Raw genomic sequence first — 72,089 nt, 5'->3', positions numbered from 1 at the left:
GAACGAAAAGAAGAGTTCTCTTTTTCCTCTCACAAGAGTTCCATTCTTGGGGACTCTTATAGATTCTGTAGAAATGAAGATTTATCTGACAGAAGACAGATTAACAAAGCTTCTAAATGCATGCCGTGTCCTTCATTCCATTCAACTCCCGTCAGTAGCTCAATGCATGGAGGTGATCGGCTTAATGGTAGCAGCAATGAACATAGTACCCTTTGCACGTCTACATCTCAGACCGCTGCAATTGTGCATGCTGAGTCAGTGGAATGGGGATTACTCAGACTTGTCCCCTACTCTGAATCTGGATCAAGAGACCAGAAACTCTCTTCTATGGTGGCTTTCTCGGCCACATCTGTCCAGGGGGATGCCATTCAGCAGGCCGGACTGGACAATTGTAACAACAGACGCCAGCCTACTAGGTTGGGGCGCTGTCTGGAATTCTCTGAAGGCTCAGGGACAATGGAATCAGGAGGAAAGTCTCCTGCCAATAAACATTCTGGAATTAAGAGCAGTTCTCCATGCCCTTCTGGCTTGGCCCCAGTTAAAAACTCGGGGGTTCATCAGGTTTCAGTCGGACAACATCACGACTGTAGCTTACATCAACCATCAAGGAGGGACAAGAAGCTCCCTAGCAATGATGGAAGTATCAAAGATAATTCGCTGGGCAGAGTCTCACTCTTGCCACCTGTCAGCAATCCACATCCCGGGAGTGGAGAACTGGGAGGCGGATTTCTTGAGTCGCCAGACTTTTCATCCGGGGGAGTGGGAACTTCATCCGGAGGTCTTTGCCCAAATACTTCGACGTTGGGGCAAACCAGAGATAGATCTCATGGCGTATCGCCAGAACGCCAAACTTCCTCGCTACGGGTCCAGATCCAGGGATCCGGGAGCGGTTCTGATAGATGCCTTGACAGCACCTTGGAACTTCGGGATGGCTTATGTGTTTCCACCCTTCCCGCTGCTTCCTCGATTGATTGCCAAAATCAAACAGGAGAGAGCATCAGTGATTCTAATAGCGCCTGCATGGCCACGCAGGACTTGGTATGCAGATCTAGTGGACATGTCATCCTGTCCGCCTTGGTCTCTACCTCTAAGACAGGACCTTCTGATACAGGGTCCATTCAAACATCAAAATCTAACTTCTCTGAAGCTGACTGCTTGGAAATTGAACGCTTGATTTTATCAAAACGTGGTTTTTCTGAGTCGGTTATTGATACCCTGATACAGGCTAGGAAGCCTGTTACCAGAAGGATTTACCATAAGATATGGCGTAAATACCTATACTGGTGCGAATCCAAAGGTTACTCCTGGAGTAAGGTTAGGATTCCTAGGATATTGTCCTTTCTACAAGAAGGTTTAGAAAAGGGTTTATCGGCTAGCTCATTAAAGGGACAGATCTCAGCTCTGTCCATCTTGTTACACAGGCGTCTGTCAGAAAATCCAGACGTCCAGGCCTTTTGTCAGGCTTTAGCTAGGATCAAGCCTGTGTTTAAAACTGTTGCTCCGCCATGGAGTTTAAACTTAGTTCTTAACGTTTTACAGGGTGTTCCGTTTGAACCCCTTCATTCCATTGATATAAAATTGTTATCTTGGAAAGTTCTGTTTTTAATGGCTATTTCCTCGGCTCGAAGAGTCTCTGAGTTATCAGCCTTACATTGTGATTCTCCTTATCTGATTTTTCACTCAGACAAGGTAGTTCTGCGTACTAAACCTGGGTTCTTACCTAAGGTAGTCACTAACAGGAATATCAATCAAGAGATTGTTGTTCCATCCTTGTGTCCAAATCCTTCTTCAAAGAAGGAACGTCTTCTACACAATCTGGATGTAGTTCGTGCCCTCAAGTTCTACTTGCAGGCAACTAAGGATTTTCGACAAACGTCTTCCCTGTTTGTCGTGTACTCTGGTCAGAGGAGAGGTCATAAGGCTTCGGCTACCTCTCTCTCCTTCTGGCTTCGTAGCATAATTCGTTTAGCCTATGAGACTGCTGGACAGCAGCCTCCTGAAAGAATTACAGCTCATTCTACTAGAGCTGTGGCTTCCACTTGGGCCTTTAAGAATGAGGCCTCTGTTGAACAGATTTGCAAGGCTGCAACTTGGTCTTCGCTTCATACTTTTTCCAAATTTTACAAATTTGACACTTTTGCTTCTTCGGAGGCTATTTTTGGGAGAAAGGTTCTTCAGGCAGTGGTTCCTTCTGTATAATGAGCCTGCCTATCCCTCCCGTCATCCGTGTACTTTTGCTTTGGTATTGGTATCCCAGAAGTAATGATGACCCGTGGACTGATCACACATAACAGAAGAAAACATAATTTATGCTTACCTGATAAATTCCTTTCTTCTGTTGTGTGATCAGTCCACGGCCCGCCCTGTTTTAAGGCAGGTAAATATCTTTTAAATTATACTCCAGTCACCACTTCACCCTTGGTTTCTCCTTTCTCGTTGATTCTTGGTCGAATGACTGGGAGTGACGTAGAGGGGAGGAGCTATATGCAGCTCTGCTGGGTGAATCCTCTTGCATTTCCTGTTGGGGAGGAGTTATATCCCAGAAGTAATGATGACCCGTGGACTGATCACACAACAGAAGAAAGGAATTTATCAGGTAAGCATAAATTATGTTTTTATGTCTTTTTAACTTGGCATTTTTAAACTAGCCTATTTCTTGTATTTCTTGTATTTTTTGCAACTTGTAATTGTTTCAACTTGTATCTGCTACATTGCACAATATAAAAATTGTCACATTTTGTACATTACCCATGTCTCACCTTCCTTTTCTTACCACCACACTCATTAGTTAACATATACAAATTCTGTATTTTCAATATCAGTTTAGCTATCACGTTGTAATACGATTAAAAGCACTTTTTTAATATATATATATATATATATTTTTTTTTCAATCCTTTTTCTCAAAAACATTTTTATCAATTGATATACGGCTCCCCTTCACTTGTTCATTTTCTATTTTGATATTACTGGAGGAAAAGATCACACCCTTCCTCAGGATAGGTCCAATAAGTAAAGGACCAAACAGAATAATTTTCGTTCCTTTAGAAACTTCAAGAGTGGCGCAGCTTCAACTTCCTCTAATGCAAAACAAGAGGGAAATTTCGCCCAGTCCAAACCAGTCTGGAGACCTAACCAGGCTTGGAACAAGGGGAAGCAGGCCAAGAAACCTGCGGCTGCCTCTAAGACAGCATGAAGGAGTTGCCCCCGATCTGGGACCGGATCTAGTAGGGGGCAGACTTTCTCTCTTCGTCCAGGCTTGGGCAAGAGACGTCCAGGATCCCTGGGCATTAGAGATTGTTTCCCAGGGATATCTTCTGGAATTCAAAGGTTCATCTCCAAAGGGGAGATTTCATCTCTCACAACTATCTGTAAACCAGATAAAAAGAGAGGCATTCTTATGTTGCGTTCAAGACCTACTGGTTATGGGAGTGATCCACCCAGTTCCAAGAGAGGAACAGGGGCTGGGTTTCTATTCAAATCTGTTTATAGTTCACAAAAAAGAGGGAACTTTCAGACCTATCTTGGATCACAAGATCCTAAACAAATTTCTCAGGGTCCCATCCTTCAAGATGGAGACAATCCGAACTATCCTCCCTATGATCCAGGAGGGTCAATATACGACTACCGTGGACTTAAAGGATGCTTATCTCCACATTCCGATTCACAGAGATCATCATCAGTTCCTCAGGTTCGCCTTCCTAGACAGGCATTACTAGTTTGTGGCTCTGCCCTTCTGGTTAGCCACGGCACCAAGAATCTTTACGAAGGTTCTAGGGTCCCTTCTGGCGGTTCTAAGGCCGCGGGGCATAGTGGTAGCCCTTACCTAGACGACATTCTGATTCAGGCATCGACTTTTCAAATCGCCAAGTCCCATACGGACATTGTTCTGGCCTTTCTGAGGTCTCACGGGTGGAAAGTGAACATAGAAAAGAGTTCTCTCTCTCCTCTCACAAGAGTTTCCTTCCTAGGAACTCTGATAGATTCAGTAGAAATTAAAAATTTTCTCACAGAGGTCAGGATTTCAAAGCTTCTAACCTCTTGCCGTGCTCTTCATTCCACTTCTGGGCCATCAGTGGCTCAGTGTATGGAAATGATCGGCCTAATGGTAGCGGCAATGGACATAGTTCCGTTTGCCCGCCTACATCTCAGACCACTGCAACTTTGCATGCTCAACCAGTGGAATGGGGACTACACAGATTTGTCTCCTCTGTTAGATCTGGATCAAGAGACCAGGGATTCTCTTCTCTGGTGGTGATCTGTGACGACAGATGCCAGCCTTCTGGGCTGGGGCTTAGTCTGGAACTCCCTGAAGGCTCAGGGTTCGTGGACTCAGGAGGAAGCCCTCCTTCCGATAAACATTCTAGAACTAAGAACGATATTCAATGCTCTTCAGGCTTGGCCTCAACTAGCTGCGGCCAAGTTCATCAAATTTCAGTCGGACAATATAAAGACTGTAGTCTATATCAACCATCAGGGGGGAACAAGGAGTCCCCTGGCCATGATGGAGGTTTCAAAGATAATTCTATGGGCAGAGGTTCACTCTTGCCTTCTCTCAGCTATCCATATCCCAGGAGTAGAGAACTGGGAGGCGGATTTTCTAAGTCGGCAGACTTTTCATCCGAGGGAGTGGGAACTCCATCCGGAGGTATTTGCCCAGCTGATTCAACTATGGGGCAAACCAGAACTGGATCTGATGGCGTCTCATCAGAACGCCAAGCTTTTTTGTTACGGGTCCAGGTCAAGGGATCCCCAGGCAGCACTGATAGATGCTCTATCAGCGCCCTGGTCCTTCAGCCTGGCTTATGCATTTCCACCATTTCCTCTCCTCCCTCGTCTGATTGCCAAGATGAAGCAGGAGAGAGCTTCAGTGATTTTGATAGCACCTGCGTGGCCACGCAGGACTTCGTATGCAGATCTGGTGGACATGTCATCCTTTCCACCATGGACTCTGCCGCTGAGGCAGGACCTTCTACTTCAAGGTCCATTCAAACATCCAAATCTAATTTCTCTGCGGCTGACTGCTTGGAGATTGAACGCTTGATTTCAAAACGTGGTTTCTCCGAGTAGGTCATTGATACCTTAATTCAGGCTCGAAAGCCTGTCACCAGGAAAATCTATCATAAGATATGGTGTAAATATCTTCATTGGTGTGAATTCAAGGGTTACTCATGGAGTAAGGTCAGGATTCCTAGGATATTATCCTTTCTCCAAGAAGGATTGGAGAAGGGATTGTCAGCTAGTTCCTTAAAGGGACAGATTTCTGCTCTGTCTATTCTTCTGCACAAGCGTCTGGCAGATGTTCCAGACGTTCAGGCATTTTGTCAGGCTTTAGTTAGAATCAAGCCTGTGTTTTTAAATCCGTTGCTCCGCCATGGAGTTTAAATTTAGTTCTTAAAGTTCTTCAAGGGGTTCCGTTTGAACCTCTGCATTCCATAGATATCAAGCTTTTATCTTGGAAAGTTCTGTTTTTTGGTAACTATCTCTTCGGCTCGAAGAGTTTCAGAGTTATCTGCCTTACAGTGTGATTCCCCTTATCTGATCTTCCATGCAGATAAGGTAGTTTTGCGTACCAAACCTGGTTTTCTTCCTAAGGTGGTATCTAATAAGAATATCAATCAGGAGATTGTTGTTCCTTCACTGTGTCCTAATCCTTCTTCAAAGAAGGAACGTCTATTACACAATTTTGACGTGGTTCGTGCTTTAAAGTTTTATTTACAAGCTACTAAGGATTTTCATCAAACATCTGCTTTGTTTGTCGTCTACTCTGGACAGAGTAGAGGCCAAAAGGCTTCAGCATCTTCTCTTTCTTTTTGGTTAAGAAGTATAATCCGCTTAGCTTATGAGACTGCTGACCAGCAGCCTCCTGAAAGAATTACAGCTCATTCCACTAGAGCGGTAGCTTCCACATGGGCTTTTAAAAATGAGGCCTCTGTTGAACAGATTTGTAAGGCGGCGACTTGGTCTTCGCTTCATACTTTTTCTAAATTCTACAAATTTGATACTTTTGCTTCCTCGGAAGCTATTTTTGGGAGAAAGGTCTTGCAGGCAGTGGTGCCTTCCGTTTAAGTTCCTGCCTTGTCCCTCCCTTCATCCGTGTCCTAAAGCTTTGGTATTGGTATCCCACAAGTAATGGATGAACCCGTGGACTGGATACACCTTACAAGAGAAAACAAAATTTATGCTTACCTGATAAATTTCTTTCTCTTGTGGTGTATCCAGTCCACGGCCCGCCCTGTCACTTTAAGGCAGGTGTTTTTTATTTTTAAACTACAGTCACCACTGCACCTTATAGTTTCTCCTTTTTTTCTTGCTAGTCTTCGGTCAAATGACTGGGGGTGGCAGTTAGGGGAGGAGCTATATAGACAGCTCTGCTGTGGGTGTCCTCTTGCAACTTCCTGTTGGGAAGGAAAATATCCCACAAGTAATGGATGAACCCGTGGACTGGATACACCACAAGAGAAATAAATTTATCAGGTAAGCATAAATTTTGTTTTTGCAGCAAAAATGAAAGGATTTTAGGCTATGGGGAGAGCAGAGCAAAGAGGATGCTTACTCACCTAACACACAGGCCAAAAGACTGATAATAAAAATATTATTATTTTTTCTTAAAAAGCATCCCTCTACCATTGGTAATTGGTAACCACATGATATAGGTGATCATTGGATTACAAATATAATATCAGGAGCCATATTGGAAAAGGGAATGTGACATTTTATAGCTAAGTGATCACTGCATTTACACTGATTACTAGAGTGATCATTTAGTTAGAATATATAAACCAATATTTTTTTTATAGATATATTAGTTAATTTTTAGAAAATATATTTTGGGGGTCTCTAGGCAGTTTTGATTTTTATTTATGAGCCCCTAAAGACCTCCACATCTTTTTTTTTTTTTTTTTTACATTTTTACAAAATTTTGTTTAACTTTTTTTTTTTTGCAGATGCTACATGCTATATACCGTTGGAAAGGTTAGGCGATTACCTTTCCAACGGTGTGTCTTGGGGTCTGCAGCTGCTTAGATGCCTGAGATACAGGCTTCTAAGCAGCATGCCCCCATCTCCATAAAACTGACAATTGTCTATGGTCAATAAAGTTGCACGGTGACGTCACCGCGCGTAACGTGAAGCCCCTGCGATGCCTGTCACTATGCAGGCCTGATTGCCGGGGTAGGAGCCGGTGGGAGCCCCCAGATCTCCCTTAAAGTGGGAGAGTGCTAGCGACGGCTCTGAGCCGTCGTTAGCACCTGACTGAGACAATTTGCGACGGCTCAGAGCCATTGTTAGCACTCAAGGGGTTAAGCCAGCATTCTACCCTGTTCACAATATTTTAATATAGACCAAGGAGATACAGTTTGTGAATTAGTTTGTTGTGTGGGACGATGTCAAATGCTTTGCTGAAATCTAGCTCTCCCTAAAGTAAAACCATGCTGGTTTTGGTCCTCTAAACCAGCCCATCATAAACTTTTTACAATCGTGACCCCATTTCACGCAAGAACTTTTTACGTGACTCCGGGTATATAAAATAGGTATACAAATCAGTGACGGGGGAAACTGTTGCTTGCTCTATATATGTCAAAGATTTCTTATTTTGCGTTATCTACAGGCCACCACTGGCTGTCATACAAGAACAATATTTGAATGAAACTGAAAGGTGTACGTGTGTACCTATGCCTTGTGCACTATAAATAGTTATAACTATACTGAATGAAACAATCCTAGATTCCTACATTTTAATTCGTTTACACGAATACATCTCTATTTAAAAAAAACAAAACAGTAGAATCCTATTTTTGCTATAAAGTCTGACATATTAAGCCGACAGTCACACCCATTTTTTGGAGAAGTGAAAACATATACGCAAATCTGACTTTATACATGGAATTGCCCTTTAACTCAAACAAGAAATGAAAGAGACCGGCTAGGGGATTTTCTGCAGTGTTTTGCTTGCTTGTTTTTGTAGATAAACATAGGATTATGGCACTAGAGAGAGGGTGGTAAGCATGGATGCCTGCAGTCATTAATCATGGCATCAAATACCTCCCTGCTTAGACACAGAACTACTGTGTTTTAGTGAGTGTAGATTCCAAATTATACAGGCCAGGAAATCTGTTGCTCAGCCTCACACACATGCAAGCAAATGGTTACCGTTATTGAGGTTATTTATTCACATATAACCTGTAGTTTTTTCTTTACAGAAAAGAGGGTTTATTTGGGCAATGATTTTTATGGATAGCGTGGTGGAGTGGATTAAAGCTAGGGGGTGTATCAACCATCAGCATCCCCATTAACCCCCATAAGCACCTTCTCTGTAAACTACATAAGCACCCCCTGTAATCCCCATCAGCACCCCTTCTCTAACCTACACAAACCCCATCAGCATCCCCAGTAACCCCCATAAGCACCCCCTCTGTAAACTACATAACCCCCATCAGCAGCCCCTATAACCCCCATCAGCACCTTCTCTGTAAACTACATAAGCCCCATAAGCAACCCCTGTAACCCCCATCAGCACCCCCTCTCTAACCTACATAAACCCCATCAGCATCCCCAGTAACCTCCATAAGCACCTTCTCTGTAAACTACATAAGCCCCATAAGCACCCCCTGTAACCCCTATAAGCACCCCCTCTATAACCTACATAAACCCCATCACCACCCCCTGTAACCCCCATCAGCACCCCCTCTCTAACCTACATAAACCCCATCAGCACCCTATCATCACCCCCTGTAACCCCTATCAGCACCCCCTCTCTAACCTACATAAACCCCATCAGCACCCCCTCTCTAACCTACATAAACCCCATCAGCACCCCCTCTCTAACCTACATAAACCCCATCAGCACCCCCTGTAACCCTCATCAGCACCCCCTCTCTAACCTACATAAACCCCATCAGCACCCCCTGTAACCCCCATCATCACCTTCTCTCTAACCTACATAAACCCCATCAGCACCCCCTCTCTAACCTACATAAACCCCATCAGCACCCCCTGTAACCCTCATCAGCACCCCCTCTCTAACCTACATAAACCCCATCAGCACCCCCTGTAACCCTCATCAGCACCCCCTCTCTAACCTACATAAACCCCATCAGCACCACCTGTAACCCCCATAAGCACCCCCTCTCTAACCTACATAAACCCCATCAGCACCCCCTCTCTAACATACATAAACCCCATCATCACCCCCTGTAACCCTCATCAGCAACCCCTCTCTAACCTACATAAACCCCATCAGCATCCCCAGTAACCCCCATAAGCACCTTCTCTGTAATCCACATAAGCCCCATCAGCATCCACAGTAACCCCTATAAGCACCCCCTCTCTAACCTACATAAACCCCATCAGCATCCCCAGTAACCTCCATAAGCACCTTCTCTGTAAACTACATAAGCCCCATCAGCACCCCCTGTAACCCCTATAAGCACACCCTGTTAAGTTAAATCCAGTGGAAGCAGAAGGGGGCAAGGGGCGTAATAAGTAGTGGAGAGGAAACGCTGGAGTTACTTCTGTCTTGCTTTTTTGTATGAGATGGGCTTCAGAATCAGTTATATATATGTTTACCAGGCAGCGCATGTTCTTTTTATTCCGGTCCTCATGATTCCAAGCCTCAGTCCAGGAGCAGTTTCCTCACCGGCAATGTCTCGCAGCTGGAAAAAACAAATCCAGTGAAGCGTTAGCCATCTCTACTTTGGGAGTTAATTACCCGTTATCTTTGAAAAGGTGAACTGATGTTTATTTAAGTTGGATCCAGTGGAAGCAGAAGGGGGCAAGGGGCGTAATAAGTACTAGATGGTAGCCGATACCGAGGATCATTTTGTAAGCGCGAAAGCTTGTACCCAAGAGTCGTAATCCAACTCCCGAGTTAGCTCTTTGTTCCAGGCTAAGGTATATGATGGTAGTGTCTTGGGATCCTCGATGGAGACTAGTTTATATAATAAAGATATTAGGTGCCTGGGAGCGACTGTTTGGATGCATAATTTTTCGAAGGACGTTAGCTCTCGTCCCATATCCTTCCTGTGTTTATGGTGTGAAATAAAGTGTAGTAATTGGTTGTATCTGAGCCAAGAGGAGAAGATTTCTCTGTGAGTTTCTGTTAATTGAGCTTGTGTTTTAGTGGTATTATTCTCCTTGAGGAATTGCATGGAGCCAGTTTTTAGGCTGTAAGGTGGTATAATACGGTATCCCATCTTGCAGTACTTGCAGTATGGGAGGGCCGTATTCTCTATGATAGGCGAAATGGGGGAGTGGTAGGATGAGATATGTGTACTGGTCGCTACTGTCTTGTCCCATTTGGCTAATGTTTCTGCAGTAATTGTGTAGCGATGCAGGATTCTTGGCCTCTGAGCCGGAGGGGTCCAAGCTAATGTTCCTATATTGTTTCGCATAAAGATCTGCCTGTCTAAGTGTATCCACGCTTTATTTGTGTTATTTTGGGACCATTCAATTACGTGTTGGAGAAAGATCGCCTTTCTGTATGCTAACAAATGTGGTACCCCCAACCCTCCCCATCCCTTGTCATATACATGGTCTTCCTCGGGACTTTAGGTTTGATATTCGTCCAGATGTATCGTTCAATTACTGTTTGTAGTTGTTTGATATATCCTTCCTGCATAGGGATTGGTAATGCTTGGAGGATGTATAAAATCCTAGGAAGGACATACATTTTAATTACTCCTATCCTCCCTAGCCACGATAAAGGTTTGTTCTTCCAGATTGAAGATCTCTACTGATTTCGTTTTTTAATTGAATATAGTTTTGCTTAAAGAGGTCCTGTGTGGAAAGGGTCAGGAAAACTCCCAAGTATTTGAGTTTATGTTGGGCTATTGATATATTGTGATCTGCCTTCAGCTTTTGTATATGTTGAGTCTGGGTGGTAATATTCAATAATTCCGACTTATTTAAATTAAGGAGGAAGTTGGAAACTTCTCCATACAAATTGGGCTCCTTAAGTAATTCGGGTATAGAAGTCTCTGCCTCTGTTAAAGTGAATAGGATATCATCCGCATATAGTGATTGCTTAAATTCTGACTCCCCAGCTCTTAGCCCTTTGATTTTGGTATTCTTCCTAATTTTCTGAGCTAACACTTCAATGGATATGGCGAATAACAGGGGTGAGAGCGGGCACCCCTGCCTCGTCCCATTCTTAATGAGAAAAGATTCTGATAGTGTACCATTAACTCTTACTTTTGCATTTGGAGCAGAATAGAGGGCCATGGACATATATTTAGGAAAGCTTTTGGTATACCCATCTCGCTCATTGCCCTCTGCAGAAAAGGCCAGCCCACCCCATCAAAGGCCTTCTCCGCATAGGTTGAGAATAAGACCATTGGGGTTTCTGTCACTCTTGCATGGTTAACTAGCTTTGTGACTTTTGTTACATTATCCCTGGCTTCCCTCACTGGTATAAATCCCACCTGATCATTGGAGATCAGGATGGGTAGTAGTTTATTTAGCCTGTTCGCCAATATCTTAGCCAGTATCTTCATGTCTGTGCTAATTAATGAAATCAGCCTAAAATTTCCAGGGCATGTTGCTGGTTTACCTGGTTGTGGCTAATACGGTAATATGCGCTTCCAGAAGGGCTTTTGATAAAGCAGGGTCATCCCTAAGATTGTTAAATAATTGTAACGTGTTTAGCTAAAGCTTCCTCACATTTTTTATAGTACTTAGAAAAAAAACCATCAGGACCAGGGCTTTTATTTGAGGGGGACTCTTTAATAGCTTGATGTAGCTCTTCTTTCGGGATAGGGGCGGCTAGAGAGTCTGCTGCTTCCTTGTCTATAGATGGAAGCCCTAGGTCTGTAAATTATTGGTTAATTTTGTCTTTAAATACTGGGGTTTCCTGTGTTCCTGCCTAATCTAAATTATACAGTGTATTGTAGTAACTCCTAAAGGCTGCTGCAATTTTGGTGCTATCTTTAACTATTTGGCCCTCCGGCGTCGTTAGGGAATGAATATACATATTTAGTTGTTTCCTCTTCAGGTTTCTAGCTAGCACCTTCCCCGGTTTATTCCCTCCTTCATAATATTATTGTTTGAGGAATAATGCTTTTCGTTGGTGAATTTCGGTCAAATGTTGCTTAAGTTCTAATCTAGTGTCAGCGAGTTCTTTGGTGTTTTTAACATCTGAGGGGTTTTTTTTGTGTTCAGTTTCTAAGGAGCCAATTTTTTGTAGTAGTTTAGTGTGTTTCTCCCTGGCCTGTCTGTTAAGTTTAGATTTATGCTTTATTAATAACCCTCTAACAACCGTTTTGTGTGCTTCCCATTCAACCTGGTGGGATGTGGATGATTGCGAGTTAAATGCAAAGTATTCATGTATGTCCTTATGGATTGCTTCTAATTATATTGGGTCGTTCATTAACAAGTCATCCATTCTCCATATCCTAGTCGAGATGGGGATGTCGGGCCATAGCACCTGACATGTTACCGGAGCATGATCTGACAAAGTGATAGGGCCAATTTCGCACTTGCTTGTGATGGAGAGGCCATGAGAGTCCGTAAATATATGATCAATCCTCGTATAACAATTATGGGGATTAGAATAAAAGGTGTAATCCCTATCCCAGGGATGAAGAGTTCTCCAAGTGTCATGAAGTGTAAGACTTTGGAGAGTGTTTTTAATGGATTTCAGTGTAGTGTTAGAAATGCTAGAGGTCCCCCTGGAAGAGTCGAGAGAAGGGTCAAGGGATAGGTTACGCCTATTTGTGTATTGGGAGCCCTTCTAATGTGCAGCCATCTCCTAGCGTGGCCAGGCTCCGCCCCCTATATTTGTTATTTTTAGAGCGGACTAGATATTTCCGCTAACCTTATAGCTGGTTATTTACCATTGCATATAGATATTCAAGATATTTTTATGTTAGAATGAAGTCAAGGGTTACTTTATTGAGAGGCCCCTTGCCAAGGTAGAAAACGCTTAGCATTGGTGAAGAGCTAACAAAGATAAATATCCCACTTTGGTGAAATTGGCAAAACCCTACTTATAGACCTCAACAGTCTTTTCTCTGCTGCAGGAAATACAGCTGCAGAGAACCAGCCTTAGCCAGAAGCATGTGGACATGTTGAGATTTTTGCATTTCAATGCAAAGTTTCTGAATAACAGAATGTTATTAACAGTGATAGTCTAACTCTTTCTAGTTCTACCTCTTTTCAAAAAGTTTGTGGTTTTGTTTTGTTTAATTATAAAACTGTGCTCTGCTGCTTAAAAATTGAAGAAACAGTTGTGTTAATGTAAAGTTTTAGTCTGAAGTTTATATTTGTAACACTCATTATGTGGATTTTATTTAAAACATAGAAAACTATTATTGATTCTCTTTTTATCCGATTAGTCGATTAATCGAAAAAAGAATCGGCTGATTAATCGATTATGAAAATAATCATTGGTTGCAGCCCTAAAAGTAACAAATGCTACCCTTACAATAAATAATAAACAAAATTACCAAAACTAAAAAAAAATATTCCTATTCTAATACCCCTCCAAAAAAACACTCCAAAATAAACATATTCTACAAACTACCATTGCCCTAAAGCTAACGGCTCTTTTGCATAAAATAAAACAATTAACCCTAACATTACACCTCCCACCGAAAAGGGCATTTGGATGGGCATTTCCGTTAAAAGGGCATTCAGTTCTTTTTCTGCCCATAATTAATCTTAAAAAAAAACCCCAAAAAAAACAACCCCCCCCCCCCATAAAAACTAACTCTAACCCCAAAAATTGTACTCACCAATGATGGTGACTGGTGCTCCATCTTCATCCCGGCGGCGTTCCATCTTCATCCATTGCGGGTCCATTTTCATCATGGCCGCGGCCCATCTTCTATCTTCATCTTGGTGGCGGCGGCGGTCTTCATCTTCAGCCCAGCGACACCGAGCTCCCTCTTTATGTGGTCTCCAGCTGCACACTAAAGATTGACTGCAAGGTACCCCTTTTATATAGGGGTACCCTTGCATTCCTATTGGCTGATTTGATTCTTCAAATTCAATTCAGCCAATAGGATGAAAGCTTTTTAGCCGTTTTGGATAGTTTTTATTTAGTTTATGCATATTTTAACTCCTTAATGACAGAGGACGTACCAGGTACGTCATGGAAAAAACTCCCCTTAATGACAATTGACGTACCTGGTACGTCCTCTGTTGTTAGAAGTGCTGGATCATGATCGCTTCCAGCTGCTTACAAGGGATTGTAGTGATGCCTCAATATTGAGGCATCACTCAAATTCCTTATTTTACCCACTGATTCAGAAAGGGCCACTCTGTGGCCCTCTCTGCATCGGCAATTGTAAATCACATATTCGTTGGTGGCTGGGAGCAACTTTTAGTAGCAGGCTATGTTATGATGCCCTTCTTCATCGGATCCTAATGTGTTTATGTTGTCTCGGCGATTGCGGCAAGGGGGGCGGTTGCGGCGAGGGGGGCGGGGGGGCGGGGGGGGGCGGGGTGGCGGCAATATGCCCACAAGTAAAAAAAAAAACAAAAAGACAGAGGCAGATGCAGGTGGATCTCTGGATGGCGGCAAATAGAGGGGGAGGGTTACAGAGATGTATGTGGGGGATCAGGGAGGTTGTGGGGTAAGGGGGGATCCATCACTGCAGACTGTATGGAAAAAAAAATATATTTTTATTTCAGTACTGGCAGACTTTCTGCCAGTACTTAAGATGGCGGTGACAATTGTGAGGTGGGGGAGTTAAGAGAGCTGTTTGAGGGGGGTCAGGGGGGGATCAGGGGGTGGGATGTGTCAGGTGGGAGGCTGATCTCTACACTAAAGCTAATGATTAACCCTACAAGCTACCTAATTAACCCCTTAACTGCTGGGCATATTACAAGTGTGGTGCGCAGCAGCATTTAACGGCCTTATTATTACCAAAAAGCAACGCCAAAGCCATATAAGTCTGCTATTTCTGAACAAAGGGGATCCCAGAGAAGCATTTACAACCATGTGTGCCATAATTGCACAAGCTGTTTGTAAATAATTTCAGTGAGCAACCTAAAATTGTGAAAAATGTAAGTTTTTTTTTTTTTATTTGATCATATTTGGCGGTGAAATGGTGGCATGAAATATACCAAAATGGGCCTAGATCAATAATTTGGGTTGTCTACTACACTAAAGCTAAAATTAAACCTAAAAGCTCCCTAATTAACCCCTTCACTGCTGGGCATAATACACGTGTGGTGTGCAGCGGCATTTAGCGGCCTTCTAATTACCAAAAAGCAACGCCAAAGCCATATATGTCTGCTATTTCTGAACAAAGGGGATCCCAGAGAAGTATTTACAACCATTTATGCCATAATTGCACAAGTTATTTGTAAATAAATTCAGCGAGAAACCTAAAGTTTGTGAAAAAGTCAACAATTTTTTTTTATTTGATCGCATTTGGCAGTGAAATGGTGGCATGAAATATACCAAAATGGGCCTAGATCAATACTTTGGGATGTCTTCTAAATAAAAATATATAAATGTAATGGGATATTCAGGGATTCCTGACAGATATCAGTGTCCCAATGTAACTAGCGCTAATTTTGAAAAAAAGTGGTTTGGAAATAGCAAAGTGCTACTTGTATTTATTGCCCTATAACTTGCAAAAAAAAGCAAAGAACATGTAAACATTGGGTATTTCTAAACTCGGGACAAAATTTAGAAACTATTTAGAATGGGTGTTATTTGGTGGTTGTAGATGTGTAACAGATTTTGGGGGTCAAAGTTAGAAAAAGTGTGTGTTTTTTTTCAATTTTTTCCTCATATTTTATAAAAAAATTTTATAGTAAATTATAAGATATGATGAAAATAATGGTATCTTTAGAAAGTCCATTTAATGGCGAGAAAAACGGTATATAATATGTGTGGGTACAGTAAATGAGTAAGAGGAAAATTACAGCTAAACACAAACACTGCAGAAACGTGAAAATAGCCATTGTCATTAAGGGTAAGAAAATTGAAAAATGGTCCGGTTATTAAGGGGTTAAATGGGGTTAAATTAGGGGGTTTAGTTATTAGTTTATTACTGTGCGTTGTGGGGGATGGTGGTTAATAATTTATTTGCATAGTTTGCGACGTGGGAGGTCGCTGTTTAGTGGTTAATACTTTTATTTCAGTGTTTACGATGGGGGAGGATGGTGAGTTAGGGGTTAATAATTTTATTTAGTGTTTGCAATGTGGGGGGTGGTTTAGGGTTTAATAGTGTAGTTAGTTTATGGGTGTAAGTGTACTTTGTAATGTATTTTTCTTTTCTTTTGTGCAACTTTTTAGTTTTGGAAAACACTTTACCAGATCTTTTAGATTGCGGAATGGATTGATGAGGAAAGGACTATTGCGCTAGCGCAACATCAATTTCTCCTGACTTGTAATATCAGCGGAAGAAAAATGTATTGCAAAATCGCTGTTGCGCTAGCGCAAAGTCCGTTGCACATCACTTGTAATCTTGCCCACTGTGTGCAGTGCATCTAAAATGTCACTCTTCTTTATGTTACTTATTGTGTCAAGATATTTTTTCTTGCTTCTGTTTATTATTTTCTTTTCTGTTTGTTTATATTATATGAAACCAATAAAAATTATTTCAACTAAAATGTCACTCTTCAAAAATCCCCACTGTTCTTGTGTCCTTTAATAACCGGTTTCCCTTTTAATCAGATAAGAATCAGATAATTTCATTTTTGCAGTGTCCTTAAATTACAGAAGTAGTGACTCATTTTCTGTGTCATTATTGCTTATGAATTTAATTGTTCATGTATAGGGTAACGTTATTATTTAAAGTCTTGTTGTATAAGTCATCATTAAGCAATGCCAGATTGCTTTTCCATGATTGCTATTAGTAACTTTGCAGGAATCTTATTCAGTTGTGCAACATTTATCAAGTTTCACAATTTACAGGTAATGGCATGAATCCAACACGGTCAGGTTGTAGTAAAGTTACTAAAAATAAACCAAGTGGCTTAGTTATTATTTACAGGGACATTGTAGCGCAAAACAGACATTATGTAATATGTTATAGCATGTCATTTTAGCGCTACCGACCCTGTAAATCTATGTGTTTAACCCTCTGCATAGTTAAAGTATCATTCAGGAGCCACAGAGAACTGCTAGTCCCAAGTAGACAAAGCCAGTGATTGGCAGGGTTGTGACTGGCTCCCAGAGTGGTGCTTTAACCTTTTCCAAACCAGACTTATTTGTCTACATCAGCACAAATTTCTGATGTACGCAAATAATGAAAAATTGAAATCATGTGATCGTTCATGCGATCGTGTGATTTCAATGATAGGATTGGGTCAGGGGGGAGTGCTTATGGCCAGCGATCCCATTTAGGAAGCTTCTATGGCTTCAGGACAGCCAAACAGCTAGGACGTTCCATACCGTCTTAAGGACCCTAAAGCCCAGCGCAGTTAGGACGGCATCGAACATCCTAACGGCGGGAAGGGGTTAACTACCTATTTGCAGGGGTTAAACACATAGACTTGCAGAGTCAGTAGCGTTAAAATGACATGATTTAGCGAGTCGGAGAATGTAAATTTTGCACTACAAAGTTTCTTTTTATTGTTTGGTTTATTTTTAGCATCACCGTGTTGGATTTGTGCCAGAGAAATGTGTGTCCTGTTGTTGGCACATTTTATAATTAACCATATGGTGAACTATGATAATGGGTCTTGCATGATGTGGAGTTCATCTTTTTGTATATAAAGGTAAAGAAATTTCTATAGATTCTAAAAAAAATGGCTACCTATTATTATTATTATTATTATTATTATTATTATTATTATCATCATCATCACTTATTTGTAAAGCGCCAACGGATTCCACAGCACTACCTATGTCCTATTAGTGGCCTTTCCAAAATATCTTTGGCTACTCACTTAAAGGGACACTCAAGTCAAAATAAACTTTTATGATTCAGATAGAGCAGCAGTTTTAAGACACTTTCCAATTTACTTCCTTTATAAGATTTTGCTCAGTCTTTTTTTATAGTCACACTTTCTGAGGAACAAGATCCAATTGAGCATGTGCACAAGCTCACAGGGTATATGTATACTAGTCTGTCTACTGCTTATTTGATATTTAGAGTAAGTGTTATTGTATTGTCTTTTTATTATGCACGTGTTCATTATGCGATTCTGCTGCATTTAGTGGTCCTTTATACAGCCACAGTATCATTTTTCAGATTCTCCTGGAACAGTCCTGTCTCATGATATAATTTGTCCTTGAAGTCTGTTTCTCATTGTAAAAATCTGACCTCATGTGTGAGCTTATAATGGATGTCTGTGGTGCGGAAATCAGATATAAGATCTTTGTTGTTCTCCTATAATATCCATTTAAGTTATCGTGGAGATAAAAGTATGAGGATAAAATCCTCCATTTCATAAAAGCCAATTGGCACCTCTATGCAAGTATCCCCACTTGGTTTTCCCTAGAAGTATTCTAAATACATTGTTACCAATGCACCAGAGAACTCTGGGTAATATATGCAAATGAGATATACAACGTCTTTTGCTTTTTGCATCCATTACTGCGTTTAAAGCACAGAAACCATGCTGTAATATTTTGTACATAGTGTGTGCAGTTTACATTGGGTGTTTTGGTGTGGAACAGAGAGGGCGGAGCAATGGAAATTGAAGGGGCGTGGTCAATACTCCTGTAACCGGTTTCATTGCTCTACTGCAAAGTGTTCCTGGATTTATCGATTTTTTCAGATGTTTACAACTACACCCACAACCCCCTATTTGGTATCCAGTTAAAGGAGCACTAAACAAAGTAAAATAGCATAACCAATAAATGCATAATAAAAAGACTATGCAAAAGCAGTTAATTTGAATTTCAAATGCGTGGCAACATTTTTGTATTCCCTGTGGTCACTATGGGTTCTTGGTTGATATTATGCTATAACTGTGAAATACCCGCAGCGAACACCATTGTCTGTATTTTTATTTTATTTTGTTAGCAGCTAAACGTTGTACTTGATGATAAATTGTTACGTTTTATATTTTTTTGTTGAGCCGTTAAAGGGACGGTGATTTACACTTTCATGATTCCAATAGCTCATACAAACTTCCCAATTTACTTCTATTATCACAATAACTTTCTCTTGCTATCCTTTGTTGAAATATTTTTTTTCCATGAGCATATACTGATGTAGGCTTAGGAGCATGCATTAATCACTACAGGGCAGCAGTATATGTTGCCCATATAGTGGTGGAATATTGTATTATTTACCTTATATATAAAAGGATCCAGCAGATGCTCTGTAGCTGTGCTAGGGGCAGGGGAAGTGTTCTGTAACAATCATGGTATATTATGCCAGTCTCCTATGTTTAGTTATGCATCTGCCAGCCTCTAATAGAGAAATGTTTGTATTTTCCTTCATGGATATTGGTGCGGAGCAGGTTTCTCATTGATATCTTGGCATTCTCAGATGATATTGGGTACCTATGCATTATCAGTCTTTTGTTATGCCCATGGAGTGGTCTTGTAGTGTCAGTCTTCTGTAGCTAGTGCAGTTTCATTAATGCCAGGGTTGTAGTGTTTCCTATGTGTGGCATAATACTTCCCTTCCCCCGGTCTCAGCCAGCCTGCTGAATCTTATTTGTTTTTTTGTTTTTTTTACAGATAACTGAACAGAATTTACAACCGTGCCACACTCCACAGCCTAGTGGGCTAGTGACAGCCACTCACATCCCATGCCAAGGTGTGCCACAAACGGGTACACTGGACTTCAAAAACTGCACTGTCCTTCAACTGCCAAGATTTTCACATCACACAACTGTATGGAATAGTTACAGCACCAAAATATGTGGAGCAGAGACCGGTGTATTGCACTCATACACAGAGTTGCAGAGTAATACTGGTGTGCTGGCGCTTCTACTGCTTTCAGTCCTCTTCAGACAGCCAATGGGCTCAAGACACCAAGCCTAAATCAGACCAGGGCAGCACTGCTATCAAATTCTGTGTACTGCCCAATAAGTGTGTATGAAATCGATATACACTACATATGCACATTTTTTAGTTTGGAAAACCATGACAGAATGCAGAGAACTATGAATAATCTGTTTCCCTGGTTAAAAGAAAATTGTGCTTATATACAACAATACAAAGTAAGTTACGTAATTAGACAACTTATCTTTTCACAGTTTGTGTATTTAATATATGTAATATATCTTTGTATAAAGTCTACATACTGTATATGCTTGCTCACAAATTAATACGCTTAAATTGTCTTTGCTTTACTTTATTCCTCGAATTAAACAAATTCAGGGTTATGCAAATTCCCTTAGTATGTGAGACGAGCACAAAAAAATGTATTAGATTACAATTAACAGTCTCTCTTAAAGGGACAGTCAACCCAAAATTTACTTTAACTTATTTAGATTAGTTAAATAACGATCTTTACAGTACACTGTAGCCAAATTTTCATCTAAATAAACTTTGGCAGAAAATACACTTACTGATCTCATCTGGCCTTTTTGAAATGGCTGCCTGACCCCTCCTCTGACGTCTCCCAAAAGCTTGCACTAACAGGATCCTTTCCTTTCTTCTCGTCCCTGCGCGCTCCTGCAATTTCAGCTCTCTAGCAGCTGTTCATATCCGGCACTCACTGTCTCTCATCCATGCTGTGCGCTGTGTGTTACAGAGAATGAGAGGCAGTGAGTGCCGGGCAGGCGGCGATGTGATGGTCTGTGCCCCTGTTTTAAGATTGCTTTAATACTCCAATTAGATTATAGAGAAATATTTTTATAAAAGCAGCTTCCGTTTGCCCCAACATTGAGATGCATGTGAATAAGTCCCGCCTTGTATGCCTAACTACTGTTTGTCTTTGTGGAGCCTCTCACCTCTCCTTTATTGCCCTGAAGTGTCCTCTCTCACCCTTTTTGTTATTCATAGACCGTAAACCTTCCTGGGCCGGATACACTCGCTCTGTCATTCCTCCATACTTCTGGATAAGCTAATTCTGCAACACAACAGTTTAACCTACTTTTTGTTTACCGCTTGCTTTAAATATGGTAGTCAGTTTTAGCAGTTTTGGAATAACGAAGTAAGTGTTATGGCTGCTGGCTTGATGAGCTGTGAATACTAATGACATTCTGTGTGCTGTAATGGGATTAACAGCAGATCTACAAATAAAATTATAATTGCACCAAGTCACCAACCTCTGAATTCTGTTGGGCTGCTGTCATCAGATTTTTCCTTCTCGTTGTGATCACGGTTTCTCCCTAACTGAGCCTGAGCGCTATCTCGCTGCCCTGGCTGCTGTCTGTGATCTCAATGAGCGATTTCACAACCTATGTTTCTACTCTGGATTTGGTGCACATTATTCTCACCATGTTCCCGTCACTACAGCTTTTGTCACTAAATCCAGAGTAGAAACATAGGTTGTGAAATCGCTCATTGAGATCACAGACAGCAGCCAGGGCAGCGAGATAGCGCTCAGGCTCAGTTAGGTGTCCTGGCAAAGATTATTGCTAAGCTGCATATCAATCAAGGGAATCATACTGGTGGAAGGGTCATTATTTTCTATAAGTTTTGCTATTGACCTCTCTCACCATCCTGCTAGGGCAAATATATGTCAATAAAAGACATTGCGCTACGAATGTAGGCACACTGCTAGGACATCTACTGCATTTATTTATCTCAGTAAGAATCCTCTTGATCTAGCTTGATTGTTAACATTAAATCACCATTCTGGCATTATTTTAGGATTGTGTTAAAATAAAGGTAAAAAGTTATGAAAGTTTTAACACTATTTTTTTCAATCAAACTGGGACTGTAACTAAAATTACAAATGACATGCAGAGCTTTCTCTTTCTGAAGGCTTTTGGTTCCCAGGATGTAACCAAACACAAGACTATTGTCCCTACTGTATAAGGCAATGATAAAGCTAGATCATGAGGATTCTTACTGAGATAAATAAATGCAGTAGATTCCCTAGCAGTGTGCCGGGAGTGATAAATCACCCTAAGCTTTATTGTAGCACACCCAGTACTTAACAACCCTACATTCGTAGCGCAATGTCTTTTATTGACATATATTTGCCCTAGCAGGATGGTGAGAGAGGTCAATAGCAAAACTTATGGAAAATAATGACCCTTGCACCAGTATGATCCCCTTGATTGATATGCAGCTTTGCAATAATCTTTGCCAGGACACCTAACTAAGCCTGAGCGCTATCTCAATGCCCTGGCTGCTGTCTGTGATCTCAGTGAGCGATTTCACAACCTATGTTTCTACTCTGGATTTAGTGACAAAAGCTGTAGTGACGGGAACATGGTGAGAATAATGTGCACCAAATCCAGAGTAGAAACATAGGTTGTGAAATCGCTCATTGAGATCACAGACAGCAGCCAGGACAGCGAGAAAGTGCTCAGGCTCAGTTAGGGAGAAACCGTGATCACAACGAGAAGGAAAAATCTGATGACAGCAGCCCAACAGAATTCAGAGGTTGGTGACTTGGTGCAATTATAATGTTATTTGTAGATCTGCTGTTAATCCCATTACAGCACACAGAATGTCATTAGTATTCACAGCTCATCAAGCCAGCAGCCATAACACTTACTTCGTTATTCCAAAACTGCTAAAACTGACTACCATATTTAAAGCAAGCGGTAAACAAAAAGTAGGTTAAACTGTTGTGTTGCAGAATTAGCTTATCCAGAAGTATGGAGGAATGACAGAGCGAGTGTATCCGGCCCAGGAAGGTTTACGGTCTATGAATAACAGAAAGGGTGAGAGAGGACACTTCAGGGCAATAAAGGAGAGGTGAGAGGCTCCACAAAGACAAACAGTAGTTAGGCATACAAGGCGGGACTTATTCACATGCATCTCAATGTTGGGGCAAACGGAAGCTGCTTTTATAAAAATATTTCTCTATAATCTCATTGGAGTATTAAAGCAATCTTAAAACAGGGGCACAGACCATCACATCGCCGCCTGCCCGGCACTCACTGCCTCTCATTCTCTGTAACACACAGCGCACAGCATGGATGAGAGACAGTGAGTGCCGGATATGAACAGCTGCTAGAGAGCTGAAATTGCAGGAGCGCGCAGGGACGAGAAGAAAGGAAAGGATCCTGTTAGTGCAAGCTTTTGGGAGACGTCAGAGGAGGGGTCAGGCAGCCATTTCAAAAAGGCCAGATGAGATCAGTAAGTGTATTTTCTGCCAAAGTTTATTTAGATGAAAATTTGGCTACAGTGTACTGTAAAGATAGTTATTTAACTAATCTAAATAAGTTAAAGTCATTTTTGGGTTGACTGTCCCTTTAAACTCTTTGGCCATAACACAAGGTTTACACGTTTCGGATATTAAACAAAAAGAGCTGTCGAGCTTCTCTATATAGTCTAGAATTAACTACAATTTTTTGGATATTCTTATGGGTGATTGAAAATTAAAAATGTGGTCTAACAAGTGGTCATTTTGTGGCTAATAGAGAAGAGGTCACTTGGTAAAATGGTTGCCCCTGGTGTACTCATTCAATTTAGACCAAAGACACAAAGCTCATGGCTGCATTTTAAAGGCAGTTACCGTAAGTCTCAGAGTCCTTAACTGAGATTGGGCCCACACCTCTAGGATGCCCATCTTGTACTGTAATCAGTAGTGGCATCACCACAGAGGGTCCGATGGGACTGGGCTCCACCAGCATTATGCCTGGCCCTTCTTGGTGCCCCTCAGCAAAACAGGGCTGACAGAGTGAGGAAAGTGAACCGATTTGTCTTTACATATATAGTGGAAAGCTCTCCCAAGATGGCCGTCATAGTGCAATCTTGGGAGAAACTGCCACTGTAGGTGTACAGAAAAGCTGTGCCAGTGGATATTGTCTGGCGTTGACTAATCAAGGGAGAAGGATGTTCTCAGCCACAAAGAAGCAGCTACAGTTCTGTAGAATATGGGTATCAGTATAAATCATCAGCATACGTGATTAGCAACAATTTGTGGTGCTTTGGCAACTGCGGTATTGAAATGGGGGCTAAAAAAAATGAGGGCTCCCAATAAGGTTTAATTATGCTCCTGGCAATTATAGATGTTGCGGGAACAATTGTATTCCAAGTGATTAGATTTTGGTATCAGATAAGGTTACATTTAGTTTACCAGGCAAGGAATATTCTGTTAATAAATGCATGTATTGTAGGTAATTACACAAATTAGTTGTATTAGTAGTATATGGGTATGACTACTAGAGAGGTCGTATCAAGGATTAGTGAGCATTTATATAATATTACGTCCTTGCTCTGACCTTGCAAAATACTTTTTTTTTTAAGTATATATCAACAGTTGCTTATTACCCTGAGCTTGTAGTCTATTGAAAAAAAGTTGTCTTGCCCTTTAGAGGAAAAGGTTAATTGTCGATACTAACACGTTCACTCAAAAACTAAATCTCCAAATGAGTTTAACTTGGAAAATGATGCTATAAAGCTTTGGAAATTATATGTAATCAACATTTTACATATTGAGGCCCATTTATCAAGCTCCGAATGGAGCTTGTGGGCCCGTGTTTCTGGCGAGTCTGAAGACTCGCCAGAAACGGCAGTTATGAAGCAGCAGTCTAAGGACCACTGCTCCATAACCCTGTCCGCCTGCTCTGATGAGGCGGACAGACATCGCCGGAATTCAACCCGATCGGGTTGATTGACACCCCCTGCTGGCGGCCAATTGGCCGCGAGTCTGCAGGGGGCGGCGTTGCACCAGCAGCTCACAAGCTGCTGGTGCAATGCTGAATATGGAGAGCGTATTGCTCTCCGAATTCAGCGATGTCTGTCGGACCTGATCCGCACTGTCAGATCAGTCCGACAGACATTTGATAAATAGGCCTCATTGTCTTCATACATAGAATTAATAGACTTGCTTAGTTCAGAGAATGAGGGGTTAATTATAAGAAACAGGTGTTGCAGTTAGTAGTAGACTATATAGAGAAAAGCTTGCAGCTCTTTGTGGAAGTCTGAAACACATAAGACTTTTGTTAGCTGTCTTCACATGCTGTTTAGTAGAGAGTTTTTTAATGAAATTTAATAAATGAATGTGTAATGCTATCATGTGCATTTGTTTGTTTTTTTGTACTTTTCATCATATACAGCTTTGGCAGCCAAGATGGTCTGATGATCCATTTATTAGCGTCCTATTATAATCATTGCCGGGTTGAACTTGTTATCTAGGATTGAGCTGCACCTCCTTCCTCCCCTTCCTGAGCTGGAGCTGCATTTGATGAATTTGGACAAACTGGGCTTTATCTGTTGAAGACCAGCAAGGAACCGTAGCCCTAAGAAGATGGCGCCTCTGACGTGTGTGAGGTGTGATCTCTGATCATTTTGAGACTTTGACAGTTGCCGACAAGATACTGTGGGCTTTATTGAATACTGGTAAGGAACCAGAGCCCTTAGAAGACAGCGCTTCTGAGTTACGTGAGCAGTAAGCTCCAAATTTGTATACAATTGAGGGGTGTTAGACTGCCTAGAAAGAAGATAAAGCCAATAACCTCTCTGGCATTACTGTGTATGCAAGGATATTCTTTTCTTGTTGTTCTTATACGTCAGATCTATATGTTGTATGTATCTATGGTCTCTGCAAATTCCCTTGCTGTGTATGTATTGCCCTCAGTATTTATGGTTGTAGTATCTGCATATGCTTTCCCTACACATGGTCTCTATTCTCTATGTCTAGAGTATGTATATGTAAACTAAATATCTACATTATTGAGAATAATGAATGTTTAAAAGGGGTATGAAATTATTCAGATAGAGCAAACCTTTTGAAAACACTTTCCGAATTGCTTTTATTATCAAATTGACTTTTTTTCTCATGGTATCCTTTGTTAATGAGCATACCATAGTAGGCTCAGGAGCACGCACATGTTTTGAGCACTGTACGGCAACAGCAATTGCAATTATGTTTTTAACAATGTTATATACTCTTGCAGCATTAGATGGCAGCAGTGCTTGCAACAATGTATAACATTGTTACAAACACGGCTCATACACCCTCGTGAACCTTCCTAGGTATGATGTTCAACAAAGATATAAAAAGTACAAAGTAAATTTGATTTGAAAATAAAAACACAAATTAGATTTTATTTTTCAAATTGCTTACTCTGTTTGAATCATGAAAGTGTGTTTGACATTTATGTCCCTTTATCTCCTTGACTGCCAGACAGGGCTACAACAAATTGTGCAACAAAGGTGTTAAAGGGACATAGAGCAATAATTAAAATGACCTATTGAGCTAGAACAGAACTATGTGTTTAACCCCTTGCAAAATACATGGTTGAACTGTGCCCAGGAGTAGCAGCGCACTTGCCGTTCCTGAGCTGAACAAGGTAAGTGAGCCAACCGGGGGCAGCATATGTGCGTAGCTGCCAATCACAGGCATTGTTCAGCTCTAGAGCAGAAGTGTATTGTATATCTCTGGATCTGACCTTACCTGTGTGCTTAACCCCTTTTGCCATTTAAGCACCGTTCTGTGGAGGCTGTAGTGCATAATCTAATTTATGCTTACTTGATAAATTAATTTATTTCATAGTGGTGAGAGTCCATGATCCATTACTTCTGGGAATTACTCTTCCTTACCACTAGGAGGAGCTCTATAAAACTCCTCCAACCTCACATGTACCTCATTCTTATGTATAGCCAAGCAAAACAAGGTAAGAAAAATAAATAAGACATAAAAGAAGCAGGGAAAAAAATGTGCTAAAGAAAATGCTAAATGCAAAAAAACAAAGGTTGTGGTCTTATGGACTCTCATCACCATGAAAGAAATGAATTTATCAGGTAAGCATACATTATGTTTTCTTTCATACAGATGGTGAGAGTCCACGATGCATTACACCTGGGAACTAATACCCAAGCTGTGGACTCCATGAGTAATAACATAAATGAAAGTATTTAAAAAAAACAAACAAACATTTTTTCACTGAGAAATAAAAAAAAAGTTTAAATGCACTTAAAAAAATCAATCAGGCAAGATAAAAAAAAGTTAAAACAACTGCCTAAAGAAGCTGTCTACTAAGCCTGCCTCACAAGAAGCAAAAAAATAAAAATGGTAGAATTTAGTAAAATAATGCAAACAAGACCAAGTAGCTGCTTTGCAACTATGGTCAACTGAAGCCTCATTCTTGAAAGCCCAGGAAGCCGCGACTGACCTAGTGGAATGAGCAGTAATCCGTTGCAGTGTAGGCTGATCTTCCTCAAAGTAAGCCTTGCGAATCAAAAATTTCAACCAAGAGGCCAAAGAAACTGCAGAAACTTTTTGTCCTTTTCTAGTACCAGAAAAGTGAATGAACAAATGAGAAGTCTGTCTAAAATTATTAGTAGCATCAATATAATATTTCAATGCTCTAACAACATCCAAATTATGCAACTATCTTTCTGAAGCATTCTTAGGATCAGGACACAAAGAAAGGAAAACAATTTCTCCAGTAACAGTAGATATATAGAGGCCTATTTAACAAAGGTGTGTCGGACCTGATCCGACAGTACGGATCAGGTCTGACCGACCTCGCTGAATGCGGAGAGCATTATGCTCTCCGTATTCAGCATTGCACCAGCAGTTCTTGTGAGCTGCTGGTGCAACGCCACCCCCTGCAGATTCGCTGCCAATCGGCCGCCAGCAGGGAGGTGTCAATCAACCCGATCGTACTCTATTGGGTTGAATTGTGGCGATCTCTGTCCGCCTGCTCAGAGCAGACAGACAGGGTTATGGACTAGCGGTCTTTAGACCGCTGCTTCATAACTGCTGTTTCTGGCGAGCCTGCAGGCTCTCCAGAAACACGGGCCCTCAAGCTCCATTCAGAGCTTGATAAATGGGCCTCATAGAATCAAAATCGGAACCAAACAGTTTCTTTCCCTAAAAAGAAAGAGACAATAGTCTGGATTTTGGCACCAGATCTTAAGCCATAAGGCTCTCCTAGCAAGGACTGCCAAAACATGCTTTTCATACTGATACCTGCTTGTAAAAAGGCCCTATGAAAAGAATCTATTTTCCTATCCAAAGGGTCTTTAAAAGAAGTACTGTCTTCCAAAGGGATAGTAGTATGCTTAGCCAGAGTGGAAATAGCCCCGTCAACTTTAGGAACAGTTTCCCACAACTCAACAGCAGGTAAAGGATATAACTTATTAAAACCTTGAAGAAGGATTAAATGAATTACCTGGCTTAGACCATTCCCTAGAAATCATGTCAGATACCGCATCAGGGATAGGAAATACCTAAAGAAGCTTTAAAAAACTTACAGGTACAATGCACACTAAGCCGAACTGCAAAACAAAGCAGGAGACGTTTATACTTCACATCTAAAGCTTAGATAATGCTCAGCAAAGTGAAAAAAATACAGTTATAAGGGAAATAAGCGCGCCAAAACACAACATATGCAAGTACGAACATAACGTGCACTATCCCGATGTGCGTAATCCTGCCGAACTGTGAAAAAGTGAAAAAAAAAAAAAAAGACCTGCGCTAACCCGATGTGGATAGACCAATGCATGAAATTTAAACTAAGCGTGGCAACAAAAAAAAAAAATATGCACATAAATCAGCAATATAATGAAAAGGTTTTGTCCCAGGGCCATATTTATTAATAAATTATTTATATATATATATGTGTGTGTGTGGAGAAAGAGAACAGCACTCCTGAGATAGAACAAAAGCTAGAATAACTTCCATGCCTGTTCATTTAAATTGCAACTCCGGGTGCGCGTTCTTTTAGCACACTATGCCCCTTCACAGAGAAAAAATATCCTGTAGCACATCAGTCTGATCCTGCCCAATGACAGTTCAGCACCGAAATACCAGGCAATTCTTCTCTGAACAAGAGAAACAACAACCCCAGACAATCGTTTCGGCCTTCTGTGGGCCTCGTCAGTGAGGTGCAGTTGTATCTCTTTAAGGGCATGTGTGCACGGGGTCCACATCTGGCTTACCCATTACTCTTAGGGAGACCCAAGAGTAATTTACATAAATGTGAAAAAAGAGAACAGCACTCCTGAGATTGAACAAAAGCTAGAATAACTTCCATGCCTGTTCATTTAAATTGCAACTCAGGGTGTGCGTTCTGTATACTGTGTGTGTGTATATATATATAACAATAAATGCCCATAACAAGGCTATAGAGTGTCTAAATGTTAAAAAATATACTTGTTCACCAGCAAACAACCAGTAGACAGCCAAACCATTACTGAAACATATTAGCAGAGGTAATGGAATAGGAGTATATTGTAGATCCATAGGAGGAAAAAGACAAGTCCCAGCGACCAAATATTGAGGGTCTGTGACAGATTTCCTATGAGGCCAAAAAGGAGCCTCAAACTATACCCCATATATGTCCCTCTGACAAGCACTGTACTCTGAGGGGAAACCGGGCCTCAATATAGACTGAGAATCCCTCTCTCTGAAGAATCACATGCACATCTTCATTCTTCGAACCGCCTCTAGTGGAGGCAAAGTAAAGACTAAAGTACATGTGAGGTAGGAGGGGGTTTATAGAGTTATTGGGGTTTGGGAATCTTTGCCGCCTCCTTGTGGTAAGGAAGAGTAATTCCCAGGAGTAATGGATCGTGGACTCTCACCAGCTGTATGAAAGAAAGGACATTAGTCTTTTGTTCTTCACTGAATCTATAAGAGAGCTTTTTACTACGCATTACAGCTGTGTGTTTTTATGGTTGTTCATGTGCTGAATAATACACATTTGTGTTTGTATTCTTGTAGGGTGTGTCACTTACAGAGATGTGAGTGTTCCCACCAGTTATGCAATACACATATACATCGTGTTACACATACAATAGAATTTTGTTGGGGTTAAAGTCACCCAGGTAGCTCTGGTTTTTAAACTCATGAAAAATTGTAAAAACAAATATCTATTTTCTCTGACTTTTCAAGCGGATAGGGTTCTGGGGGTTTGCACACATCTACATTACTGCAAAAAATATGTGACAAAAGTAAAATCTGACAACTAATTAATATAATATTTATGGAGATTGCTTAAAGGAACGCTAAATACATTAGAATTGCATAATTAAGAAGTACATAATAAAAAGACAATGCAATAACACCAAGGGGCCGATTTATTAAAGTGCGGATGGACATGATACGATGTAGCTTATCATGTCTGCCGCACATTCGCTATCTGCATTTATCATTGCACAAGCAGTTCTTGTGAACTGCTTGTGCAATGCCGTCCCCTGCAGATTCGCGGCAAATTGGCCACTAGCAGGGGGTGTAAATCAGCCTGATCATATAGGATCGGGCAGATTGATGTCTGCAGCCTCAGAGTAGGCGGACCAGTTATGAAGCAGCGGTCTTAAGACCGCTGCTTCATAACTGCTGTTTCCTACGAGCCTGAAGGCTCGCGCGGAAACAGGGGCATAAAACTCCATTCAGAGCTTGATCATTCGGCCCCTTACTCTGAGTTTCAAATAAGCAGTAGATCTTTTTATCTGACAAATAAATATTTTTTTCCCCTGTATCATATGACAGTCATCAGTCAATCGCAGACTAGTATACGTATACCCTGTGAACTTGTGCACATGCTCAGTAGAAGCAGATGCCTCAGAAAGTGTGTAAATAAAATTAATGTACAAAATTTGATAATAGAAGTACATTGGAAAGTCTCTTAAAACTGCATGCTCTATCTGAATCATGAAAGTTAAATTTTTACTTTAGTGTCCCTAAAGTATTTTAATTGTTTTTTCATTTAACTAATATCAGCTGTGCAACTGCCATTTATTGGCTCCGCAACTGTAACCACTCAGGACCTGCAGTTCTCTGCAGCTCCCATGTGGTAATTTAACTATGTGCTTAACCCATTTGCAAAGGGTTTAACACTTAACATTGCAGAGTCACTAGTGCTAAAATGACATGAACTTATTAGAACATGTAATGTTTGCGCTTCAATGTTCCTTTAACTCTGACATTTGGGGTTTTCTATTTTACAGAACTGAAAGTGCACGCGACAGAGTTCTTAAGCCTAGTCCTTCTATATATCTGCTCCTCACTGGCCTCAGCAGAGGTGATAACATATCAAAAACAATGCATGTCTTGCTAACAAAATGACAAAGGTGGTCCTTAGTGTCCCTATACCTTTAATAAAAGGTTTATATATGCAGTTTGAAAGAGACCAACATTTTTGAAGAAATAGTTGAAACACTTAAAAAATGTTTTTTTCTCCAACATAGGTGTGTCCGGTCCACGGCGTCATCCTTACTTGTGGGATATTCTCTTCCCCAACAGGAAATGGCAAAGAGCCCAGCAAAGCTGGTCACATGATCCCTCCTAGGCTCCGCCTACCCCAGTCATTCTCTTTGCCGTTGTACAGGCAACATCTCCACGGAGATGGCTTAGAGTTTTTTAGTGTTTAACTGTAGTTTTTCATTATTCAATCAAGAGTTTGTTATTTTCAAATAGTGCTGGTACGTACTATTTACTCAGAAACAGAAAAGAGATGAAGAATTCTGTTTGTATGAGGAAAATGATTTTAGCAACCGTAACTAAAATCCATGGCTGTTCCACACAGGACTGTTGAGAGCATTAACTTCAGTTGGGGGAACAGTTTGCAGTCTTTGCTGCTTGAGGTATGACACATTCTAACAAGACGATGTAATGCTGGAAGCTGTCATTTTCCCTATGGGATCCGGTAAGCCATGTTTATTACGATTGTAAATAAGGGCTTCACAAGGGCTTATTTAGACTGTAGACATTTTTTGGGCTAAATCGATTGATATTAACACTTATTTAGCCTTGAGGAATCATTTATTCTGGGTATTTTGATATAATAATATCGGCAGGCACTGTTTTAGACACCTTATTCTTTAGGGGCTTTCCCAAAGCATAGGCAGAGTCTCATTTTCGCGCCGGTGTTGCGCACTTGTTTTTGAGAGGCATGGCATGCAGTCGCATGTGAGAGGAGCTCTGATACTTATAAAAGACTTCTGAAGGCATCATTTGGTATCGTATTCCCCTTGGGTTTGGTTGGGTCTCAGCAAAGCAGATACCAGGGACTGTAAAGGGGTTAAAGCTTAAAACGGCTCCGGTTCCGTTATTTTAAGGGTTAAAGCTTCCAAATTTGGTGTGCAATATTTTCAAGGCTTTAAGACACTGTGGTGAAAGTTTGGTGAATTTTGAACAATTCCTTCATGTTTTTTCGCAATTGCAGTAATAAAGTGTGTTCAGTTTAAAATTTAAAGTGACAGTAACGGTTTTATTTCAAAACGTTTTTTGTACTTTCTTATCAAGTTTATGCCTGTTTAACATGTCTGAACTACCAGATAGACTGTGTTCTGAATGTGGGGAAGCCAGAATTCCTATTCATTTAAATAAATGTGATTTATGTGATAATGACAATGATGCCCAAGATGATTCCTCAAGTGAGGGGAGTAAGCATGGTACTGCATCATTCCCTCCTTCGTCTACACGAGTCTTGCCCACTCAGGAGGCCCCTAGTACATCTAGCGCGCCAATACTCCTTACTATGCAACAATTAACGGCTGTAATGGATAATTCTGTCAAAAACATTTTAGCCAAAATGAACCCTGTTCAGCGTAAGCGTGGATGCTCTGTTTTAGTTACTGAAGAGCATGACGACGCTGATATTAATATCTCTGAAGGGCCCCTAACCCAATCTGAGGGGGCCAGGGAGGTTTTGTCTGAGGGAGAAATTACTGATTTAGGGAATATTTCTCAGCAGGCTGAATCTGATGTGATTACTTTTAAATTTAAATTGGAACATCTCCGCATTTTGCTTAAGGAGGTATTATCCACTCTGGATGATTGTGAAAATTTGGTCATCCCAGAGAAACTATGTAAAATGGACAAGTTCCTAGAGGTGCCGGGGCTCCCAGAAGCTTTTCCTATACCCAAGCGGGTGGCGGACATTGTTAATAAAGAATGGGAAAGGCCCGGTATTCCTTTCGTCCCTCCCCCCATATTTAAAAAATTGTTTCCTATGGTCGACCCCAGAAAGGACTTATGGCAGTCAGTCCCCAAGGTCGAGGGAGCGGTTTCTACTTTAAACAAACGCACCACTATTCCCATAGAGGATAGTTGTGCTTTCAAAGATCCTATGGATAAAAAATTAGAAGGTTTGCTTAAAAAGATGTTTGTTCAGCAGGGTTACCTTCTACAACCCATTTCATGCATTGTCCCTGTCACTACAGCCGCATATTTCTGGTTTGATGAACTGATTAAGGTGCTCGATAGTGACTCGCCTCCTTATGAGGAGATTATGGACAGAGTCAATGCTCTCAAATTGGCTAATTCTTTCACTCTTGACGCCTCTTTGCAATTGGCTAAGTTAGCGGCTAAGAATTCTGGGTTTGCTATTGTGGCGCGCAGAGCGCTTTGGTTGAAATCTTGGTCGGCTGATGCGTCTTCCAAGAACAAGCTACTAAACATTCCTTTCAAGGGGAAAACGCTGTTTGGTCCTGACTTGAAAGAGATTATCTCTGATATCACTGGGGGTAAGGGCCATGCCCTTCCTCAGGATCGGCCTTTCAAGGCAAAAAATAGACCTAATTTTCGTCCCTTTCGTAAAAACGGACCAGCCCAAGGTGCTACGTCCTCTAAGCAAGAAGGTAATACTTCTCAGGCCAAGCCAGCTTGGAGACCAATGCAAGGCTGGAACAAGGGAAAGCAGGCAAAGAAACCTGCCACTGCTACCAAGACAGCATGAAATATCGGCCCCCGATCCGGGACCGGATCTGGTGGGGGGCAGACTCTCTCTCTTCGCTCAGGCTTGGGCAAGAGATGTTCTGGATCCTTGGGCGCTAGAAATAGTCTCCCAGGGTTATCTTCTGGAATTCAAGGGACTTCCCCCAAGGGGAAGGTTCCACAGGTCTCAGTTGTCTTCAGACCACATAAAAGGACAGGCGTTCTTACTTTGCGTAGAAGACCTGTTAAAAATGGGAGTGATTCATCCTGTTCCATTGAGAGAACAAGGGATGGGGTTCTACTCCAATCTGTTCATAGTTCCCAAAAAAGAGGGAACATTCAGACCAATCCTAGATCTCAAGATCTTAAACAAATTTCTCAAGGTCCCATCTTTCAAGATGGAAACCATTCGGACTATCCTTCCTTCCATCCAGGAAGGTCAATTCATGACCACGGTGGATTTAAAGGATGCGTATCTACATATTCCTATCCACAAGGAACATCATCGGTTCCTAAGGTTTGCATTCCTGGACAAACATTACCAGTTCGTGGCGCTTCCTTTCGGATTAGCCACTGCTCCAAGGATTTTCACAAAGGTACTAGGGTCCCTTCTAGCTGTGCTAAGACCAAGGGGCATTGCAGTAGTACCTTACCTGGACGACATTCTGATTCAAGCGTCGTCCCTCCCTCGAGCAAAGGCTCACACGGACATCGTCCTGGCCTTTCTCAGATCGCACGGCTGGAAAGTGAACGTGGAAAAGAGTTCTCTATCCCCGTCAACAAGGGTTCCCTTCTTGGGAACAATTATAGACTCCTCAGAAATGAGGATTTTTCTAACAGAGGCCAGAAAGACAAAGCTCCTGGACTCTTGTCGAATACTTCATTCCGTTCCTCTTCCTTCCGTAGCTCAGTGCATGGAAGTGATCGGGTTGATGGTAGCGGCAATGGACATAGTTCCTTTTGCGCGCATTCATCTAAGACCGTTACAACTGTGCATGCTCAGTCAGTGGAATGGGGACTATACAGACTTGTCTCCAAAGATACAAGTAAATCAGAGGACCAGAGACTCACTCCGTTGGTGGCTGTCCCTGGACAACCTGTCACGAGGGATGACATTCCACAGACCAGAGTGGGTCATTGTCACGACCGACGCCAGTCTGATGGGCTGGGGCGCGGTCTGGGGATCCCTGAAAGCTCAGGGTCTTTGGTCTCGGGAAGAATCTCTTCTACCGATAAATATTCTGGAACTGAGAGCGATATTCAATGCTCTCAAGGCTTGGCCTCAGCTAGCGAGGACCAAGTTCATACGGTTTCAATCAGACAACATGACGACTGTTGCGTATATCAACCATCAGGGGGGAACAAGGAGTTCCCTAGCGATGGAAGAAGTGACCAAGATCATTCTATGGGCGGAGTCTCACTCCTGCCACCTGTCTGCTATCCACATCCCGGGAGTGGAAAATTGGGAAGCGGATTTTCTGAGTCGTCAGACATTGCATCCGGGGGAGTGGGAACTCCATCCGGAAATCTTTGCCCAAGTCACTCAACTTTGGGGCATTCCAGACATGGATCTGATGGCCTCTCGTCAGAACTTCAAAGTTCCTTGCTACGGGTCCAGATCCAGGGATCCCAAGGCGGCTCTAGTGGATGCACTAGTAGCACCTTGGACCTTCAAACTAGCTTATGTGTTCCCGCCGTTTCCTCTCATCCCCAGGCTGGTAGCCAGGATCAATCAGGAGAGGGCGTCGGTGATCTTGATAGCTCCTGCGTGGCCACGCAGGACTTGGTATGCAGATCTGGTGAATATGTCATCGGCTCCACCTTGGAAGCTACCTTTGAGACGAGACCTTCTTGTTCAGGGTCCGTTCGAACATCCGAATCTGGTTTCACTCCAGCTGACTGCTTGGAGATTGAACGCTTGATTTTATCGAAGCGAGGTTTCTCAGATTCTGTTATCGATACTTTTGTTCAGGCCAGAAAGCCTGTAACTAGAAAGATTTACCATAAAATTTGGAAAAAATATATCTGTTGGTGTGAATCTAAAGGATTCCCTTGGGACAAGGTTAAGATTCCTAGGATTCTATCCTTCCTTCAAGAAGGATTGGAAAAAGGATTATCGGCAAGTTCCCTGAAGGGACAGATTTCTGCCTTGTCGGTGTTACTTCACAAAAAACTGGCAGCTGTGCCAGATGTTCAAGCCTTTGTTCAGGCTCTGGTTAGAATCAAGCCTGTTTACAAACCTTTGACTCCTCCTTGGAGTCTCAATTTAGTTCTTTCAGTTCTTCAGGGGGTTCCGTTTGAACCCTTACATTCCGTTGATATTAAGTTATTATCTTGGAAAGTTTTGTTTTTAGTTGCAATTTCTTCTGCTAGAAGAGTTTCAGAATTATCTGCTCTGCAGTGTTCTCCTCCTTATCTGGTGTTCCATGCAGATAAGGTGGTTTTACGTACTAAACCTGGTTTTCTTCCAAAAGTTGTTTCTAACAAAAACATTAACCAGGAGATTATCGTACCTTCTCTGTGTCCGAAACCAGTTTCAAAGAAGGAACGCTTGTTGCACAATTTGGATGTTGTTCGCGCTCTAAAATTCTATTTAGATGCTACAAAGGATTTTAGACAAACATCTTCCCTGTTTGTTGTTTATTCAGGTAAAAGGAGAGGTCAAAAAGCAACTTCTACCTCTCTCTCTTTTTGGATTAAAAGCATCATCAGATTGGCTTACGAGACTGCCGGACGGCAGCCTCCCGAAAGAATCACGGCTCATTCCACTAGGGCTGTGGCTTCCACATGGGCCTTCAAGAACGAGGCTTCTGTTGATCAGATATGTAGGGCAGCGACTTGGTCTTCACTGCACACTTTTACCAAATTTTACAAGTTTGATACTTTTGCTTCTTCTGAGGCTATTTTTGGGAGAAAGGTTTTGCAAGCCGTGGTGCCTTCCATTTAGGTGACCTGATTTGCTCCCTCCCTTCATCCGTGTCCTAAAGCTTTGGTATTGGTTCCCACAAGTAAGGATGACGCCGTGGACCGGACACACCTATGTTGGAGAAAACAGAATTTATGTTTACCTGATAAATTTCTTTCTCCAACGGTGTGTCCGGTCCACGGCCCGCCCTGGTTTTTTAATCAGGTCTGATAATTTATTTTCTTTAACTACAGTCACCACGGTACCATATGGTTTCTCCTATGCTATTATTCCTCCTTAACGTCGGTCGAATGACTGGGGTAGGCGGAGCCTAGGAGGGATCATGTGACCAGCTTTGCTGGGCTCTTTGCCATTTCCTGTTGGGGAAGAGAATATCCCACAAGTAAGGATGACGCCGTGGACCGGACACACCGTTGGAGAAAGAAATTTATCAGGTAAACATAAATTCTGTTATTTATACAATTACCCCTAATGATAAACAATTGTTCTATGTTGTGCATCATGGATTGATATTATTGCATTCAGACACATTAGGCAGTTACCATATTTATTCAATTCATCAATTAGCCATAATGCTTACTGTAACACTGACAGTCTATTAATACCCCATTGCAATATGTGTGCGTTTTGCTTATAGACATCTGTGTGCTTTAAGCAGACTTTCCGTTGAATAAGGAACCTAGGTGTTTTTTAACTTTCAATTGCAGCTGCTCAGATCAATAGGAATACGTTAGAAAAGGAATAAAAAACTCACCGAGTATGCAGATAAGCAGATGATTATATAAAATGCATTTGACGTTTTTTATGTTCTGCGCACGTGACGCCTGTATTGTACATTATTTGTGATGTGTGTACACAACCAGTACATATATGTATTTATTCTATGTGCCTGCTTTCTGTATGTGCTCTGTGTTTTTATGTATATGTGACATGTACAGTGAATAAATATGTTACTTACTATGCACAGTAATGGAATTATTTGAGCCTTTTGTATTTTTATGAGCTGTATACCTCTTGAATCAATAGTAACTGCAAAACTCACTATGTACTTAATCCTCTCATATTGGTTAAAAAACCCCAGTCAAGAGGACCCCCCCCCCCCCACACACACACACACACACACTTAAAGGGACATTAAATATATAGAAATAATGATGTATTCAAAGCAATGATTAACCTGAGAATAATATGCAGATTTTTTTTTATTATATTTGTTAATGTAATATTGAAAAAAATAAAGATTCAGTGTCTATGAAGCAGTTGGTGCTGCCATGTTGTAAGTTATAGTGACATTCAAGCTAAAATTTAAATACACATCAATGCATTTCACTTTTGAATAGAAACATTTTTGCAATATACTTGCATTTGCAAAACTGCTTTTAGTAAAAGCTCTCTCTGTTTTTAGTGTGAGATTTAACCGTGCATGTGAAGCATATATTAAAGTGAATGTAAATTTAGATGAGCACTTTAATTCATCAAAATTTACATTTCACTCGTGTTTTGAAAATACTTACCTTTTTATCTTGACAGCGACTCCAGCGAATCCCCTTGTCGTCGCAAGCCTCTTCATACGTCAGAAATGACGGATCAGCCATTCTCCAATCATGGCTTCCCCCGGGGGAATCAGTGTCTGATTCAACGCCGTGATTGGAGGAAGCCGGATTCCTTATTTTAGACCCGGGAAGAGGCATTGCGACGGGCGGGGGAAGCAATGCAGCGGCTGTCGAGATTAAAAGGTATTTTCACAACACGAGTGAAATGTAAATTTTGATGAATTAAAGTACCCCTTTTTTTTTATTATTGGATTTTTAAAAAACAGGCACTTTATCATCTAAATTTACATTCACATTTTGTCTTTAATAATTCAGATAGAGCATGCACTTTTAACCCCTTAATGACCGAGGACGTGCAGGGTACGTCCTCAAAAAAAAGGCAGTTAACGCCTGAGGACGTACCCTGCACGTCCTCGGTGTGGAAAGCAGCTGGAAGCGATCCTGCTCGCTTCCAGCTGCTTTCCGGTTATTGCAGTGATGCCTCGATATGGAGGCATCCTGCAATAACCATACATGGCCATCCGATGCAGAGAGAGCCACTCTGTGGCCCTCTCTGCACCGGACATCGATGGCCGGTATCGTTGGTGGGTGGGAGCCGAATTGGGAGGCGGGTGGGCGGCCATCGGTGTTGCGCGTGACGTCACGGGGGGCGGGATCGGGATCGTGATCGTCGGGGGCGCGCACGGGCGCGCGCGCGTGCACGGGGGGGTGGCGGGCGGGCGCGTGCACGGGGCGGGAGCGGGTGGGAACCGCTACACTACAGAAAAGTAGAAAAGGAAAAGTAAAAAAAAAAAAAAATAAACTTTTTTTAAAAAACATCTAAGGGATCTGGAAGGGGTGGGGGGTTGGTCTTGGGGGGGGGGAAAGCTACACTACAGAAAAGGGACATATTTTATTAAAAAAAAAGCATTTTTTTTCACTAAACTGGGTACTGGCAGACAGCTGCCAGTACCCAAGATGGCGCACATTAAGTCAGAGGGGGAGGGTTAGAGAGCTGTTTAGTGGGGGATCAGTGAGGTTGGGGGCTAAGGGGGATCCCTACACAGAAGCATATGTAAATATGCTAACAAAAAATGCACAAAAAAGCCCAAATATACCTTTTATTTTAGTACTGGCAGAGTTTCTGCCAGTACTTAAGATGGCGGGGACATTTGTGGGGTAGGGGAGGGAAGAGAGATGTTTGGGAGGGATCAGGGGGTCTGATGTTTCAGGTGGGAGGCTGATCTTTACACTAAAGCTAAAATTAACCCTGCAAGCTCCCTACAAGCTACCTAATTAACCCCTTCACTGCTAGCCATAATACACGTGTGATGCGCAGCGCCATTTAGCAGCATTCTAATTACCAAAAAGCAACTCCAAAGTCATATATGTCTGCTATTTCTGAACAAAGGGGATCCCAGAGAAGCATTTACAACCATTTGTGCCATAATTGCACAAGCTGTTTGTAAATTATTTCAGTGAGAAACCTAAAATTGTGAAAAATTTTACGTTTTTTTTAATTTGATCGCATTTGGCGGTGAAATGGTGGCATGAAATATACCAAAATGGGCCTAGATCAATACTTGGGGTTGTCTACTACACTACACTAAAGCTAAAATTACCCCAAAAAGCTCCTTACATGCTCCCTAATTAACCCCTTCACTGCTGGGCATAATACACGTGTGGTGCGCAGTGGCATTTAGCGGCCTTCTAATTACCAAAAAGCAATGCCAAAGCCATATATGTCTGCTATTTCTGAACAAAGGGGATCCCAGAGAAGAATTTACAACCATTTATGCCATAATTGCACAAGCTGTTAGTAAATAATTTCAGTGAGAAACTGAAAGTTTGTGAAAAAATTTGTGAAAAAGTGAACAATTTTTTGTATTTGATCGCATTTGGCGGTGAAATGGTGGCATGAAATATACCAAAATGGGCCTAGATCAATAATTTGGGATGTCTTCTAAAAAAAAATATATACATGTCAATGGATATTCAGGGATTCCTGAAAGATATTAGTGTTCTAATGTAACTAGCGCTAATTTTGAAAAATAATGGTTTGGAAATAGCAAAGTGCTACTTGTATTTATGGCCCTATAAGTTACAAAAAAAGCAAAGAAGATGTAAACATTGGGTATTTCTAAACTCAGGACAAAATTTAGAAACAATTTAGCATGGGTGTTTTTTGGTGGTTGTAGATGTGTAACAGATTTTGGGGTTCAAAGTTAGAAAAAGTGTGTTTTTTTCCATTTTTCCTCATATTTTATAATTTTTTTTATAGTAAATGATAAGATATGATGAAAATAATGGTATTTTTAGAAAGTCCATTTAATGGCGAGAAAAACGGTATATAATATGTGTGGGTACAGTAAATGAGTAAGAGGAAAATTTCAGCTAAACACAAACACCGCAGAAATGTAAAAATAGCCTTGGTCCCAAACGGACAGAAAATGGAAAAGTGCTCTGGTCACTAAGGGGTTAAGCAACTTTCTAATTTACTCCTATTATCAATTCGTATTTGTTCTCTTGCTATCTTTATTTAAAAATCAGGAATATAAAGCTTAGCAGCCGGACCATTTTAGGTTCAGAACCCTGGATAGCGGTTGCTTATTGGTGACTACATTCAGCCAACCAATAAGCAAGTGTAACTCAAGCTCTGAACCAAAAATGGTCCGGTTCCTACGCTTCACATTCCTGTTTTTTAAATAAAGATAACAAGAGAACGAAGAAAAATTGATAATAGGAGTAAATTAGAAAGTTGCTTAAAATTGCTGCCCCATCTGAATCTTGAAAGAAAAAAATTGGATTTAGTGTCCCTTTAAGTCATCACCAATACAAGATACAGCTAACTCTCTCAGTAGACACACTGTTTAAAATATTTGGTGTATAAAGTATATTTAGATATTTCACGTGTACATGCACAGTAAAATCTCTCACTTAAAACTGTGATAGTTTTTACAATAAATATTTTTGTTAATCCAAGTTTATTGAATTTTTTTTTAAAGTCAAATACATTCAAGTACATTTCAGTTTTGGCTGGAATTTCCCTTTAAGTTCCCTCTTCTTCTGAGGCCAATGAGGGGCAGTTATAAATGGGTCCAATGGACTGTGCAACCAATGGCTTTGTAGAATATAGCAGTGTTAAGTCTGGAGTCTGCACTTTCATATTGGAATGCTCCAAAAGTTTAGAATTAAATTACAGGAAAAGGGAGCAAAAAAAAATAAAGTATATAACAAAAAAATTTGTTTTGTTTTACTACATATAATTAAACATTATAATCTGAAAGTTTTTACTGGTCCTTTAAAGGGCCACTGTAAGTAAATATTTTCTATGCCTGTTACTAACTAACTACCCCAAATACGCTTTTTATCAATAGCATTTCATTAACATATCTCTACCGTATATCAGAAATCTTGTCTGCAAATTTAATTGTTTTCCAAACCCACTCCGTGGGTATCCTTTGCTCTGTACCAATCCGTTTACAATACCTAGGTTTCAAAATGGCGCTTTAAACACAAAGTTATTGGTTTAAGTATTTTGAACACACAGTGCTGAAAATAGTGGGCAGGATAACGTGACATCATCAGCGAATAAAAGATATAACTTTTAGAACGTTATGAAACTTCGTTTTGGAGAAAATATAGGTCAGTAGGTTTTAATTAATGTTTATTAACTTTAATATGTTAGTTGTTTGGCTTAAAAATTATAACAGAAAGTAATCATTTAAGAGACTCATCAGAAAACAAGACTCCCATAAAAATAAACCTATACAAAATAAAACTACAGTTTTAAAGTACTGTATACTCCTGATTCCAGTAATATCTTAAAATCTTCTGTGTCTTTCGGTCACAGCAACAAGGGTCTCTCACTCTCCTCTTTCTTATTGTAGTTTGGATGTGGCCTGGTTTCCCTTCTTTCTATATAATTTTTAAAGAAATTCTGATTGACTAAATAACTAGTCTTAACTGAGGGAAGAGGGCTATGCAGACATCCCAACCTGCAAAAACTAATTTCAGGGAGGTGGCTTCTCCCGCTACTGCGCCTCCACCCCCTCCCAGTTATATATTGGACACCTTGAAACCCTAAGTAAGATACAGACTTATCATTAAAGTAGCTTCCCACTAAAGTCACATTTAAAAAAAAGTAGCTTCATTGCACAACTACATACAACAAACCTATTTTTCAGTGATTGTACGCTTGTTGTTGAATGCTTAAAGGGACACTGTACCCAAAATTTTTCTTTTGTGATTCAGATAGAGCATGACATTTTAAGCAACTTTCTAATTTACTTCTGTTATCAAATTTTCTTCATTCTCTTGGTATCTTTATTTGAAATGCAAGAAAGTAAGTTTAGATGCCGGCCCATTTTTGGTGATCAACCTGGGTTGTTCTTGCTGATTGGTAGATAAACTCATCCACCAATAAAAAAGTGCTGTCCAGTGTTCTGAATAAAAAAAAAAGCTTAGATGTCGTCTTTTTAAAATAAAGATAGCAAGAGAACGAAGAAAAATTGATAATAGGAATAAATTAGAAAGTGGCTTAAAATTGCATGCTCTATCTGAATCATGAAAGAAAAAAATTGGGTTCAATGTCCCTTTAAATATTTTAGAATATGAAGTTTAATTACGTGCAGTAAATAAGGTAGTATTTGTGTTTTATTTTATTAGAATCAGTGGGGGCTTTTTGGTTACTGATGCCTGCTTTGAGGGTTCTACAACGTCCCAACAACTAAAGGCATTCCTTAAAGAAACACCTTTCCTGATTTGGACCACATTGGATCAGGGTACTTGGAGTTTCAGGGAGACTGCACTCTATTTGCTGGCATCAGGGAGCCACTATTACAATCAGGGAGACTCCCTGAACTTCAGGGAGAGTTAGGATGTCTGGCTATGTGTTAGAATTTAGAACCTCCTCTCTTGTGATTTCTTAATCAAAAAAACAACAGGAAACTTAAAGGGATAGTAAGGTCAAAACTGAAATGTTACTTTTCAGTTTTAAATAAAAGTTTTTTTGCAAAATACTTCCATTAGCAAAAATGCTTCTTGTAAAAGTTATTACTGCATGAGCGGCATATGCACATATGCTTGATGGTTATGACTGGATTCAAACCATACCTGTTCTAAGAGATGAGGGTGGCGTGTTTTGAGCCAATGAAGATTTAATAACAATTACCTCTTTTAGGTTTTTATTTTTGAGGGGGGGCTTCTCTGTATAGAGGCGGGTCCCTTAGGTGCTGGAGAATTGCTCATGGGTGGGTTATTTAGGACCACTGAATTCTAGAAGATTCTAGGAATGGGAGGAATTTTTAAGGTTCATGTTAGACTTAAAGTACTATGAGGGTACTGGGAGGTTAGGGGCTAATGCTGTGGTATCAGTGTGGTTAGGATTTGCGCCGCGGTATGTAGTCTCAAGACATGTCTAGTGTCTATTTTATCAATAGTTAATAATTAACCATTAAGGTTCAATATCATGGCTAGTGCCCAGCTTAATATGTAATTTAACAATAAACAATTTTAGCTTTAAACAATACCACTACTGGAATATGGACTCTAGGTAAAATCAATATTGTAAGGAGTAACTGTTCATTCAGTTTTAATATTCTAATTCCGAAATTCTTTTATATTAGAAATTGTCATGAGCACATACAGTATGCAGTTACCACAGACACAGTAATTAAATATAATAAAACATGAGCAATTTAATAAAATCAGTAATGTAAAACACAGAATCAATACAATTTATAGTATTCAATCAAGCAATTGATAATTAGCAGTTCCTATTGCATACTTGAGTTAGATCTGAACTCACAGGTATATATCAAGCAGCATATACAATTACCGGCCATGTTCTTATTTGTTAATGAGAATGTCTCCAGTCCTTAGACAGGATTGTGTTTTCATTCTCAATAACTATGGGAATCCTTTGATAATTCTATTCTCCCAGATGGACTATATAAATGGATCATCTACAAAACATTTATGCAAAGAAAAATATATTGTACAGTGTCCCCTTAAGTATTCACTTTGCCAATTAATTTGAATCAATATTTATATATTTTTTTGGGGGGAGGGGGTTGAGTGAGGTGTGTGAAATGCGTTACATCAGTATTAAGTTGCTTAACAGCAGACTGCCATTAACTGGGACAGGTTTATACAGCCAGTAAAGGCTCCCACCATTAGTGACTGTTCCTCTTTATAAAGAAAAAAAAAATGGGTGCCTATTCTATAAATCATCTTTATCTGTGATTTCTGTAAAGGTAATTCTAGGACATACTGATTAATAATTACAAAGACACTCAGTGTATGCATCCCTCCCTGTCTCTGCATGCCACTTGACTGATTCCCTTATTAAACGGTCCCTCCCTGCTCTCTCACTTTACTTGTCTGGTGAGAGGTTGGCAGAAAGTTAGGGAGCGACTGGTATTCAAGGATGCCTGTTAGAATTCAGACTTGAGGAGCAGTGAGAGATTGTGCATCTCTGCAGGTGAGCTTATTCTAGGGGGACTTGTTGTCTGCATTATCTTTAGGACTGTGACACATAGTCTTGGTGACAGCCGTAGCTGTGATCTTATAGAACTTGCTCTCTCTTTGTGACACTTTAGTGCTTGTTAGTGACAGTCATGCCTGACTCTTTAATGGGAGCATTATTTGTGACTCTAATGTCTTTATAACAAGTGACAATTCTACCTGCCTCTGTGATTTTATTTCTATGTCTGTGGCTCAAATTGCTGGGACTATTGACAGTTTTTACTCCATAATCTAGTGCTCTCGGTTGATTGTAACGATGTTCTCTTTTCTTCTGTTATGTGTGATCAGTCCACGGGTCATCATTACTTCTGGGATATAACTCCTCCCCAACAGGAAATGCAAGAGGATTCACCCAGCAGAGCTGCATATAGCTCCTCCCCTCTACGTCACTCCCAGTCATTCTCTTGCACCCAACGACTAGATAGGATGTGTGAGAGGACTATGGTGATTATACTTAGTTTTTATAACTTCAATCAAAAGTTTGTTATTTTACAATAGCACCGGAGCGTGTTATTGCCTCTCTGGCAGAGTTTGAAGAAGAATCTACCAGAGTTTTTACTATGATTTTAACCGGAGTAGTTAAGATCATATTGCTGTTTCTCGGCCATCTGAGGGAGGTAAAAGCTTCAGATCAGGGGACAGCGGGCAGATGAATCTGCATTGAGGTATGTAGCAGTTTTTATTTTCTGAATGGAATTGATGAGAAAATCCTGCCATACCGTTATAATGACATGTATGTATACTCTACACTTCAGTATTCTGGGGATGGTACTTCACTGGAATTACTCTGTAAAAAGTACATTAACCTTTTAATAGGTATTTATTATGTTAAACGTTTTTGCTGGAATTTAGAATCGTTTGCATTTTCTGAGGTACTGAGTGAATAAATGTTTGGGCATTATTTTTCCACTTGGCAGTTGTTTGTTTTAATTGTGACAGTTTCGTTTCTCTCTCACTGCTGTGTGTGAGGGGGAGGGGCCGTTTTTGGCGCTCTTTGCTACGCATCAAAAATTTCCAGTCAGTTACTCTTGTATTTCCTGCATGATCCGGTTCATCTCTAACAGAACTCAGGGGTCTTCAAACTTCTTTGGAGGGAGGTAGATTCTCTCAGCAGAGCTGTGAGACTTATATATTGACTGTGATTAAAAACGTTGCTCTGTAATTTTTACGTTTCAAATTTAATTATTGTTACTTTACTAATGGGAACAAACCTTTGCTAAAAGTTGTGTTGTTTTCAAGGATTGATGCTATAACTTTTTTTCAGTTCATTATTTCAACTGTCATTTAATCGTTTAGTGCTTCTTTGAGGCACAGTACGTTTTTGTTAAATAAGATTGTAACCAAGTTGCAAGTTTATTTGCTAGTGTGTTAAACATGTCTGATTCAGAGGAATATACCTGTGTCATTTGTTCCAATGCCAAGGTGGAGCCCAATAGAAATTTATGTACTAACTGTATTGATGCTACTTTAAATAAAAGCCAATCTGTACAAATTGAACAAATTTCACCAAACAGCGAGGGGAGAGTTATGCCGACTAACTCGCCTCACGTGTCAGTACCTGCATCTCCCGCCCGGGAGGTGCGTGATATTGTGGCGCCTAGTACATCTGGGCGGCCATTACAGATAACATTACAAGATATGGCTACTGTTATGACTGAAGTTTTGGCTAAATTACCAGAACTAAGAGGCAAGCGTGATCACTCTGGGGTGAGAACAGAGTGCGCTGATAATACTAGAGCCATGTCTGATACTGCGTCACAGCTTGCAGAGCATGAGGACGGAGAGCTTCATTCTGTGGGTGACGGTTCTGATCCAAACAGATTGGATTCAGATATTTTTAAATTTAAATTGGAGAACCTCCGTGTATTACTAGGGGAGGTTTTAGCGGCTCTTAATGATTGTAACACTGTTGCAATACCAGAGAAATTGTGTAGGTTGGATAAATACTTTGCGGTACCGGCGAGTACTGACGTTTTTCCTATACCTAAGAGACTAACTGAAATTGTTACTAAGGAGTGGGATAGACCCGGTGTGCCGTTCTCACCCCCTCCAATATTTAGAAAGATGTTTCCAATAGACGCCACCACACGGGACTTATGGCAAACGGTCCCTAAGGTGGAGGGAGCAGTTTCTACTTTAGCTAAGCGTACCACTATCCCGGTGGAGGATAGCTGTGCTTTTTCAGATCCGATGGATAAAAAATTAGAGGGTTACCTTAAGAAAATGTTTGTTCAACAAGGTTTTATATTGCAACCCCTTGCATGCATCGCGCCGATTACGGCTGCGGCAGCATTTTGGATTGAGTCTCTGGAAGAGAACCTTAGTTCAGCTACGCTGGACGACATTACGGACAGGCTTAGAGTCCTTAAACTAGCTAATTCATTCATTTCGGAGGCCGTAGTACATTTAACCAAACTTACGGCTAAGAACTCAGGATTCGCCATTCAGGCACGTAGGGCGCTGTGGCTAAAATCCTGGTCAGCTGATGTAACTTCTAAGTCCAAATTACTTAATATACCTTTCAAGGGGCAAACTTTATTTGGGCCCGGTTTGAAAGAAATTATCGCTGACATTACAGGAGGTAAGGGCCACGCCCTGCCTCAAGACAAAGCCAAAGCTAAGGCTAGACAGTCTAATTTTCGTCCCTTTCGGAATTTCAAAGCAGGAGCAGCACCAACTTCCACTGCACCAAAACAGGAAGGAGCTGTTGCTCGTTACAGACAAGGCTGGAAACCTAACCAGTCCTGGAACAAGGGCAAGCAGGCCAGGAAACCTGCTGCTGCCCCTAAGACAGCATGAATCGAGGGCCCCCGATCCAGGACCGGATCTAGTGGGGGGCAGACTCTCTCTCTTCGCCCAGGCTTGGGCAAGAGATGTTCAGGATCCCTGGGCGCTAGAGATCATATCTCAGGGATACCTTTTAGACTTCAAATTCTCTCCCCCAAGAGGGAGATTTCATCTGTCAAGGTTGTCAACAAACCAAATAAAGAAAGAAGCGTTTCTACGCTGTGTACAAGATCTGTTATTAATGGGAGTGATCCATCCGGTTCCGCGGTCGGAACAAGGACAAGGGTTTTACTCAAACCTGTTTGTGGTTCCCAAAAAAGAGGGAACTTTCAGGCCAATCTTGGATTTAAAGATCCTAAACAAATTCCTAAGAGTTCCATCGTTCAAAATGGAAACTATTCGGACAATCTTACCCATGATCCAAAAGGGTCAGTACATGACCACAGTGGATTTAAAGGATGCTTACCTTCACATACCGATTCACAAGGATCATTACCGGTATCTAAGGTTTGCCTTCTTAGACAGGCATTACCAGTTTGTAGCTCTTCCATTCGGATTGGCTACGGCTCCAAGAATCTTCACAAAGGTTCTGGGTGCCCTTCTGGCGGTACTAAGACCGCGAGGAATTTCGGTAGCTCCGTACCTAGACGACATTCTGATACAAGCTTCAAGCTTTCAAACTGCCAAGTCTCATACAGAGTTAGTTCTGGCATTTCTAAGGTCGCATGGATGGAAAGTGAACGAAAAGAAGAGTTCTCTCTTTCCTCTCACAAGAGTTCCATTCTTGGGGACTCTTATAGATTCTGTAGAAATGAAAATTTATCTGACAGAAGACAGATTAACAAAGCTTCTAAATGCATGCCGTGTCCTTCATTCCATTCAACTCCCGTCAGTAGCTCAATGCATGGAGGTGATCGGCTTAATGGTAGCAGCAATGGACATAGTGCCCTTTGCACGTCTACATCTCAGACCGCTGCAATTGTGCATGCTGAGTCAGTGGAATGGGGATTACTCAGACTTGTCCCCTACTCTGAATCTGGATCAAGAGACCAGAAACTCTCTTCTATGGTGGCTTTCTCGGCCACATCTGTCCAGGGGGATGCCATTCAGCAGGCCGGACTGGACAATTGTAACAACAGACGCCAGCCTACTAGGCTGGGGCGCTGTCTGGAATTCTCTGAAGGCTCAGGGACAATGGAATCAGGAGGAAAGTCTCCTGCCAATAAACATTCTGGAATTGAGAGCAGTTCTCAATGCCCTTCTGGCTTGGCCCCAGTTAAAAACTCGGGGGTTCATCAGGTTTCAGTCGGACAACATCACGACTGTAGCTTACATCAACCATCAAGGAGGGACAAGAAGCTCCCTAGCAATGATGGAAGTATCAAAGATAATTCGCTGGGCAGAGTCTCACTCTTGCCACCTGTCAGCAATCCACATCCCGGGAGTGGAGAACTGGGAGGCGGATTTCTTGAGTCGCCAGACTTTTCATCCGGGGGAGTGGGAACTTCATCCGGAGGTCTTTGCCCAAATACTTCGACGTTGGGGCAAACCAGAGATAGATCTCATGGCGTCTCGCCAGAACGCCAAACTTCCTCGCTACGGGTCCAGATCCAGGGATCCGGGAGCGGTTCTGATAGATGCTTTGACAGCACCTTGGAACTTCGGGATGGCTTATGTGTTTCCACCCTTCCCACTGCTTCCTCGATTGATTGCCAAAATCAAACAGGAGAGAGCATCAGTGATTCTAATAGCGCCTGCATGGCCACGCAGGACTTGGTATGCAGATCTAGTGGACATGTCATCCTGTCCGCCTTGGTCTCTACCTCTAAGACAGGACCTTCTGATACAGGGTCCATTCAAACATCAAAATCTAACTTCTCTGAAGCTGACTGCTTGGAAATTGAACGCTTGATTTTATCAAAACGTGGTTTTTCTGAGTCGGTTATTGATACCCTGATACAGGCTAGGAAGCCTGTTACCAGAAGAATTTACCATAAGATATGGCGTAAATACCTATACTGGTGCGAATCCAAAGGTTACTCCTGGAGTAAGGTTAGGATTCCTAGGATATTGTCCTTTCTACAAGAAGGTTTAGAAAAGGGTTTATCGGCTAGTTCATTAAAGGGACAGATCTCAGCTCTGTCCATCTTGTTGCACAGGCGTCTGTCAGAAAATCCAGACGTCCAGGCCTTTTGTCAGGCTTTAGCTAGAATCAAGCCTGTGTTTAAAACTGTTGCTCCGCCATGGAGTTTAAACCTTGTTCTTAAAGTTCTACAAGGAGTTCCGTTTGAACCCCTTCATTCCATTGATATAAAGTTGTTATCTTGGAAAGTGTTATTTTTAATGGCTATTTCTTCGGCTCGGAGAGTCTCTGAGTTATCAGCTTTACATTGTGATTCTCCTTATTTGATTTTTCATTCAGATAAGGTAGTTCTGCGTACTAAACCTGGGTTCTTACCTAAGGTAGTCACTAACAGGAACATCAATCAAGAGATTGTTGTTCCTTCTTTATGCCCAAATCCTTCTTCAAAGAAGGAACGTCTTCTACACAATCTGGATGTAGTTCGTGCCCTCAAGTTCTACTTGCAGGCAACTAAGGATTTTCGACAAACGTCTTCCCTGTTTGTCGTGTACTCTGGTCAGAGGAGAGGTCATAAGGCTTCGGCTACCTCTCTCTCCTTCTGGCTTCGTAGCATAATTCGTTTAGCCTATGAGACTGCTGGACAGCAGCCTCCTGAAAGAATTAAAGCCCATTCTACTAGAGCTGTGGCTTCCACTTGGGCCTTTAAGAATGAGGCCTCTGTTGAACAGATTTGCAAGGCTGCAACTTGGTCTTCGCTTCATACTTTTTCCAAATTTTACAAATTTGACACTTTTGCTTCTTCGGAGGCTATTTTTGGGAGAAAGGTTCTTCAGGCAGTGGTTCCTTCTGTATAATGAGCCTACCTATCCCTCCCGTCATCCGTGTACTTTTGCTTTGGTATTGGTATCCCAGAAGTAATGATGACCCGTGGACTGATCACACATAACAGAAGAAAACATAATTTATGCTTACCTGATAAATTCCTTTCTTCTGTTGTGTGATCAGTCCACGGCCCGCCCTGTTTTTTTAAGGCAGGTAAATATCTTTTAAATTATACTCCAGTCACCACTTCACCCTTGGTTTCTCCTTTCTCGTTGATTCTTGGTCGAATGACTGGGAGTGACGTAGAGGGGAGGAGCTATATGCAGCTCTGCTGGGTGAATCCTCTTGCATTTCCTGTTGGGGAGGAGTTATATCCCAGAAGTAATGATGACCCGTGGACTGATCACACAACAGAAGAAAGGAATTTATCAGGTAAGCATAAATTATGTTTTTTTACTTCTTGATGACAATATCTGATCACAGCTCTTCTATTTAACTTTTATTTACTTCATTCCTTTTTTATGTTCATTCTTGGTCACAGTGCAGATTACTTGACCTCTTAGTGGCATACCAAGTAATAACCTGTCGACAGATCTGATTTTTCTGCACGTGCATGACCTCTTGTCTCTCTTCAGTCTTGAAAATTATCACTTTTGACATCTTAGTTATAATTTAGTCTCAGTTAAATTATTATAACATCCCTGTATCTCTAAACTCGTTATAAAAGTTGTTTTTTCTCTGTAATCAGTTATTATTCTTTCTGTGACAATCTGGGTCTTTGTCCTCTATGCCCTAACTCAAAAAAGATGGAAGCGGATGCAGATGAAGTGTTTATGCCCCAAGCAGGATGGGACAAAGTAACAGAAGAGACTAGCAATGATCAACTGGAACTCCAGAAAAGGGAAACAGACTCTGTACCTTCAGAAGAAATGTCACTGAGGCACCGGGTTGTTGTTAGCTCCCCTAATACAAATGTTGAGCAGGAAAACATTCTGGAATCATCAGCTGAAGAAAAGGAAGTTGATAGATATTGTTGGATGCAGGAACTTTCCCGAATAGTGCAGCAAGAATACAGAAGAAGCAGTTGGTGGGAGAGACATGGAGTTGATTGGAGCATCATCGGGCTGGCTATGTGTTTATTACCTGCAGGTAACCTCATCACAAAGGGATAAAAAAACAAATTGTAGCAAGTGAAGGACAGAACGAGAAAGTAGGAGAGCAAATAGCACAAAGAATTATCATTCATGTCAGGTTGGGTATAATGGTTCTGGGATATGAAACGTAGAAAAACATATCTGATAATAAACTGATGGCGAGGAGAGGTACATGAATGAGGAGAGTGGTGTTAAGGCAGTATAATGATGAAGATGAGGAGTCAGTGTGATGGTGAGAATGAGGGGGCTCAGGCTGTGTGATGTGACAACAAGAATAGGTGAGTAGGTGTGATGTGAATGGGGGGTTGAGATTTAGTGGGGGTTGTGATGGGACAAGGTAAGAAGTTGTGGGTGAGATTGTATGTTGTTATGATGATGGTTAGGATGGTGTTGTGGTGAGAATGACAGGAAGATAAGACTTTGTAGAAATGAGAAAGGGGTAAGGTGTTGTGGTGGTGATAATGAAAGGGGTTGGGTTCATGTTTACATTTTGTGGTAGATGAGCATGAGAGGGAATGTTGGCATAGCAATGAGAAAGAAAGAAATATAGTTTGGAAATAAGAACAAGATTTCTTTGAAACTAATCACATAACCTGTCTCATCCATTGTTGCAGGTTTCCTGTGCCTTCGGTCACAAAGCCCATTTCTCTTTGTGTTGGGCATCCTGATTCTAGGATTAGCACACTCAGTGATCACAGTTAAAGGAGGTCATATGACAAGTCACCGGACCATGTGCCAGTCCCCCTCATTGGGGAAGCTGTGGGCTACCTTCTTTATAGAGGTACCGCATTCATATCTGAATATCTGATTTGTGCATACTGAATTTTTATATGTTAGTCAACATAATCACACAATTCACACATATGCCACACACCACTCTATGTGTTTTACCCATTTTATGCACATTTGCATGCAGTGAAAAACAGTATGCTAGACATGAAGCTATAGATACTGTATATTAGTACATATACTTTTTATGTGTTTTGTAATTTTTCCCAGAGTGTAGACATGTAGGTTTGCATATTCTAAGGATATCTGAATTTATATCTGTGTGCACCAGCCAGGTATAAATTAAACAAATAAAAGAGAGAAGTGCTCAGCCAGGAAATTAACAGACGTTTTGTATATTAAAGGGTCACTGAACCCAAATGTTTTCATGATTCAGATAGAGCATGACATTTTAAGCAACTTTCTATTTTACTCCTATTATCAATCTTTCTTCGTTCTCTTGCTATATTTATTTTAAAAGCAGGAATGTAAATCTTAGCAGCCAGCCCATTTTAGGTTCAGTACCATGGATAGCGCTTGCTTATTGGAGGCTTACATTTACCCACCAATAAGCAAGCATAACCCAGGTTCTCAACCAAAAATGGCCCGGCTCCTATGCATCACATTCCTGCTTTTTAAATAAAGATAGCAAGAGAACGAAGAAAAATTGATAATAGGAGTAAATTAGAAAGTTGTTTAAAATTGCATGCTCTATCTGAATCATTAAAGAAAAAAATTGGGTTAAGTGGCCCTCTAACCCTTTTAAAGCTAAGCACTTTGCCACCTGGGTGCTAAGCTGTTTAAATGGTTTTTTAAAAAAAAAATAGTTTTTTTTCCCCAGATCCCCAAGACTTACACTGTTGAAAAGGTTACCTTTCCAACGGTGGGTCTTGGGGGTCTGTAGCAGCATGCCCCCTTTTACTATTGTTAACATTGTAATTTTTAAATAAAGTTGCGCAGTGACGTCATCCATCATTGCGCGTGATGTCATCCAAAATTGCGCGTGACGTCACCGCACATAACATGAAGCCCCGACGATGCCTGTCACTATAAAGGCCCGATCGCCGGGGTAGGAGCCGGTGGAAGCCCCCAGATCTCCCTCAAGGTGGGAGAGTGCTAGCGACGGCTCTGAGCCGTCGTTAGCACCTGAGTGGGAAACTCTGCGACAGCTCAGAGCCGTCGTTAGCACTGACAGGGTTAAGTTTGACCTACAAGAACTGTTGTTTCTAAGGGTGATGGAGCAACCAGAGGTGGACGCTTTGCTCAGTGTGCCTAGAGGGATATAGCTGAACCTTGCTGATGAAACCCACATTAAAGTAAAAAACATACATCTGGGGATTACATATCTCTAGTTCAGAAAGTTTTTTTGGTATTTTGTGGCTTTACTGATCTTTTTAGGTAGGACCAGACTGATATATTGTATGAAAATTCTCTGTAAAAAGCACAATTTGGCCTAAAAGAAGCTAATCTTGGGGTGGTTTCTAGCCTTGGACCAACCTCTTTTGTTTTTGTTCACTCTCTGGTTGAACACTTCTCACTTTTGTTATATGGGGACCACTAAATGTCGAAACCTTTCTCAGTGCCCCTAGTGGGATATGTTCCAAGTTCCAAAGAAATTTATTTTGCCCTAGCGTTAACCAGAATCGCACGAAAAACCTAACTTAAGTTTTCACTTGTGCATGCATGTATTACCCCATAGGAATCAATGGGGGAAAAAACCTAACACCCGAGATTGCGCAAACGCCATTGCATTTTTGCATTCCCCATAGAAGTCAATGGAGAGAAAAAATTGTTGAAAAAACCCAAACACCCATCAAAAGTGATATTTGCACTCAACTCAGTAATACCAACGCACACAAATGTGCACTGGCATTACAAGTTAGGTGCAATGCGAACGCTCACAAGAGCGCACTTTCATAAGCTCTAATGGGAGCCTTGTTCTCATGCCGCCAGACACGGCATGGGAACTAGCGCAGTGAAGGGGTTAAGTCCCACAGCGATGGGCAGCAATTTTATATATATATATATATATATATATATGTATATGAATATATACACGCCGGCCGGACGCATAGGGCTGTTGAGACGTGACGTCACTTCCGGTACGCCACCGGCAACGGCGGGCTGTGAGTCCTTCGGTGGAGGGTATAAAAGTAAGTAGGCACTGTTTGATTTGTAATACTGTCTGAGGACGGGGGCAGCCCTGAAACGTTACAGGAGACTTAATAAAAGTTTAAATGTTTAAGACCCAGTGAGTGCTACTATTATTACGGACTTTATACATAATTTTCACGTATGCACCCTGGGCAAGAAGAACGGCTGTTTTGCACACAGCGTGGAAGTTGGAGTACTTTATCCCCAATGAATACTGGATATATGAATATATACATATATATTTATGTGTTTATACATGATGTACGCACATTAATTGTATATATAGGAGCAGGGGTGTGTATGCCTACATAATGTACACACATTATGTGTAAATAGGAGCAGGGGTGTGTATGCCTACATAATGTACACACATTATGTGTAAATAGGAGCAGGGGTGTGTATGCCTACATGATGTACACACATTATGTGTAAATAGGAGCAGGGGTGTGTATGCCTACATGATGTACACACATTATGTGTAAATAGGAGCAGGGGTGTGTATGCCTACATGATGTACACACAGTATGTGTATATAGGAGCAGGGGAGTGTATGCCTACATGATGTACGCACATTAAATGTATATACCGGAGCGGGGGTGTCTATGCCTACATTATGTACACACATTTATGTGTTTGTACAGGAGCAGTGGTGTGTATGCCTACATGATGTGCGCACATTAAGTGTATATATACGGGAGCAGGGGTATGTATGCCTACATGATGTACGCACATTAAATGTATGTACAGGAGCAGGGGTGTGTATGCCTACATGATGTACACACATTATGTGTAAATAGGAGCAGGGGTGTGTATGCCTACATGATGTACGCACATTAAATGTATATACCGGAGCAGGGGTGTCTATGCCTACATGATGTACACACATTAAGTGTATATATAGTAGCAGGGGTGTGTATGCCTACATGATGTGCGCACATTAAGTGTATATACAGTAGCAGGGGTGTGTATGCCTACATGATGTACACACATTAAGTGTATATATAGGAGCAGGGGTGTGTATGCCTGCATGATGTACACATATTAAGTGTATATATAGGAGCAGGGGTGTGTATGCCTGCATGATGTACACACATTAAGTGTATATATAGGAGCAGGGGTGTGTATGCCTGCATGATGTACACACATTAAGTGTATATACGAGAGCAGGGGTGTGTATGCCTACATGATGTACACACATTAAGTGTATTTATAGGAGCAGTGGTGTGTATGCCTACATGATGTACACACATTAAGTGTATTTATAGGAGCAGGGGTGTCTATGCCTACATGATGTACGTACATTAATTGTATATACCGGAGCAGGGGTGTCTATGCCTACATGATGTACACACATTACGTGTATATATAGGAGCAGGGGTGTGTATGCCTACATGATATAGGCACAATATGTGTTTGTACAGGAGCAGGGGTGTGTATGCCTACATGATGTACACACATTAAATGTATATACCGGAGCAGGGGTGTCTATGCCTACATGATATACACACATTAAGTGTATATATAGGAGCAGGGGTGTGTATGCCTACATGATATAGGCACAATATGTGTTTGTACAGGAGCAGGGGTGTGTATGCCTACATGATGTACACACATTAAGTGTATATACAGGAGCAGGGGTGTGTATGCCTACATGATGTACACACATTAAGTGTATATATAGGAGCAGGGGTGTGTGTGCCTACATGATATATGCACATTATGGTATGTACAGGAGCAGGGGTGTGTATGCCTACATGATGTACACACATTAAATGTATATACCGGAGCAGGGGTGTCTATGCCTTCATGATATACACACATTAAGTGTATATATAGGAGCAGGGGTGTGTATGCCTACATGATATAGGCACAATATGTGTTTGTACAGGAGCAGGGGTGTGTATGCCTACATGATGTACACACATTAAGTGTATATACAGGAGCAGGGGTGTGTATGCCTACATGATGTACACACATTAAGTGTATATACAGGAGCAGGGGTGTGTGTGCCTACATGATATATGCACATTATGGTATGTACAGGAGCAGGGGTGTGTATGCCTACATGGTGTACGCACATTAAGTATATATATATAGGAGCAGGGGTGTGTATGCCTAAATGATGTACACACATTAAGTGTGTATACGGGAGCAGGGGTGTGTATGTCTACATGATGTACGCACATTAAGTGTATAAACGGGAGCGAGGGTGTGTATGCCTACATGATGTACGCACATTAAGTGTATATACAGGAGCAGGGTGTGTATTCCTTCATGATGTACGCACATTAAGTGTATATATAGGAGCAGGGGTGTGTATGCCTACATGATGTACGCACATTAAGTATATATATAGGAGCAGTGTGTGTATGCCTACATAATATACGCACATTATGTTTTTGTACAGGAGCAGGGGTGTGTATGCCTACATGATGTACTCACATTATGTGTTTGTACAGGAGCAGGGGTGTGTATGCCTACATGATGTACGCACATTAAGTGTATATACAGGAGCAGGGTGTGTATTCCTTCATGATGTACGCACATTAAGTGTATATATAGGAGCAGGGGTGTGTATGCCTACATGATGTACGCACATTAAGTATATATATAGGAGCAGTGTGTGTATGCCTACATAATATACGCACATTATGTTTTTGTACAGGAGCAGGGGTGTGTATGCCTACATGATGTACTCACATTATGTGTTTGTACAGGAGCAGGGGTGTGTATGCCTACATGATGTACGCACATTAAGTGTATATACAGGAGCAGGGGTATGTATACCTACATGATATGCACACATTTAGTGTATATACAAGAGCAGGGGTGTGTATGCCTACATGATGTACACACATTAAGTGTATATACAGGAGCAGGGGTGTGTATGCCTACATTATGTACACACATCAAGCCTATATAGGGGTGCAGGGGCATGGAATCATACATGGTGTATATAAAGTAGCAAGAGTGTACACGCATACGTAATTTATGTCCTTTACAAGTGTGCATCTTCCTGACAGGTGTGTAGCGGGCTGCCACAAGCGTGTGGTGAAGAAGGACATGTAAAGCTCCATCATGGTCACACAAATGTCATTGGACTGGGAGACTCAAGCATCTGGAAGGCACCAGCACTGCGCTGTGGAGTTTACATGTTTGTGGCTCCCTTGGCACTGCCCATCCTCACTGTGCTTGTTGGACTAAGTATGTGTTACTTTGGGGCTGTTTGTCTGCATACACAGTGTCAGTCTGTATAGCACGTGGCTGACTTTATACCCTTCCCGTATCTGTACATCCTTTCTCTGAATATTTAGCTTTTGTCTGAATATACCCTGTGCCATTCTATATACCATTTGCCTGACTGTATTCCCTGTGCCTCACTATATTCCCTCTGCCTGAGCCTGTCTATATAGCCTGTGTCTGACTGTATTCCCTGTGCCTGACTATATTCCCTGTGCCGGACTGTATACCCTGTGCCTGAGCCTGTCTATATAGCCTGTTCCTGACTGTATTCCCTGTGCCTGACTATATTCCCTGTGCCTGAGCCTGTCTATATAGCCTGTGCCTGACTGTATACCCTGTGCCTGAGCCTGTCTATATAGCCTGTTCCTGACTGTATTCCCTGTGCCTGACTATATTCCCTGTGCCTGAGCCTGTCTATATAGCCTGTTCCTGACTGTATTCCCTGTGCCTGAGCCTGTCTATATAGCCTGTACCTGACTGTATACCCTGTGCCTGAGCCTGTCTATATAGCCTGTTCCTGACTGTATTCCCTGTGCCTGACTATATTCCATGTGCCTGTCTATATAGCCTGTGCCTGACTGTATTCCCTGTGTCAGGCTATTTACCCTGTGCCAATCTATATTCCCTGTGCCTGAGCCTGTCTATATACCCTGTGCCTGAGCCTGACTGTGTTCCCTGTGCCAGTATATATTCCCTGTGCCAGTCTATATACCCTGTGCCTGACTATATTCCCTGTGCCTGAGCCTGTCTATATACCCTGTGCCTGACTATATTCCCTGTGCTTGACTGTATACCCTGTGCCTGAGCCTGTGTATATAGCATGTGCCTGACTATATCCCCTGTGATAGGCTATTTACCCTGTGCCTGACTATATTCCCTGTGCCTGAGCCTGCCTATATACCCTGTGCCTGACTGTATTCCCTGTGCCTGACTGTATTCCCTGTGCCTGACTGTATTCCCTGTGCCTGACTGTATTCCCTGTGCCTGACTGTATTCCCTGTGCCTGACTATATTCCCTGTGCCTGACTGTATTCCCTGTGCCTGACTGTATTCCCTGTGCCTGACTATATTCCCTGTGCCTGACTATATTCCCTGTGCCTGACTGTATTCCCTGTGCCTGACTGTATTCCCTGTGCCTGACTGTATTCCCTGTGCCTGACTGTATTCCCTGTGCCTGACTGTATTCCCTGTGCCTGACTGTATTCCCTGTGCCTGACTATATTCCCTGTGCCTGACTATATTCCCTGTGCCTGACTGTATTCCCTGTGTCTGACTATATTCCCTGTGCCTGACTATATTCCCTGTGCCTGACTATATTCCCTGTGCCTGACTATATTCCCTGTGCCTGACTATATTCCCTGTGCCTGACTATATTCCCTGTGCCTGACAATATTCCCTGCGCTTGACTGTATACCCTGTGCCTGTGTATATAGCATGTGCCTGACTATATCCCCTGTGATAGGCTATTTACCCTGTGCCTGACTATATTCCCTGTGCCTGACTGTATACCCAGTGCCTGACTGTATTCCCTGTGCCAGTCTATATTCCCTGTGCCAGTCTATATACCCAGTGCCAGTCTATATTTCCTGTGCCAGTCTATATTTCCTGTGCCTGACTGTATTCCCTGTGCCAGTCTGTATTCCCTGTGCCAGTCTGTATTCCCTGTGCCAGTCTGTATTCCCTGTGCCTGACTATATTCCCTGTGCCAGTCTATATTCCCTGTGGCTGACTGTATTTCCTGTGCCAGCCCATACTGTCTATGCCAGCCCGTATTCCCTGTGCCTGACTGTATATCCCATGTCTGGATACTGTGTCCGTCTTTATGTGTCTGACATTATAGTGTGTCATCCTTTAGTTAACATGTAATGATTGTCTGTCTGCATACTGGTTCACTCTATAAAAGCTCTGTCAGTCTATAAACTCTGTGTGAGTCTGTAAAATGTTTATATAATTACTATGTCTACTCCTATCTATCTATCTATATATATATATCTATCTATATATCTACTGTATTTGTACGTCCTGTATATCTATATGGTTTGTATTTCTCTATATACCCTGTATTACTATATAGTTTGTATTCTGTCTGTATGTCTTCTATCTGATTGTACTGTGTTGGTATATACATGATATGCCTGTATACCTTTTTCTGTGTATACCCTATATCTTTATGTCCAGTTTCTGTCTGTATACCCAACAGTCTGAAAGCTCCATATCTATCTGTATACCCTTATCTGCCTATATACTCCATGATAACAGCAGTTTATTTAACAGGCGATCATCACAACATTTATCTATGAATAGACACAGAATGTCACCTTTCCTCTCTGATGTTTCTTTGTCATAATATATTTTGTGTCTGTATAATATATGCCAGTCTGTATACAGGGCATATGCCAGAACACTCAGTACCAGTCTGTATAGTCAGTGCCAGTCTGTATACAGGGCATATGCCTGAACACTCAGTACCAGTCTGTAAACCCAGTGCTAGTCTGTATACAGGGCATATGCCAGAACACTCAGTACCAGTCTGTATAGTCAGTGCCAGTCTGTATACAGGGCATATGCCTGAACACTCAGTACCAGTCTGTAAACCCAGTGCTAGTCTGTATACAGGGCATATGCCTTAACACTAAGTACCAGTCTGTATAGCCAGTGCCAGTCGGTGTACAGGGCATATGCCAAAACACTCAGTACCAGTCTGTATAGCCAGTGCCAGTCTGTATACAGGGCATATGCCTGAACACTCAGTACCAGTCTGTATAGCCATTGCCGGTCTGTATACAGGGCATATGCCTGAACACTCAGTACCAGTCTGTATAGTTAGTGCCAGTCTGTATAGCCAGTGCCAGTCTGTATACAAGGCATATGCCTGAACACTCAGTACCAGTCTGTATAGCCATTGCCGGTCTGTATACAGGGCATATGCCTAAACACTCAGTACCAGTCTGTATAGTTAGTGCCAGTCTGTATACAGGGCATATGCCTGAACACTCAGTGCCAGTCTGTATAGTCAGTGCCAGTCTGTATACAGGGCATATGCCTGAACACTCAGTGCCAGTCTGTATAGTCAGTGCCAGTCTGTATACAGGGAATATGCCTGAACACTAAGTATCAGTCTGTAAACCCAGTGCCAGTCTGTATACAGGGCATATGCCAGAACATTCAGTACCAGTCTGTATACCCAGTGCCAGTCTGTATACAGGGAATATGCCTGAACACAGTACCAGTCTGTATAGCCAGTGCCAGTCTGTATACAGGGCATATGCCAAAACACTCAGTATCAGTCTGTATAGCCAGTGCCAGTCTGTATACAGGGCATATGCCTGAACACTCAGTACCAGTCTGTATACCCAGTGCCAGTCTGTATACAGGTAATGTGCCTGTATACTCAGTACCAGTCTTTATAGCCAGTGCCAGTCTGTTTACAGGGCATATGCCTGAACACTCAGTACCAGTCTGTATACCCAGTGCTAGTCTGTATACAGGGCATATGCCAGAACACTCAGTACAAGTCTGTATACCCAGTGCCAGTCTGTATACAGGGCATATGCCTGAACATTCAGTATCAGTCTGCATAGTCAGTGCTAGTCTGTATACAGGGCATATGCCTGAACATTCAGTATCAGTCTGTATAGTCAGTGCCAGTCTGTATACAGGGCATATGCCTGGACACTAAGTATCAGTTTGTAAACCCAGTGCCAGTCTGTATACAGGGCATATGCCAGAATATTCCGTACCAGTCTGTATACCCAGTGCCAGTCTGTATACAGGGAATATGCCTGAACACAGTACCAGTCTGTATACAGGGCATATGCCTGAACACCAAGTATCAGTCTGTATACCCAGTGCCCGTCTGTATACAGGGCATATGCCTGAACACTCAGTACCAGTCTGTATAGTCAGTACTAGTCTGTATACACTCAGTATCAGGTTGTATACCCAGTGGCAGTCTGTATACAGGGCATATGCCTAAACACTCAGTACCAGTCTGTATACCCAGTGCCAGTCTGTATACAGGGCATATGCCAGAACACTCAGTATCAGTTTGTATACCCAGTGCCAGTCTGTATACAGGGCATATGCCTAAACACTCAGTACCAGGTTGTATACCCAGTGCCAGTCTGTATACAGGGCATATGCCAGAACACTCAGTATCAGTTTGTATACCCAGTGCCAGTCTGTATACAGGGCATATGCCAGAACACTCAGTATCAGTTTGTATACCCAGTGCCAGTCTGTATACAGGGCATATGCCTGAACACTCAGTACCCGTCTGTATACTCAGTGCCAGTCTCTATACATGGCATATAAATGAACACTCAGTGCCAGTCTCTATACACATGGCATATGCCTGAACACTCAGTACCCTTCTGTATACCCAGTGCCAGTCTGTATACAGGGCATATGCCAGAACACTCAGTATCAGTTTGTATACCCAGTGCCAGTCTGTATACAGGGCATATGCCAGAACACTCAGTATCAGTTTGTATACCCAGTGCCAGTCTGTATACAGGGCATATGCCTGAACACTCAGTACCCGTCTGTATACTCAGTGCCAGTCTCTATACATGGCATATAAATGAACACTCAGTGCCAGTCTCTATACACATGGCATATGCCTGAACACTCAGTACCCTTCTGTATACTCAGTGCCAGTCTCTATACACATGGCATATGCCTGAACACTCAGTACCCGTCTATATACCCAGTGCTTGTCTGTATATTTTGTGTCTCTGCATTCAATACTCCAGTTTGTGTAAAATGCGTTGTCGTTCTCTCTTTTGACATAGAGTTCATGATGCAGATGCCCCTCTTGCAAGGATTGCGCAGCCTGTGCTGTATCAGCCTTGGTTTGTGGTGTCACTTCCAGGTGCTGGTGTATGTGTCTGGCCTGAGTTTGTGCTCTGCCCTTGGCTGCATGTTCCTATCACGGGCCCTTCTTACCATCCCATTCATACACGTCAACATTTTCCAGGTAATGGGTGCATGGGAGATGCTATAACCTGTTGAAAGATTCTTTATTTCCTTGTAAAAAAACAATTTAGTGGATGGGAACATTTCAATACTGCAAAGACTCCAGCCCATTCTTTAAAATATCAATATAAAATTATCAAAAAAATGATCAAAAAGACAATATCAAAATTACACTTTGTACAATTTTATATCGCTTTTAATTAAATAAAATATCAAAATTAAGCTTTATACCCTTTTATAATCCTTTTAATCAAAGACAGTATCAAAATAATTAAGCTTTATACTCTTTTATAACCCTTTTAATCAAAACACTTTTACATCATTTGAATCCACTTCTGTGTCAAATTGATCATTCAAAAGGGGCGTGGGAGTGGAAAGGGACAAGATTATGGGAGGAGAGTGGGCAGGGAAAGGGGTGTGGTAATCTAATCTGTCAAAATGAGTTTGACGAAACATCCATATACTGTACATAATGCTATAGACAAGCATTTGCATATTAGAGCACAATGTTGCTAATTGGCAGAGTAAACTGAGCCAGGGGGGCAGATTGGAATTTTCCCCCGGGTCACTTTACCAAATAAATTCAGGTCCGGCACAGATACAGATAAATAAGGTGCAGCACTTGGCAAGCAATTCATAGCGTTACTGCCTGGCCAAGCACTCAACTAATATTTCCTCAGGGCCAGCACTTGGCAAGGGCTGTGAGAAACTTAGACACAGCTCTATGCTCTGACTGGCCCATACTTGGGTTCAGCACCTGGGTATCGCTTGTTGATTGGTGGCTACATTTAGCCACCAATCAGCAAGCGCTACCCAGGTTCTGAGCCAAATATTGGCTGGCTCCTAAGCTTATTTTTTTTAAATAAAGATACCAAGAGAACAAAGAAAAAATGATAATAGGAGTAAGTTAGAAAGTTGCTTAAAATTGCCTGCTCTATCGGAATCATGAAAGAAAGAAATTGGGTTTCATATCTTTATTATTTCATACCTTTAAATATGTGTAGTTAAAACATTAAAAAAAATCTTGCACTGTAATTTCATTATTTATTTTGTCCTCTTTTCCTGTAATTTAACTCTAAAAATATTTTTTCTAAATTTCTATAAATTTGGTTTCCTCTTAATGTGTTTACAATGGCCTGTTATACCAGCTGCAGAGTTAAAAATGCATAGAAAATTACTCATTTAGATATAGTTTTGTATATGAAATAGCTGTCTCTGTTATGTTAAACTACAATCCAATAAAATGGTATAAGCTTGCAGTTTATCTCTCTATATTTACACAAAATCTACATTATTTTATCTCTTTATACACAGTGAGACCAATACTTAAAGGGACAGTCTAGTCCAAAACAAACTTTCATTATTCAGATAGGGCATGTAATTTTAAACAATTTTGCTTTACAATCACCAATTTTGCTTTGTTCTCTTGGTATCCTTAGTTGAAAGCAAAACCTAGGAGGTTCATATGCTAATTTCTAAGCCCTTGAAGGCTGCCTCTCATCTCAGGGCATTTTGATAGTTTTTCACCACTAGAGGGTGTTAGTTCATGTGTTTCATATAGATAACACTGCTCACACACGTGGAGTTCCTAGGAGCTAGCACTGATTGGCTAAAATGCAAGTCTGTCAAAAGCACTGAAATAAGGGTGCAGTTTGCAGAAGCTTAGATACAAGATAAGGTAAAAAGTATATTAATATAACTGTTTTGGTTATGCAAAACTAGGGAATGGGTAATAAAGGGATTATCTATCTTTTAAAACAATAAATATTCTGGTGTAGACTGTCCCTTTAAAGAGAACAAAGGAAAATGATCATGTTTGTGTCCCACTATGAGCATGATTTCTTCTAAACCTTCTTGTTTATTTCTATAACCATTACTTAAGTATTGACATTTTCAGTATAGGTGGGGCTACAATATACAAAAAGCTATTACAAATGACAAAATAAAGGTAAAGGGGCTATTTGTAAACATTTAATATGCTCTAGCAAGTAAAATTGATAATTGGGAACACATTAAAGGGACATTAAACCCACATTTTTTCTTTCATTATTCAGATAGAGAATACAATTTTAAACAATATTCAAATTTACTTCTATTATCTATGTTGCTTCATTCATTAGATATCCTATTTTGAAGAAATAGCTATGCACATGGGTGAGCCAATCACATGAGCCATCTATGTGCAGCCACCAATCAGCAGCTTCTGATGCTATCTAGATATGCTTTTCAGCAAATGATATCAAGAGAATGAAACAAATGAGATAATAGAAATAAATTAGAAAGTTGTTTAAAATTGCATGCTCTTTCTAAATCATGAAAGAAAAAATTTGGGTTTCATGTCCCTTTAAAGGAGAAAAAATACAGATCTCGTCGGTTATTACTAAATATATGTCTAATAGCACTGGCCAGTCCCCGACCCTGTTAGAAAAAATTTGCAAAAACCCCTCTAGAGGAAAGCATATGATATCACAATTATATATATTGCTGCAGGAGATAAGAACTGTCTCTAAGTCTTCCCTGATGGAAAGATGGGAGAAAGATATTGGTGAGACTAGGGAGAAGGGAGAATGGGATGACATACTGTCGGGGGTAGGTAGGGGTCTGCTGAGTGCAGATATGAGAGAACACTGTTTGAAAGTAGCTTTCAGATGGTATCTTACTCCTGAGCGGACAGCACACATGACTCAAGATAGGACAGGGACCTGTTACAGAGGTTGTAAGGAGAGAGGGACATATAAGCATATGTGGTGGGACTGTCCGAAAGTGCAGCCACTGTGGGTGAGGCTCTCGGAGTTACTCAGCAACACTCTAGACGAAAATATTACACTGACGATAACCCAGGCACTACTAAACGAAAGGAATAGAGCATTTAACTCAGCGATAAATACTTTCATTAAGACTCTCTGTACATGCTTACGGATATGTATAGCCAGGCATTGGAAGGTGGGAGCGCCTAGTTGGGGGGAGGTAGTAGAGAAAATTAAAGACGCCTACACAATGTCAGAATTAGCAGCATGGTCTCAGGGATCTAATGAGCAGTTTAAAAAAATATGGTTTTACTGGATTTTGAGAAAGGATAGTTTCCTATAGATTTGCTTGCAGGAACAGATGTGAAAGGGATGAAACTGAGGAGGGCGTGAGAGGGGAATGGTAGAGAACCCCAGACACCTGACACCTAAATATCTATGCAAAGACAATGTATTTAGCTAGCTGTTGATACAAGACTATTGATTTTGCCAGGATTTAGCTATGGTTCTTGGAAACACCTGGGGGGGAGGGGGAGGGGGGGGAGATTTTGTGGGAGTTATAAATGTTTTGAATACAATGTTTGAATCTATGTTATTGGACTTGCATGGATGAGATGGGGCAGAGTCTTTATATTATGGACTATGGGAAATATTAAAAGAGACTCTTATGACATGTACCCGGGAAATGTTTGTATGACCCTGTCCATCTTTAATCACATGATTTGTTCTGTACTATGTCCAATGGAAAACGAATAAAATTTATTTCAATTAAAGGAGAAAAAATAACATTACATTGTCTGTTCGTTTACGTTTGCCTTTTATCTCTCCCCTGCTGATGACAGGTAGGGACAGATATAAAACAAGCAATTAAAAGACTGTGCAAACAAGGCTATAATAAAAAAGGCATGCAAATATTTTACATTTATGAGCATTGTGTGTTTTTTTGCGGGTTGTAATGATTGCTTTTCTGTGTCACTAGTGGTTCTCATTTGATGTGCGAGATATCATATATATATATATATATATATATATATATATATAAAATACTTAATTTCGTTATCGAATGTAACTTTCTGTATTCTTTCCCCAGCACATTGGACTTGCAATGTTCTCGCCTTCAAACCGCCCACCTCGCCTGCAGCTTATGACGCATTCCGTCCTGAACTTGCCTCGGAATCTCCTCCTGGACTGGACATTTGGACACTCAATTGTCAGCTGCCATCTTGAACATCACCTTTTCCCGTACCTGTCGGACAATATGTGTCTCAAGGTCAGAGGTCAAGTCTAAACATGCCTGTAACATAGGAGTCTTTTCTAATCCTTCAGAATTCCCGTGGGAAGTGCTTCACGTGACTTTTCACTGGTTTTTCAGATTTCAGTTTTTAAAGGAATAGTCTAGTCAATATTAAACTTCCATGATTCAGATAGAGCATACAACTTTCTAATTTACTCCTATTCATTTTTCTTCGTTCTCTTTGTATATTTATTTGAAAAAGCAAGACTATAAGCATAGGAGCCGTTTTTGGTTCAGCACCTGGGTAGCACTTTCTGATTGGTGTCTAAATGTAGCCACCAATCAGCGAGTGCTACACAGGTGGTGAACCAAAAATAGACTGGCTCCTAAGCTCACATTCAAATAACGATACCAAGAGAATGAAGAAAAATTGATAATAGAAGTAAATTAGAAAGTTGCTTAAAATTGCACTCTCTATCTGAATCATGAAAGTTGAATTTTGACTAGACTGTTCCTTTAACCAATTAGAAAATGTCAATAACCTACTTACCTTGGCTGTTTGCATGTAAGGTTTTTCACATTTAGCAATTTATGGACTGCAAGTTTCTTAAAAGTATAGATTGCATTTTTGAGCTCTCGTTACAAGTTTAAAGCTATTTTTTTATCGCGCCAGTGATAATCTAGTGCGCACTGACATCTGCATGTCGGATAGCACAAGTGCGTTATATACTTCACATAACAAACTTCTCTAGAACGCTCACTAAAATTCATGTAGCATAACACTTAAACGCTAAGCTGATGGTCTTACTAAACATCTGCTTGATAGTGAAAATACACCATAATAGACTTTACTCATACATCTATACACATACACACAACACTTAAAGGGACATGAAACCCTAAATTTTTCTTTCATGATTCATGCAATTTTAAACAACTTTCCAATTTACGTCTATTATTTAATTTGCTTCCTTCTCGTGTTATCCTTTGTTGAAAGGTTTATCTAGGTAAGCTCAGGAGCAGCAAAGAACCTAGGTTCTAACTGTTGATTGGTGGCTGCATATATATATACCGATTGTTATTGGCTCACCCATGTGTTTCAGTTAGAAACCAGTAGTGCATTGCTGCTCCTTTAACAAATGATTCCAAGAGAATGAAGCAAATTTGATAAAAGCGGTAAATTGGAAAGTTGTTTAAAATTTTATGTTCTACCTAAATCATGAAAGAAAAATGTTGGGTTTCATGTCCCTTTAACCAAGGGATTATTGGACTAATGAGTTTGCCACTACAATTCTGCACTTTGTATAGAGTGTGCTGAAAAAGTATCGGGAGCATTAGGATGATTTGGTTATTAAATTTATAATCTACCTGATTGTGCGTTATTGTTTGCGCAGTGCTATCACAATATATTGCACAGTGCGCTGTCAACAGCTCTCCACTTGTAGCCAAAAACATTTTTAATAAAAAAGTTAAAATTGTCACTCAAATCACACCTTTTAATGATGAAATTTGTGCTAAAGTTAAATGCAATTATCACAATGTTCTTATTTCCTTCCAATGAAATGTAAAAATTGGTAAAAATTAACCAAAATAATATAATATTGTTAAAGGGACTGTAAAGAGTAAATAAATGCTAGCTATAATTATTTATTCAAACTAAGATTACCTTGAGGATATTATGCAGATGTATTTATTTGATTAAATTAATCCATACTATTCTCTGCCAAGTAATTGGAGTCACTAAGGTGTAACTGAGTTCTCCTAGGTTTATTATCTGCTGAGATCAGTTAGGGACATTTATAATGAGCTGATAAAGTAAAAGACTCAGTCTCACAGGGTTTATTGTCCCTTTAATGCACACACATCATGAGTTGATGTTACTGGTTAATTGGACGCAAAAAGTGAATAGAAATAACGCGGTTCTAATAAAAGATTGTACTTAGTGGTGCATATTGATTAAAGTTGATCTTTGTTTCACCTCATCCGTCTTTTCTGTTATATCTTTTTACTCCTATCTTTAAAGGGATATTACATTTCAGAACTGAATTACTGCATTGCAAGTGATCTGCTTATAAAATAACATTTCAAAAACATTTAAAACTATTCTTTGTATTGTTTTTGCAGTCCATGAATGCACTTCTTGAAAAGCCCTTTGAATGTGTTTACTTTATCAACTTTGCTATGGCTTGTTAGGGGCAAATTTAAAAAGGGCCTGCTCTGATTAAGCAATCACTGTGCATCATGTAGTAGAGTCAGGGTTCACCCCAGGTTCTCTGTGTAGCAGTGGAAAACTGAATTTAAAAAAAAAAAAAAAAGAACTCTGTAAAGTATTTTTAGTATGAGTTTAGCTTTCATTTAAATGTCTGTCTCCTTCTACTCCGTCATCATTGTCTTCGTCTGTCTCTCCGACCTTTATGCTCTTTTTCTCTCTCTCCCTTTTGCTTTAATCATCATATTTTCCCCTCTTTTTACCTCTCCCTCCCCATTTTCTTTGTCTCCCCCCTTTCTTTTTATTTTCACATTTCTCTTTATCCTTCTGACCATTACTTTCCTATCTGCAGGTCAAACCACAGGTATCCAGTTTCCTGAAGGAGCGCAATCTACCTTATCTGGAGGACACATATCTTTCCCGTCTACAGCTCTTCCTGCGTCATTATGAGGAGCTAATGGTCCTGGCTCCGTCTATCACAGACCTCGCTGAGCTTCGCTGAGAGACCTGCAGGGGCGGGGCATTGTCACTCTGTATCTGCCTTTTGCTTGGTTTGGGTCATGATAGGGCCCAATGCATTGTACATATTATTTTAATAAAATATATTTATGAATGAAAGAAATGGATAATTAATTGAGGGTGAATTTGAGACTTCTTTTGGGAAAGTGGTAAGTCTGGTGAAGTTGATGGCTCCGAATTGGAAGCTTTGGTAGTTCTTATCTGAAAGGCACATATTTCTAATTGAAGGTAGAGTTAGGCTCTTTACTTGGGAATATGGAAGAGATAGGGGCCCTGATGATCAAAGATTCTCCAGCTTGGAGAGAAATTGTAGTTCAGATTTCACCGGTAATGAACTCACTGAATGCTCAAAATTAAGAGGTTGGAACTCTCCAGCACTGCAAGATCTCTCATATCTGTAGCTGAAGAAGACACGAGCCCAGAACAATATTGTACTGCATGATATGAGAGACAGTATGACAGGGGTGCAGGGAAATTGGAATGAAATACAAATAGAGGGTGATACAGTTAGTAATAAGTAGTGTTGGGGTATCTCTCCCTCATCTTCTCCCCAACCAGGAGTTCAGTTAGATAGGCAGGTTTGTGTACCAGTTAATTGGCACATCTCACACTAATTTCTACAGACAATCTCTAATGTTATATGTTTCTACTGTGTTACCTGTGTAGTGGCTTCTGCTCCTCATCATATTCTGACCTTTCTTGTCTTTTCACTTGCTGTATTCTTACTGGTCTTTACCTGCCGTTGTATCTTATGGTCATTGTCTGCTGCTGTATTCTTACTGGTCTTTACCTGCCGTTGTATCTTATGGTCATTGTCTGCTGCTGTATTCTTACTGGTCTTTACCTGCCGTTGTATCTTATGGTCATTGTCTGCTGCTGTATTCTTACTGGTCTTTACCTGCCGTTGTACCTTATGGTCATTGTCTGCTGCTGTATTCTTACTGGTCTTTACCTGCCGTTGTACCTTATGGTCATTGTCTGCTGCTGTATTCTTACTGGTCTTTACCTGCCATTGTACCTTATGGTCATTGTCTGCTGCTGTATTCTTACTGGTCTTTACCTACCGTTGTACCTTATGGTCATTGTCTGCTGCTGTATTCTTACTGGTCTTTACCTGCCGTTGTACCTTATGGTCATTGTCTGCTGCTGTATTCTTACTGGTCTTTACCTGCCATTGTACCTTATGGTCATTGTCTGTTGCTGTATTCTTACTGGTCTTTTACCTGCCATTGTACCTTATGGTCATTGTCTGCTGCTGTATTCTTACTGGTCTTTACCTGCCGTTGTACCTTATGGTCATTGTCTGCTGCTGTATTCTTACTGGTCTTTACCTGCCGTTGTACCTTATGGTCATTGTCTGCTGCTGTATTCTTACTGGTCTTTACCTGCCATTGTACCTTATGGTCATTGTCTGTTGCTGTATTCTTACTGGTCTTTTACCTGCCATTGTACCTTATGGTCATTGTCTGCTGCTGTATTCTTACTGGTCTTTACCTGCCGTTGTACCTTATGGTCATTGTCTGCTGCTGTATTCTTACTGGTCTTTACCTGCCATTGTACCTTATGGTCATTGTCTGCTGCTGTATATTTACTGGTCTTTATCTGCCATTGTACCTTATGGCCATTGTCTGCTGCTGTATTCTTACTGGTCTTTACCTGCTATTGTACCTTATGGCCATTGTCTGCTGCTGTATATTTACTGGTCTTTACCTGCCATTGTACCTTATGGCCATTGTCTGCTGCTGTATTCTTACTGGGCTTTACCTGCTATTGTTACTTATGGTCATTGTCTGCTGCTGTATATTTACTGGTCTTTACCTGCCATTGTACCTTATGGCCATTGTCTGCTGCTGTATTCTTACTGGTCTTTATCTGCTATTGTACCTTATGGCCATTGTCTGCTGCTGTATTCTTACTGGTCTTTATCTGCTATTGTACCTTATGGCCATTGTCTGCTGCTGTATTCTTACTGGGCTTTACCTGCTATTGTACCTTATGGCCATTGTCTGCTGCTGTATTCTTACTGGTCTTTACCTGCCATTGTACCTTATGGCCATTGTCTGCTGCTGTATTCTTACTGGGCTTTACCTGCTGTTGTACCTTATGGTCATTGTCTGCTGCTGTATATTTACTGGTCTTTATCTGCTATTGTACCTTATGGTCATTGTCTGCTGCTGTATTCTTACTGGTCTTTACCTGCTATTGTACCTTATGGTCATTGTCTGCTGCTGTATTCTTACTGGTCTTTACCTGCTATTGTACCTTATGGTCATTGTCTGCTGCTGTATTCTTACTGGTCTTTACCTGCTATTATACCTTATGGTCATTGTCTGCTGCTGTATATTTACTGGTCTTTACCTGCTATTGTACCTTATGGCCATTATTTATATTTGCTGTATTCTTACTGGTCTTTACCTGCCGTTGTACCTTATTGCCATTGTCTGCTGCTGTATTCTTACTGGTCTTTACCTGCTATTGTACCTTATGGTCATTGTCTGCTGCTGTATATTTACTGGTCTTTACCTGCCATTGTACCTTATGGCCATTGTCTGCTGCTGTATTCTTACTGGTCTTTTACCTGCTATTGTACCTTATGGCCATTGTCTGCTGCTGTATTCTTATTGGTCTTTACCTGCCGTTGTACCTTATGGTCATTGTCTGCTGCTGTATTCTTACTGGTCTTTACCTGCTATTGTACCTTATGGTCATTGTCTGCTGCTGTATATTTACTGGTCTTTTACCTGCCATTGTACCTTATGGCCATTGTCTGCTGCTGTATTCTTACTGGTCTTTACCTGCTATTGTAC

At 41.1% G+C, this 72,089-nt stretch overlaps 1 protein-coding gene across 1 annotated transcript; it reads left to right on the top strand.

The window, feature by feature from the left end:
• Positions 1–25,308: 25,308 nt before the first annotated feature.
• On the top strand, positions 25,309–69,385 carry FADS6 (fatty acid desaturase 6). The gene is made up of 7 exons (XM_053708875.1): positions 25,309–25,330; positions 51,084–51,426; positions 52,046–52,212; positions 57,377–57,557; positions 62,390–62,574; positions 66,411–66,590; positions 69,116–69,385. Exons 2-7 carry the CDS (start codon positions 51,084–51,086, stop codon positions 69,263–69,265), a joined length of 1,206 nt encoding a protein of 401 aa, XP_053564850.1. The 5' UTR covers positions 25,309–25,330; the 3' UTR covers positions 69,266–69,385.
• The last annotated feature ends 2,704 nt before the right edge of the window (positions 69,386–72,089 follow it).

The sequence above is a fragment of the Bombina bombina genome, chromosome 1, assembly GCF_027579735.1.
Source record: "Bombina bombina isolate aBomBom1 chromosome 1, aBomBom1.pri, whole genome shotgun sequence".
Classification (NCBI taxonomy): domain Eukaryota; kingdom Metazoa; phylum Chordata; class Amphibia; order Anura; family Bombinatoridae; genus Bombina; species Bombina bombina.
This window is presented reverse-complemented; position numbering and strand designations above follow the sequence as displayed.

Coding starts and splice junctions, on each gene's coding strand:
- FADS6 (XM_053708875.1), top strand. CDS start 51,084: ATGGAAGCGGATGCAGATGAAGTGTTTATGCCCCAAGCAGGATGGGAC. Junction 51,427..52,045: donor TATGTGTTTATTACCTGCAG/GTAACCTCATCA, acceptor CCATTGTTGCAG/GTTTCCTGTGCCTTCGGTCA. Junction 52,213..57,376: donor GGGCTACCTTCTTTATAGAG/GTACCGCATTCA, acceptor TCTTCCTGACAG/GTGTGTAGCGGGCTGCCACA.